This window comes from Cannabis sativa, chromosome 4 (genome assembly GCF_029168945.1).
Source record: "Cannabis sativa cultivar Pink pepper isolate KNU-18-1 chromosome 4, ASM2916894v1, whole genome shotgun sequence".
Classification (NCBI taxonomy): Eukaryota; Viridiplantae; Streptophyta; class Magnoliopsida; order Rosales; family Cannabaceae; genus Cannabis; species Cannabis sativa.
The window spans coordinates 57607080-57679168 of NC_083604.1; the positions used below are offsets into that span (position 1 = coordinate 57607080).

The following is a 72089-nucleotide window of genomic DNA, read 5'->3' on the forward strand; positions in this document are numbered from 1 at the left end:
AATAAAAATTCATAATAAAAATCTAATTTTTAAATTTTCTCTATTACTATACTATTTTGAATTTAATTAACAACAATAAAATATATGTACATATATTTTTCATTTTTTTAATATAAATTTTCTATATACAATATATTTATACAAAAAAAAAAAATAGAGATAAAAAATAGTAGTGAAGAGATCCAAAAAATTTCACATAAGCTTCAAACACACTCTAAAAAAAGTATCATTTATAATTCTATGTGTAACTAATTTATTTGTTTATTTGGATGATTTTAGTCTATATATCTCAAATTATACTTTTTAATTTTTATAATTCGGTTATAGCAAATAAGAATATTTGGGTTGATGTAATCATAACAGTATATATATAGCTTTATTAGTTGAGCATGAATTGTTCATTTGATTTTGTTTTAAGTTTAGATTTTACAATTGTATTTGAATACTTAGCTATATATATGTGGATCTTGAGTTTATCGGGTTAATTTGTTGAAAATATATGTTTACTGATTTGCTCAAAACAAATATACATAAACACATATATTTTGTTGAATCCAAATATACATAAACACATATATTTTGTTGAATCTATCATGGAGTGCTATGAGATTGATGAGAGGCTTCAAGAGAAGAATGATATTAAGATAAATTTGGAGAGCATTGCTTTGTTATAATATTATTTGGAAGCTATCATATTTCTTGTTTTTTATATTCTTTCTTTTATATGTTCAGTTATATGCCTGCTACCCTTATTCTTTATAATTTTATTATTACCGGCTCGAGTTAAGCACTACTACAAAAGTCACTATTCACGTCGGTCAACGCGACTGTTCATCGTGTTGACCGACGTGAATAGTACCATATTGAGTATATTCGTCATTTTTAAAATGTCACAAAAAATACATAAATTGCGTCGGTTCTTACTCCGTCACTAATTACCCAACCGACGGTAAAAGTAAAAAAATTAAAAAAATTCGTTCATTATTAGCGTCGTTTTAAAAGCCTCACTTATGCTTTATGTGGCCTTTTAAAACCGACGGTAAATCTATTGTGAGTGTGACAAAACGACGCTAATCCTCCTATTTTTCACTTACCCCCAAACACACTTTCATTTCGATCGAGCTCTCTTTTTCCCTCTCTTTTTCTCTGAACAGCGCCCTCTTTCCCTCTCTTTCTCTCTTGCGATTTCGAAGGTGTAAAGGTGTCAATGGAGCTGCGATTTTCCCACCTCCGTTAGTCTCTCTCTTTCCCTCTCTTTTTCTCTTGCGTTCTCTCTCTCTCAATCTCTCTCTCTCTCTCAGTCTCTCTGTGTTATAACAGGTCTCGCCCGTCCTCATCAGCTCTGAAGGTTGTGATTTCGAACCGGCCGGCCACCTCTGTAAGTCTCTCTACTTCCCTCTCTTTCTGTCTTGCTCTATGTTATAACAATAACATGGTATATATGCTCTATTTTCATCATCAATGGATAATTTCTCATTTTGTTGAGAGTTTTGAATCTAAGTGATTTATTATAATTCAAGGGTTTGATATATTAACCAATTTGTTAAAAGAACCCAATGACGTTAACAGGTTCAGAGTTTGATTCCTTTTAAGTACTGGCATAGCTTATTGCTAGATATATATGCTTCTCAAGGATTTTAGGGTTGAACTGGGAGGAGAAATTAATAATTTTATACAATATATAATTGAGAATATTTCAATGGTGCATCACGAATAGGATAGGTTTTAAGTTAAGCTATATTGAAGATCGAAGATACTGGAATTGGGTTCCCACAGAAGAGTCAAGGTTAGTATTAATACCATAGCATAACCTTATTATAGTGTGACTCAGGCAGTAGTTTGAAGGTTCTTAAGCTACTAATTTTTATGGAATGAGTCCATTTTGGGAATCTTTGTGCTTTCTTTTAGTTTAAATGCTAATCTTGTATGGTATTCTCTTATATCTTTGCTTACTTATTAGCTTGCGCGTGTGGAGGTAACCAAGTTTTGATCCGTTACATTTCTTCAATTGTTGGAGGAGGGTTCTAATTGATTCCTTTTTCCCTCTCTTTTTCTTGGTGTGATTACTATCTTGCGATAGTTAACATTTGTGGGATTGCTTTACTTGTACAATTTGTCATGAAATTTCTCATTTACATGGGAAGTATAACAGTAATCTTGAAATCCGGAAAGGCTTTTTAAATTCAGGAAATTGAGAAGTTATAGTGTCTCACTCTCTTTAGATTTCACTTACTTTTTTATCTTGTTAAATCCTTTACAATTTAAAAGTGGGACACTAGATGGTGTTTTGTGTAGTCTCGATGCTTAAAAAATATGATTGAATTGGTCAACAAGAGCAGATGTTTATAATTGCTTAAAAGATATGATTGAATTGGTCAACAAGATCAGATGTTTATAATTGATGCCTACTTCACCGAACAATTAGGACGGTAGGTGTTCGCTAAGCTTCTCTTGGGTGTTATAAATATGCTTATAATTGCTTTTCTATGATGCCATTTTTTTATAACTCATTGATTAACAAGATCAGCGGCGAAGTTTTGTATTTCATTTGTGATGGTTTGCCCCTTTTAATTTTTCTTTTCTTGGGGGCTTGCATATTGTAGTAATTTTCTGCTTTTATGGTATGCTATTGATTTTGTTTAGCAAATCTTAATTGGTACGCCTGTTGTAATGCTGTGTTTGTGGTAGAACATAAGAGGTGATATGTGGGTGAGAACATAAGAGGTGATATGTGGGTGACCTACTACATCTATCTTAGCTATTCGACTTTCATATAAAAAAGAATACGTAGGTGACCTACTATAACCATCCAGCTTCCATAGGCTTACACACCACCACATATATTCCTGATTGTTGTTAGTGACATAACAACTGAATTTGAACAGAACAGAACTCACTACTTTACTTCTTTTTAATTTGAATATATATCATATCACATCATATAAGACAAAATTATGAGACTATAATTCTATGCAAACTTTTCACTTCATCTTCATTCTTAAAAAAATACAGAAGTTTTTCCAATGCATATTTTGTAGGTTAGTATGTTGTTGTCCTTCCTTGTCCAATGAAATTTAAAAATCTGCTAATGTTTCCATTTTGGAATTTGGAATGTTTGTTTGTAGTGAAATTTGACTACCTCTGCTAAATTTTTACAGTTAAAAACAGCAAACATGTAGACATAATATCTATAAATACATGTCACCTTATGCCCCTTATCTAATATCTAGTTAATTCACGTCATTCATTTTCTTGTCTTGTTAGGTAGTTGTTTTCTCTAGCTAACAAGACAAGAAAATGAACCAGAAGCTTGAATATTCTATTAGTATTTTACACCGGCTGGAACTAAAATTAGCATCGACCCTCCAACACTTAGTTTCACAGAAGTGAACCAGAAGCTTGAATATTCTATTAGTATTTTCCCTGAAGACAAGCCTGGGATCATTGACAAGGGCTTTTCTCAAGGATATTTGAGATGGGTTTCTGCTAAGTACTGTTAGAAGCCAAATATCTATCATATTTGGGATTTGAATCTTTTTCTCTTTGTAGAAAACTAAGAATAGAATAACTGAGAAGCCCATTATAGGAGCTAGTCTAATAGAGTCATTACCTACCATTTATGTACTTAAGATTTGGTTTTGACCAAATAAGAAGTACCAGAAATGTTTTAGCGTTTATTTCTATAATTGTTGGAAGTAATAAATAAATGAAAATGTTTGACGGCATTTTACATTTTAGTAATTGAAAATAATTACAATACTGCATATCTCCCACGATTAGCAAATCACAAAGGGCCTGAAAAAAAAAATCAAGTTATTTTAGATATTTTAACTTGTTTTACTTGAACATGAACTATTGAATTAGCCTATTAACATTTTTTTCGTAATGTTAACACAAGACTGATTAACTTCTCATGATTATATATAGTCTTATATTAATCAAAAAATATATATATAGTCTTTTTTTTTTTGAATGAATATATATATATATAGTCTTAATCCTCCAAATATATCTAGTTTTAGTGTCTTGAAAGAGTTAATAACACTTTCCAGTTCCCTGTGTAGCACATCTAGAAATCAATCTTCAGTCCTCCTTTTCATGATAATATGATGCTATCAAGATAATAGCCTTAGGTTGTTTAGAGTGTAGTACCTTAAGATGTGACTATGGACTTCCAAAGCTCCAATGTTACAAAACAAAACAAGTTTATTTGTAGGAATAAACTAGCTAGAGAAGACAGCAAAGAAAGATTTACAACAAAATAAATTGAGAAATAAATAGTAAAGTGTTGTTTCTAGATTCTAGCCATGTTAGGTAGTTGGTAATGTATGGTAGAAGTTCAAATCTCCTAAAGAAGATAGTTAAAGCAGTCAAAAGTTAGGTTTGTTGACATCATAGAATCACCTCTCAGTTAAGAAAAATGTCTTAAGGTATTAGGGAAAATATCATTTTATTATTATGGAATGTATTTTCCTTGTGTACATAGAGTAAGTGGGTTGGCATAATTAGTTCTATATGTTTATACTTCATCTTCATGTGAGCTGAAATTGGAAAACAAGTAGATTGATTCATATTGAAGTGAAACGAACAATTGTATTCTATCCGAGTAACATTCTTGTCTAGTATGATATATATATTGTATGTACGTACTTTTGTTTTTGTATTTTTGGCTATTCGACCAAATATACAATTTTTCACATCACTACTTTTATTCACAATGCAGCTTTTCAATTGTGGTAGTATCTTTTGAAGAAATTGCTTGAACGCTAGCTTGGAATTGGTAAGCTACTCAAACTTTATTTCTTTATATTTTATAAATCCTAGAAGAGTTTGAATATCCTAGATATTCATCCATAGTGAAGTAAGTTCTGGAATTGCATGACTGCGGTCGGATGGGTGGTAATATTTGTACTGTTAATTATAGTTTTGTTTGTTTGTATTATTGTGGATGTTTTAATAGATTAGTTGCATGTTTAAAATTTTCGGGAACGTCCGAATTATAGATGTTATGCTGTCGAAATTTCGGTAGAAATTTCAGTAGGATTAGTATTTTATTAAATTAATTAGGTTAAGTTGATATAGAATTATTTTATTGTATTAATTAGGTTAATTAAATTGTTGTTTTGTTGTTTTGTTAGAAGTTTCGAAATGGATAGAGATTGGATGAGTGCGAATAGGTTAACGGTAAAATATAGGGAAGGTGTTGACTTCTTTTTGGAGTTTTCTGCAAAGAATGCGGATAATCCTGATTTGGTTCATTGCCCATGTCTCAAATGTGGTAACATGGAGCGTATGAAAATTGCCCAAATAAGAGAACATTTGTTTAAGAACGGTATAGACAGGAGTTATAAGGTTTGGTATCACCACGGAGAAAAAATTAGAAGATCGGGCGAGGGACCCTCTAGAAAGGATAAGATTGTTAATAATGTGGAGTATGAAGATGATCACATCGCAGAGATGATTAACGAAGCAGAGTTTGAATCTCAAGTTCGTCCTGAAACATTTCAAACTATGTTAGAAGATGCTGAAAAGCCGATTTACCCTAATTGTACTAGGTTTACTAAATTATCGACGCTTATTAGGCTATACAATTTGAAAGCAAAACACGGGTGGAGTGATAAGAGTTTGACAGAGTTACTAGCTTTCTTAGGAGAATTATTACCCGAAGGTAATGAGGTGCCTTTGTCTTTCTATGAGGCAAAAAAGACATTGTGTTCGTTAGGCTTGCAATATGAAAAGATACATGCATGTCCTAACGATTGCATCCTATATCGAAAGAGATTTGTGGATGAGGTATCATGTCCAACGTGCGGTGAGTCCAGGTGGCAAAAGAAAAAGAATTCTAATGAGGTAAAGAAGGGTGTTCCTGCAAAAGTATTGTGGTACTTACCACCCATACCTCGTTTGGTTCGGTTTTTTCGAAATGCCGACCATGCTAAAAATTTGACTTGGCATGCCAGTGATAGAGTGAAAGATGGTATGATGAGACATCCAGCTGACTCTCCCGCTTGGAAAACAATTGATGCTAGATGGCCTGATTTTGCCAATGAGCCTAGGAATATCCGTCTTGGTCTCTCTGCAGACGGTATCAATCCACATACTTCCCTTAGCAGTAAGTATAGTTGTTGGCCAATCTTGCTTGTGATATATAATTTGCCGCCGTGGCTTGTTATGAAGAGAAAGTTCACTATGTTGACATTGATGATATCAGGCCCTTCACAACCTGGCAATGATATTGATGTATACTTAGCTCCTCTTATTGATGATTTAAGTAAATTGTGGTATGACGGTGTTAATGCATATGATGCCTATAGGAATGAAGCATTCAATCTTAGGGCCATGTTATTGTGGACAATCAATGATTTTCCTGCTTTCGGGAATCTTTCTGGCTACAGTGTGAAAGGTTATAATGCATGTCCTATCTGTGAAGAGAAAACATGCTCTCGCTATTTAACACATTCGAGAAAAATTTGTTATATGGGACACCGAAAGTTTTTGCCACCCGAACATGTATTTCGGACCTGGAAAAAGGCATTTGACGGTAAGCAAGAATTTGAAATGCCTCCCCCACCTTTAAGCGGAAGACAATTGGTAGAAAAATTGAATAAAATTCAATTCAATCTTGGAAAGCGAAAGTCAAAATCGAAGAAAAGAAAAGGAGGTAAGGGTGTCACAAATGAACCTCAGGGACCGTGGAAGAAAAAATCAATATTTTTTGAGCTTGAGTATTGGGAGCATTTGGTTTTACGTCACAATTTAGATGTGATGCATATTGAGAAAAATGTCTCAGATAGCTTAATTAATACCTTGTTTAATATTCCTGGTCGGAGTAAAGATGGAATTAAATCCCGTCTAGATTTGAAAGAGATGGGGATTAGAGGAAATTTACATCCAGAAATTATTAGTAAACGAACTTTTTTACCACCGGCGTGTTATGCCCTGACTAAGGAAGAAAAACGATCTTTCTGTACATCATTGTCTCACGTTAAAGTACCCGAAGGGTATTCTTCAAATATCTCCAATTTGGTAGATATGGACAAATTAATTTTGTCCGGACTGAAGTCTCACGATCATCATATACTGATGCAACATATTCTGCCGGTGAGTATCCGTTCTGTTTTACCTAAGAAAGTTCGCTATGCCATCACCAGGTTATGTTTATTCTTTAAATCTCTTTGTTGCAAAGTGGTAGATGTGTCAAAGTTGGAAAATCTCCGATTAGAAATTGTTGAAGTGTTGTGTTATTTAGAACAATTTTTTCCTCCATCCTTTTTTGACATAATGATCCACTTAACTGTTCATCCGAGTGAGAGAGGTAAAAATGTGTGGGCCAGTGTATTTGAGATGGATGTACCCAATGGAACGGTACATGAAAATCCTAAAGGGTTATGTAAGAAACAGAAGCAGGCCAGAGGGTTCAATTGTTGAATCCTACATCGTTGAAGAGGCTGTAGAATTTTGTTCAGACTTCTTGTCAAATGTAGCAACTGTTGGGTCGTGTCTTCCTAGATTTGATAATGAAATTAGTAAAGGGGGTCGGGGTGTTTCTGTTTGCGACGTAAGTCGAGCTGATCGAGAGGAAGCACACCGACTCGTTTTGCAAAATGTTGATGAGGTTCAACCGTACATTGAGTAAGTTTAATTTAATTTTTAATATTCAATTCAAATTAAAAGTGTACTAATAAGAATAATGTTTAACTACATCTTGAAGGAAACATTTTGATTGGATCAAGACTACTTATCCTAGTAAGTCGAGGAACCACAAATGGGTGCAAGATGAACATTATCGAAATTTTAGTACATGGTTGCAAGAAAAGGTATTATGCAATACCGAGTGATTTGAAATTGGTATGTTTTTCATAATCATTTCATGTAACTACTAATTAATTTGATTTATGCTAGGTGATTGTGGAAATGAGTGACTCCCCGAACAATGTATCTCAGTTGCTACTTTCGATATCGCATTTTCCTTCATTTACTGTACTAAAGTATCAATCATACTACATAAATAGTACTCAATTTAACACGAAAGATCGTGATGCTTCTAGAAAAACACAAAATAGTGGTGTCATGATTGTTGCTAGTGCTATCCAAGTAGCTAGTTCAAAAGACAAAAACCCTATTGAATGTGATATGACCTTTTATGGTGTAATCAAAGAAATTTGGGAATTAGATTACATTAGCTTTCGAATCCCTGTTTTTCTTTGTGATTGGGTGAGGAGTGATAATGGAGTTAAAGAAGATGAGTTTGGATTCAAGCTAGTGGACTTGAATCGAGTAGGACACAAGTCTGATCGATTTATAATGGCATCCCAGGCAAAACAAGTATTTTATATGAGTGACCCAATAGATGGTCGCTGGTCAGTTGTTCTAACAGCACAACCAAAAGATTATGATTACCAAGAGTCTGAAGGAGATTTATATCTCAATGATAAAACTTTTGAAATCAATCCACCACCAATTGATGTCGCCGTTCGGGACGAAATCATTTCTTCTCGGGAAGACGGTGAAGGATTATGGATTGAGTAAACTATCAATCTATAAATATTGGTGTGTTTTGTTTTATATTATTTTATATTTTTTTGCGCCTAATCTAAATTTCTGTGTTAATTTTATGTATTATTATTTTGCTTTAATGTGTAGGTACATTGACTATGGATGACCCCGGTGACTATGATGATGATTTTGCCCTTTGGGGACAATCCATTGGTGGTGAATCTGAATCTGATCCAGCTGCACCAGAACTGGAACCTGACCCTGATTCACAACCAAAGAAGAAAAATGGTAGGGGGGCATATAAGGGTCTGAAGCATATAAAGAATAGGAGTGAAGGAATACTTCTCGAAGTCGAGTACAACCAATGGGGCCAGTGCGTTGGGGACACTGCAAATGAACTGGTTAGCCAGATTGGCTTGTATGCAAGACGAAATCTTCCACTGGCATACAATGATTGGAGAAAAGTTCCAATGGAATTTAAAAATCTATTATGGGAGTACATCAAGGTAATGCTAATAGCTAAGATTAATTTGCATATGTAGTTGAATATTTTTTGCCCATTCTAACTATTATTGCTAATTTTTGCAGTCAATGTTCAAGTTAGGCCCAGAAGCTAAGCATTCTACCTTAAAAACTGCTGGACGAAGATGGAAAGACTGGAAAGCATTCCTAACAAGGAACCTAATTTTCAAATACAAAGATAAAGTTCCAGCAATGCTCGATCGTCCTCCAGATGCTTATGCTTCATGTTACAAGCCCGAAGATTGGAAAGAATTTGTTGCCAAAAGATGTAGTCCCGAATGGGCAAAAAAGAGAAAGAAAATGCAAGATATCAGGAGTCAAAATACATACAATCACCATGCGGGCCGAGGTGGTGTTAAGAAAGTTGAAGAAAAGTTGGAGAAAGAGTTGGGCCACCAGCTTACTATATATGACAGGGCAGACTTGTGGATTAGAATACACACGAACAAAAACGGCGAGCTCGATGGCCCTGCTCAGGAGGTCGCTGACCGGATTGTAAGTTCCATTTATCATATATGTGCTTGATCAAATACTTAAACACTTTTATGTTGTTCAAATTCTTACAAATTTTACTTTCTTGAATGTAGGCTGAGATACGAAAGCAAGTTGAGGAGGGGACAATATTAGTAGAAGGCTCAAAAGACATACTCACTCTAGCCTTGGGAACAGAAGAGCATGGAGGACGTGTTAGAGGAATGGGGGGTGGTGTCACACAGACACAGTTTTTCAAAACCCCGCGTCCTAAAAGAAAGAGAGTCGATGACAATGATCGTATGAGTGAGGTGGAGAAGCGACTTGAAGAGTCAGAGGAACATCGTCGTAGACAAGACGAATTATTAAATAAACTCCTCCAAATAGTCCAAAGCCAAAGTGGTGTTGCGGGCACCTCACATGCATCTGGTTCAGGTGTTGGGGGAGCATCCAACGAACCAGCTTTTGCTGCTGTTACCTCAGTTCTAGGAGCAACACCTACTGCCAGGCCCTCTGCTCCACCAACTGGCTGGGCCTCTACTACACCAAATGCCAGGGCCTCTGCTCCACCAGCTCCCAAGGCCTCTGCTCCACCAGCTCCCAAGGCCTCTGCTCCACCAGCTCCCAAGGCCACTATTCCAACACCTCCACTTGTTGCCCCACCAGCCACACCTTGTGCAGCTGCTCCACCAGCACCATCTCCGGTTACTTCTGATAATGTATTATTTACTTGCTTTTTAAAATAATTTTCATTATGCATGTTTAATTTTTATATCATAATTATTTAAGTTCTTTTTAAAATAAATTTTGTTTGTCTCTTGTTTTGTTTGCAAATGAAGAGATTGAGGTGTGATATGTACGTGATTGATCCCAAAGAAAAAGATCCGGTCTTAGTTGCATCAGGTTATGTGAAACTTGAAAAGGCAGACAAAGAAGGCAATATTATAATACATGGAGTTAAAAAGAAGTTTGATGATTTCAAACGTGTCTTTATTGAGAAGGTGGTTGAAGAAAATGCCATTCTACCATGCCCTATAGAACATGAAGGCTTCGACACAGTTGGTTTAGCTGTAAACAATTTTGTAGCTTGGCCAAAGAACCTAATCAACATACATCCAGATGATTTAGCGAAGGTACATCATTTTTTTCCTTTTCAAGTATATTTTCTTGAATAATGAGTAGGTTGAACTCAAATAGTTATTTGGTGATACTTTCTTTTTAAAGAAGCTAATGATAGTGTCTAGTGGGATGGGAATGCATTATTGGTGAAAATTTTGTGGCCATGATATATTCAAAGCTAGTTTTGTAAGTATTTTAAGACTTTAACCTCGGGATATTATTATATTTTGAAATTGTAATTAATTGTTTGATGTAGATGAAAGGAAAGAAGAAAGTTTCAAGAGATCATTTGGCTCCACCGACTCAGCCACCGATAAACCCAAAGGGGCCTAATAAACAGTCTGTCAAACGGTACATTCCCCCTGCAAAGACACAATTATTGTCTGGACTTTCAGAGATTGTGAAGAATTGGCCTGCTAAGAAATCAAAGAGATACTATATTAAACCGGAAGTGTTCGGAGGAGAAGGCCAAGAGTGTTGGATCAGCGCTGACGAGGTGGAAGATGTGTGCGAGCTCCATATGATTGGAAATACTGTTATGTCTCTTTGGTGCAGGTATAATAGTTAATAACTAAGTTAATATCTAAGTTAAAAATTATATATACAACTGTTTATTAATAATCTGTTTTAATTTAGTTATTTGCAAGAACACACACTTAATCTTGGTGGGTTGAGGAATACATATGCATTTAATAATCCTGCTTCAGTATCAACTGAAGCTGGTAAACTCAAACAACGTTCAGAGAATCTATGTCAGCGAATGATGGGTATGCAACCTGAACAATGGTTGATATGTCCGTGGAATTCAGGGTAAGTATGTTTTTATATTAATAAATGTAACAAACTAATGGATCGATTAGTGAGTTGACTGAATTAACATGTTTTGTTCTGTAGTGATCACTGGTTGACAATTATGATTCATGCCAATACTCAAAGTGTTGCATATCTTGACTCGACGAATGACTTTATCCGAACTGATATTATGAAATGTATCCAAAAGTAAGTTATAATTTTTTAAATTTAGATTATGTTACAAATCAATTCATTAATTAATTTCTTTTTTGTTTAGTGCTGTGGACATGTACAGGATCGAAAAAAATATACGAAACAAGGGTCCAGTAAAAATCAACCAATACACGTGTCGACAGCAGCCGGATGGAATACAATGTGGTTATTATGTTATGAAGATTATTCAGAGTTTCATGACGGTTGTTAATCCTGCAAGTTTTTTGAAAAATCATGTAAACATGAATAACTACTCTTCTCTATTTAGTTTGTATTTTAATTATATATACTTTTAATATGTTGATTAATGTTTTTTGATCTTTTATTTTACAGTTCAAGTTAGACGCTCCCTATAGTAACGAGGAGATCAATGCCGTACGGGATGAGTTGGCCGAATTTGTGAAGCCATTGATTATAGATTAAGTACTTAAGGTTACTACACTTTTGATATAATACATGAGTAACAAGTTTTATGATTATTGTTATCTTTTGCATATATTATTAGTTTATATTTAGTTTACGATATACATGGAATTTAAGTTTTAGAATCGATTTTATTGACAATTTTGGTATTGTGTGATTAGTTAATAGAATCGATTACTAATTTAATATAAGTTTCAAAAATGTTATTTTAATTTTTTTTGTATTATGTATTTACTATTATATAGAGTTATTCTAAAATTTGATAATGCAGGTGGGGAAAATTGCATGAAAAGTTTGCAATTTTCCCTTACTTATATTTGTGCTTCATTTTATAAGTGACGCAATAGGTAAAAAAAAAAGTTTTTTCGAAATAGATATGACATTTTTAAACCGACGGAATAAGTTTTTTGTGACAATTTTAAAATGTCATGACACATTTAGCGTCACTTTTTAACCGACGCTTAAAATAAAATAGAAAAGTAATTTTTTAGCGTCGGTTTTAAAATGACGAAAATTGTATTTTGCGTCTTTTTAAAAACGACGCAAATAAAACACTATTTACGTCTACGGATTACACGTCGGTTCTGTAGACCGACGCAAAATCTTTATATGTCACTTATAAAACGACGAAAATACCCCTTTTTGTAGTAGTGAAGTGTCCATAGTAAGTGTGTAGCATAATTATTTTTTAAATATATTTCAAGCTAATCTCCATTCTCCTCTTCTCTTTCTGCAAATTTTAAATTTGACTTTTCACTATTGATTTTCAAATAACCCCGCACACTAATTAAAATTAGTTTTTAAATCATTTTAAATTATATGATTATTTATTGAATCTTTCTCAATTAAATTATAGAACACCTAACATAAAACTAAATATACGTGCCTTGCACGTAACTTTCTTCTAGTATATATATATATATATCGTTTCTTCACCAATTCAATTCAATTCAGATAGTGAAATGTTCTTCTCTTATTTTCTCTGTTTTTGTTTTTTTTTTTTTTGTAAAACTAATATAGTATCAGTAGACATTCATTTTCAAATTAAGCTTCAAGAAATCAATTAAAGTCCTTCAAGAAATAAACAACGGTGCGTACACGAGCTACAACAACAGCTACTTCCACTGATCAAGATCGTTCAATGCTTCCATAGTTCCGCCACCTTCAACCAATTCCGCTAGCACTCTGCCTCAGGCAGAACCTCCGGTTCCAATACCTCGATAAGGACATCGATCATCCTACATACAAAGATATCTAACCCCCATACTTTCTCAGTAATGCGGACCATCCTGGATTGGCCTTAGCAACTCCGATCTTCACTGATCGCAATTTCCAGCTATGGAAAAACTTCAAACTCTTCATTGGCGCCAAAAATAAAACTTCTTTTGTGGAAGGTACGTTGCCTCAACCTTCCCCCATTGACTCTCTTTAAAGTTCTTGGAAATGTAACCAAATGGTTATGTCATGGATCCTCCATTCCGTGTCACCTGAATAAAGAGTGGTATTATGTATCTTGATACTGCAGTCGATATGTGGACAATTCTTAACAATAGATTCAATCAAGGAAATGGTCCAAGAATCTTTAAACTCAATGAGACTTTAACTTACCTTCATCAAGGAGATGAATATGTGAGTGCCTATTTCACTAAATTGACAGTATTGTGAGACGAGATCAATCAACTCAGCCCTCAGATCAATTGCACTTGTGCTGCTCCAACTCAAACTCAAGATCATCTCAATCATGATCAAGTTTTACAATTCCGCGAAGGCTTGAATGATTCCTATCATGTCATTCCTGATAAAATCCTCTTGATTGATCCTTGTCCACCACTAAATAAAGTCTTTTCAATGGTTATCCATCAAGAAAGACAAAGAACACTCAGAAATGGTACGTCTCACTCAAGCTCTTACTACAACTACAAACCTGATTCTTGCTCCTACAACAACACATGTTAATGCTGCAGCAAATCAAGCATCCAAGAACAAAAGGCCTCTACCTCATGGTATTCATTGCCAAAAACCTAGACATTACAAGGATAAATGTTACTCTCCATGGTTTTCCCCCATGTTATGGAAAACCTAGATCCAATGATACATCTGCTTCACAAAGCAAGAAACTAGAAACTAATTCCACATCTCGAAGCAGCCCACAAACACTCCAAATTTCCATTCTACAAGGTAATCAACAAACCACTCAATTGACTCCAACTCAATGTTAACAACTGATTTTCATGCTCAACCAACAATTACAGCCAACCACTGATGCTTCCCCCAGCATTAATAACTTTTTTGATAACTCTAAATCTGAATCCTCAATTTCTTGGATTATAGACAGTGGTGCTACTCACCACATTTGCTGCAATATTAGATGTTTTTCCTTTATAATAAAATCAAACAAACACAAATATGTTACCCTTCCTAATGGAACAACAGTTCAAATTGAACTTATATGCACTAAAATATTTGTTCGAACTTATTTTACTAGGATTTAAATTTACTAACATGTATGTTGATTATAAAACGATAATCTAACATCCTAAATATAAAATTTCTTAAAATAATGAAATAAACACATAAGAGATTGAAAAATCCTTACATAAATACCAGCTGAATATAATGACTCCATTCCATTCAGATCTCTAGCCCTTGATTCCTGTCTAAAGCAGAGCATTATCAAGATCTGAACTTGGATCTTCTCTCCTTCAATTTGGTTCGACATAGTCTTCCTCACTGTGCTAGGTATTACTTTGACAAGTGTGGGCATACGCTCAATACCATGGACCACAAATTTTTAGTGAAGAATTACTTAGAGAATAATAGATAGAAAATATTAGGTTCCTTTTGATCCAGTTTGTTAGACAAGAGAGAGTCTAGAGTCATCATCTGAATCAAAACCCTTAATGTTCTATTTATGGGAATTTATTAGGTTTAGGGTTAGAGCTAACTGGGCTATGATGAAAGATCCAATGGCTTAGAATAGACAACTCATGGTCGAATCCCTATAAGGCCCATGAGTTAGATTTTTGCTATTATTTTACTTCCTTAATGAGACAAACTTATCTTTCTTCAGTAATATCATTTTTTTGCTCTAGTTATTTAAATATTAATTCTATCTATTTAATAATTATAAAATAAAATTACTATTTAAATATATTTATTAATTAGACCTTCCAAGGCCTCTTAATTAATAAATAAACCTTGAATTCTCTTTTCTTCTCAATTGTGCCCTTCCTTGATAAAATTCACAAACAAGGTATAGTCTTATTCAGAATTCTAATTGATTAATTAAAATCAATTAATTGAGACTATAAAATAATATTATCCCAGTTAGTGTGGGGACCATGGCCCTATGTAACCAGACTCCCAATAAGTAGATCCAAAATTTACCAAGTAAATTTCTTAACTTATTAATTCCTCCGAACTCTGCTATAGATTAAGAATTGCTCTCATGATTACATAAAATGCTATATATACAAAAAATAGATGCGCTTTGAATTACCCATTATTTTAATCCAAATTATCAAAGACCCTCTATAGATGATTTACATCTAGTAAGGATAAATTTACCGTTCTACCCCTCAATGTATTTTATCCTTAAATCACTTAGCTTCCTATAAATGATATTTCAATAAACTAATATAATTACTGAAATAAGAGTTCTTCTATTTATTTCTATTAAGCTAAGCTCAAATAAAATTATCATTTCACTTTTATAAAGTTATATTAGTGCTCCAACTCAATTGTATTATCATGTTCTCAAGATGTAAGTATTGGGAACAACTATTTGGTCAACTTTAACAAACAAGCCAAAGAACACAAATAATAAAATTAAGCTAGAACCTAACTATCTTAGGATTAAGATCTATTGACCTAAGATCAACTAAGTGATATTGACTTAGAAAGATATAACGGTAAGTTTATGATATCTTTTCCATTATCTATATCGGTCAAGTCTGATGTATAGTGTTGTGAAAATTTATATTGATTTATAATTGCGCAAGTGTATACAATCACAAACAAGTAATACAATGATAAGTAATCAAAGTTCGTCTCCACAAGGAATTTTTACTAAATAATGCAAAATCAACTAAAAGTAATTCCAAAAATTTCAAATGAAAATAAAGCAAAGTAACTAATTAATTCAAGAGAAAAATTCTTAACCTAAATTCTAGAGTTGAGAAATAATATTTTAAACTAAATAAACTAAGAATAAGAAGCCACAAGTAATTAAAGTGGTGATAATTTCAGATTTAGAAAATAGACTTGGGTGATTAATTTCCACTTGTATGTTCCAGTTGATACAGCAATGACCTAGCAATGACTCAACAATCCTCGCAGAGTTAACAGATTTCAAAAAAAACCAGCAAGTTTTTTCCAAAACTTGCAATAAACCATTCATAATCTCAACAATGCATTCCTACATCAGATTAGATCACAAATAGTCCAATAAAGCATCAAATCTTTAGTAATGCATGGTAGCAAAATATGTCTATTTCACTACTAATTAATACCTAAAAAAAAGGTAAAAATCATGCATCAATTAAAGGGGTTCAACTAAGTCTTACTTTTCCAAGTAAGATCTAGCTTGCTAAATGTTAAAGCTGGCCAAAAATTAACATTCAATCAACATTTCATCACAAGTAATTGAACAAAGACAAGATTACTCAATCATTGCAAAATCAAAATACTAGTCCATACAAGGGTTCATAACTACCCAAATCTCAAAGATTTTAGTTCATAGCTGAAATTAACAACATCAAACCAGAAAATAATAGAGTCATGGAGTTTAAGAGAATATTAAAGAGTAGAAAATGATACAAAATGGAAGTGGAGAGGAAGAGAAATGAGTTGGGATCTCAAATCTTCTTCTTTGTAGGTTGCCTTCTTCTCCTTCTTCTTAGTCTTCTTCTTCTCTTCTTTGTACTCTCTCCTTTCTCTTTTTTTTTTTCTGTACTTAGATTTCTGAAATTTTGTACTGCCCCCTTTCAAGTGCAACCACCCCTTTCTATTTATCCTCCTTCTCTTTTGCTCCCCAATTAGGGTACTAAAGTTTACCCCAATTATTGGAAATCCAAGTCATAGTCCACTTGCCCTTCATTTTCCACATATTAGTTGAGTCATTGGCCACATTTTCGCCACCTCAGCTCTCTTTTTTCTTCATTAATGCCAGCTGGACTTTCTGCCTAAATACACTTAGTGGGCTGACAAATTGCTACGCGATGATTGCTATAGTAATGCCAGTCAGCAATAAGCCTTATTCTGCTCTTTTCCTTGTTGTCCCAAATATTTCCAAATACCAATTTTCGTATTTTTTCTGCTTAATACACATAAAAACAACATAAGTCTATTAAACACTTACTAACACAAACACTTCCATTTATTACAATGACACAACAAACTAAACACAATTATACAAGTATACACACTAATTACTCCACAATTCAGCTTAAAATTCAAGCTTAAAGATATAAAAATAACTCTAAATCTTAGAGTTATCATATACTCCATACATCTGATACTAGTATACTTTACTTGAAATACCCTAGCTAGCCTAGGCGTGTTAACGTGATTTTAAACTTGATGTGCAGCTCGTTGCTAATAAACGAGGTTAATGAAAAACGTGATTAATTAAAATTTGCTTATTTAATTAATAACTTATAATATTACATACAAAATATTTCGGGATCCCGTTTACAAAATACTTCACAACAGACTTCTATTCCTTTACAAAATATTTGTCGCCCAGCGACTAACAACAAAAGCCCTAATGTTTAGAGGATCGTACGCTCCAAGCCTAACCGCCCCGACATGTACAACCTTCATCTGCTCATCCTCACGGTTCCTCAACTTTAGCCTTGCCCTTACCTACACATAAACATAGCACTATGAGTCGAAAGACTCAATAAGAAAAGCATAATATAATATACATACTAAATCCCGGGTTATAATCAAGCGCCCATACATCTGACCATAACCCTAACTGAATCAGGAACGTCCTTGACAAAGTATGATTAACCGCGAATCCAGCCTATACTTAGTACTCTAATCGTACTGATGTGGTAGCAGTTAATCCATACTATCTGATAGCCTAGCATATATCTAATCGCATCTCGGTGCAACTCTATGTACACATCAGTGTTGCCCTGATATGCTAATCTGACGGCTATATAAAAATTGCCTAACATATATCTAATACATTAATCTGATGGCAACTAACATGTACGCTAAACATGTAAATACATATGCATATTGTTATACTAATCTTACCTCGATTCCGAATTCAGGTGTGTCGGTCAACCTGAGTGGAACAATCTGCTCGGCGAATTACAGGCTCCTAAACCACATCAATCACAACACTGATAAGCAACACGCTAAATCACTTCCCAAGGACTTAAACTTGAAACTAAAAGTTTCCCTATCGATAATAACATGGAAAAACCCTAAAGGACACAAAAATGGGAAAAACTAGGGTTCCTAAATTTTCCCCAACCGGTAGACCGGTTCCCCAACCAGAATTCTGGTTTTGGGAAAAATTCCTGGAAGCCAACCAGAATTTCGATTCCTACAGGCCTCTCTAAGCCGGGATTCCGGTTCAGCGCAGGAAACACCGAAAAATTCATATCTTCACCAAAACAACCTCAAACCACATAAAACTCTCCAGACCTGCTAATTAGACCCCAATGAACATTTCTAAAGCAACAAAACAACTACCCAAGTACAGAATCAAAATCCACCATTAAAGCTCCAAGTTTTGAGTTTAAAACTCAAACTTGGTTAAATATAACTAACAACCATCAATACAAGATTAAACCAACACAATCAAACATAATTTAACCTCTGCACATAACATCTAACAACTTCGGCAACTACAGCAACTAAAAGTCCAAAACATGCAAAAATTCATTTTTCTTCCAACTCAAGAAATCAACAAAAGCTACAAGAAACTTACCAAGAACTTGAGATCACAAACTTCTTGCTTAAACCAGCTTGAAATGCAGATTAACAAATCAAAACCTAGCTGCCCCTAGGTGAGTTCGAGAAAGAGAGAAAGACTTGAGAGGAAAAAGGGATTTTTGCTTCTTTTTCCAATTTTTCAATAAAAGAGTAAATGAGTGATTTTCCTTAGGTAATACATTGCTTCAGCCAAACTAAGCTTTAAAAATCATATTTAAACTTAATATTAAACCCTCACTAAAAGACAAAACTCAATAGGCAAAAAGACCATAATGCCCTTGCCTATACAAAAGAGTCATACAAATCACTTAGGGTATTTTGGGAAAACTCTAAATTCCCAACTAATCCCAACATTCCCAATGTCTAACTAAACTGCCCCGCTATACTAAAATACTAAGATGTGATTCTACTGAGCCATACACCGCGTTCCAATGTTGCCGGGCACTGAACATGCAAAAATATGAAATTTCTATATATGACATATAAAATGCATTCTGAATTCAAATAAATCATCATAAATAATTATTTTAATATCAATAAATAATTTTCATAATTAAACCCTAATTATCTGCTAATTTCCAAATTAAAGCTAAGCGGTCTTTACATTACTAATGCCTTAAAAACGACATACCACTTATACAGGTGTAAGTAAACTTTATCGCTGATTATCACGTTAGTGTAAATCCTGTGCACTGATAAATCATGGGACTAAAGACTTTGAAATATAAAATCATGATTATTTTTTACCGTGTAGACAACACTATAATCATGAATAACTATATGTTTAGGATTTAATAGAATTTATACATCAAACATAAAATCATGAAAGTAATCATGTGGACCATGCAACATAAAATAATTTTTAATCGTTTATTAATTAGTAAATCAGATTATATTGAATAGGTTTTATTTAGGACATAAAATCCCAACAAACTCCCAGTTCCACTGATATAAAATTAAAAGCACATTTTAATTAATCTCAAGACCTTGATGTCTAAATTAAGTGTAGTATGTAGTATTATCTTTGTTATAGGATTTGACATGTTGTATTCATTACAAATTCTCTCTACCATTACATCTCTTTAGTCACAAAATCCTTGATATTGTGAAATTCTTTTTTATATGTTTACTCCTCTTAGGGTACTAGATTATCTAATATTTGAAAACTATATCTATGTTATAAGGAAGTAACACTAGTAGTTAAACCATGACTAGAATAATGCAAAAAACTGTATAGAACTTTCCATAGGCTGAATAATTATTGATTAGCCTTTTGAGCCACTTTAACATTCAATCTCACTGGTAGAGTTAGAGACTTCATATAGGTTTATACACTTTCTCAAAAATCACTTCTCCACCTAGAGTAATCACCATCCCATAAGTAGACTTTATAACATTAATGCAAGTCTAGAAAACTAGTTTAGTGTAGTCTTAAAGTGTTAAAATACCACCCTTATGGACTAACATATAGTTCCTCTTTTGATCTTAAGATTTATGTGATTGTCTTCTATTGACGGTAAGAACTTGTCAATAAATTAACAAAGGTTTAAAATGTTATTTCAAGATCTTAATAGGAGAATACTTAAAGTAAAAACCTTACAACCTTCACTCTCTAAAAAAAATTACTGTTTCTTTCAAATCTCTCTTTTTTATATCTGTGTCATTATGTTAGTGTTATTATATATTTTTTTACTTCTAACTTCTTCCCTTGTTTGGCCATCCCTTTGTAGATGGCAGTTGCATCTCAAGAAGTGCTTTCACAAGGTGGAGCTTTCAGTTTCTCCTCCAACTACCAAACTCTTTTGGGCGACTTGGAGTCCACCAAGGCAGAGAGGATCGTTTGTCTACTTTGGTGGCCTCCCATGTGGATCACATTTGGCAGTTAAAAAATGAACTTAGCATGGCCAAAGATGCTCAAAGGCAAGCGGCGGAGGCTCTCGCAACCCATGGAGATTACGAGGTGGAATTCTTGTTGGCACTTAATGAGGTTATAGGACAGGAAGATGATATGCTTGCGCAGTTGGCTAAAGCCACTGAGGAGAGGGAGGATGTCTTGCGCCGACTCAAGAGTGCTCGTAAGGGTAAGAGTGCTCAAGAGTGCGATTTGGGTGATGATGGCTTTGGGTGAGACTGTTATGGGTTCAGGTTTCTGAGTTCGGTCGAATGGCGGTGGTTATGGTGGCTGGTGAGGGTGAACCGTGAGTGATGGAGGCGGCTGGGATAGTGATTGGAGTGAAGATGGTGAATTGGTTGGTAGGGTTGAATATTGGGCTAAGGAATGAGGTATTGGGCTGGCTGACTAATCTAAGAGGGCCCCAGTTGACTAAAGAACTAAGTCTCATAACTAATTGATTAAATGACTGAGATTGGGAACTTTGTTTATCCACTCATCTGTCCTTGATCCACAAGAGGCAAAACTAAGTACAAGCCCAATGATTTGTCTGAAAAGAAAATCATACCAAATGATTGCCTCATTAAAAATTTTCTCACGTGTTCCTTTTTATTAGACCAATAGTCATTCAAACCCCAATAACAAAACTCTTGCTACCGCTTGATATGTTTGCTACCAAATATTATTGTTGGACCGTTGCTATAGCAACTGAATATAACTTTTCCACCGCAAACTTAGTTCTTTGCCCAATTTGAAATTTCTTCACTTGCACAACCTTCTTCACTTGACCTTCTACACAGGAAAAAAAAACAATTTCTTAAATTCACCATGACATTTATTTAAACTAATTATATATATTTTTTCTTTTTTTTTCTTCTTTTTCTTTCTTGAGGTGCCTTTATGGAAAAAAAAATTCTCTTGTTTTTCTTTTCATTTTCTTTTTGGCAACCCCGAATTATAAGTTTCAAACATCCTTCAAGGAGATAGAAGTCTTTTCTCGATTGACCTCTTCTCCCCAATAATGTTTCAATCGTTGTCCATTGACCTTGAATTCTCTTCCCGACTTTTCATCTTTCACCACAACAGCCCCGAAAGGATACACTTCCATCACCGTAAATGGACCCGACCAACGGGACTTAAGCTTTCCCGGAAATAGCTTCAATCTTGAGTTAAACAACAACACTTGCTGGTTTTTCACAAAAACTCTCTCTTTGATCCTACTATCATGCCCCTTCTTCATCTTTTCCTTGTACAACTTTGCATTTTCATAGGCAAACAAGCACAACTCATCCAACTCATTTAATTGCAATTTTCGGGCCTCTCCCGCAGTTGAAAGATCAAAATTCAAGTTCTTTAATGCCCAAAAGGCCTTGTGTTCCAACTCCACGGGAAGATGACATGCCTTCCCATAAACTAGGCGAAAAGGAGACATGCCTAGAGGAGTTTTAAATGTCGTACGGTAGACCCAAAGTGAGTCATTTAACCGCTGGGACCAATCTTTTCTGCTAGGATTCACCACTTTTTCAAGAATTCCCTTGATTTCTCTATTAGAAATTTCAGCTTGCCCGTTGGTCTGTGGGTGATAAGCGGTGGCTATTTTGTGCTTCACACTATACTTGGCTAAAAGGGAAGCCAAGACTTTGTTCACAAAGTGTGTCCCTTCATCACTAATCAATGCTCTCGGTGTCGCGAATCTTGTGAAGACATTCTTATGCAAAAAATTCATCACCACCTTAGCATCATTTCTTGGACTAGCTATCGCTTCCACCCATTTGGACATATAGTCTACGGCCACCAATATGTAAAGATTCCCAAAAGATGGAGGGAATGGCCCCATAAAGTCAATGCCCCAAACATCAAACAATTCAACCTCCAAAATGCAATTTAGTGGTATTTCATTCCTTGCTGAAATATTTCCCACTCGTTGGCAGCGATCACATCTTTGAACAAAGTCATGGGCATCCTTGAATATTGAAGGCCAATAATACCCCGATTGAAAAACTTTGGCAGTCGTGCGTTGTCCACCAAAATGGCCACCATATGGGGCTGAATGACAATGCTCCAAGATGCTTCTAACTTCATTTGCCGGCACACATCTCCGCATTATACGATCCGGACATTGTTTATACAAGTATGGCTCATCCCAAAAATAAAACTTGATATCATGAAGGAACTTTTTGAGCTGCTGCTTGGTAAAATCAGGTGGATGGGCACCTCCAACTAAGTAATTGACAATATCCGCATACCATGGTACCCGTGCTTGCTCTACCACCAACAATTGCTCGTGTGGGAATGAGTCTCGAATTTGTAATTCTCCTTCTAAGTGGTTGCTGTGATTGTTAGTTTCCAACCTAGATAGATGGTCCGCCACTTTGTTTTCAGTCCCTTTTCTGTCTCAGATTTCCAAATCGAACTCTTGTAGCAACAAAACCCAACGAATGAGCCTCAGTTTAGAATCTTTCTTGGCTATCAAATACTTGATTGCCGAGTGGTCAGTATACACAATAACCTTAGTCCCCACAAGATACGATCTGGATTTCTCAAAGACAAAAACCACAGCCAGCATCTCTTTCTCAGTAGTGGTGTAGTTAATTTGGGCATCAACAAGAGTTTTACTTGCATAATAAATGGAGTGAAAGATCTTGTTCTTCCGCTGCCCGAGAACAACTCCAATGGAAAAATCACTAGCATCACACATGAGTTCAAAGGGCAATGACCAATCGGGTGCTATGATCACGGGGGTCGTAACAAGAGCTGTCTTCAACTTCAAAAATGCTTCATTACATTCAACGGTAAACTCAAATGGCCTATTTTGTTCTAGCAAGCTACACAAGGGTTTAGACACCTTAGAAAAGTCTTTAATGAAGTGCCTATAAAAACCCGCGTGTCCAAGGAAGCTTCTTATGCCTTTTAGTGTGGTGGGGGCTGGTAACTTCTCAATGACTTCCAACTTTGCCTTGTCAACTTCTATCCCCTTTCTAGACACTTTGTGACCCAAAACAATACCCTCTTGAACCATGAAGTAGTATTTCTCCCAATTAAGCACCAAGTTAGTTTCTTCACATCTTGCTAACACTTTCTCCAAATTCTCCAAACAAACCCCAAATGAGTCCCCGTAAATAGAGAAATCATCCATGAATATCTCTAAAATACTCTCAGCCATATCCGAGAAAATAGCCATCATACACCTTTGGAAAGTAGCGGGAGCATTGGACAATCCAAATGGCATTCTCCTAAAGGCAAAGGTGCCATATGGACAAGTGAAGGTGGTTTTTTCTTGGTCTTCCGGTGCTATAGAAATCTGATTGTAACCCGAATATCCGTCAAGAAAGCAATAAAACTCTTTTCCCGCCTAACGATCCAACATTTGGTCAATAAATGGCAGCGGGAAATGATCCTTTTGAGTAGCATTGTTTAGCTTCCGATAGTCCATACACACCCTCCAACCAGTCACGGTTCGAGTAGGAATCAACTCATTATTCTCATTAGCCACCACCGTGACTCCTCCTTTCTTGTGCACACATTGAACCGGACTAACCCATGAGCTATCCAAAATTGGGTACACAATACCATAATCTAATCACTTGATCACTTCTTTTCGCACCACTTCTTTCATGAAGGGATTCAATCTTCGATGATGCTCAATAAAATTACTACAACCAGCTTCTAAGAGTATCTTATGCGTGCAAATCATTGGACTGATACCTCTTATGTCAGCCATAGTCCACCCGATTGCTTTCTTATGCTTTTTTAACACCTCTAGCAAGGCACCTTCGTCTTCAACTCCCAAGTTTGCTGCTATAATAACTGGCAGCGTGTCATTCTCCCCCAAATAGGCATACTTCAGATGGCTTGGCAAGGGTTTCAACTCCAACTTCAGTGGTTCTTGGATGGAGGGTTTTGGAGGCTTGAAATTACTTTCCTTCAACTCCAAAGATTCAAAAGGCTTCTTGAATTTAGGGATAGGTTGCACTGACTCCACCCAAGCAACTTGGTTGTCTTCATCTTCACTCAAATCTTCAGGCTCATCAAAATAACTTATAAACTTCTCATCCTTCCAAGCTTCCTTGTGAAATCTTTCAGCCACAATAGAGTCAATCACACTTATTCGGGAGCATTCTTCTATCTCATCCGGAAACCTCATAGCATTAAACACATTAAAGGTGATTTTTTGGTCATTCACCCTCATAGTGAGCTCCCCATTTTGCACATCAATCAGAGTTCTCCCAGAAGCAAGGAATGGCCGACCCAATATAATAGGCACATCTCTATCAGCTTCATAGTCTACGATGATGAAATCAGCTAGAAAAATGAACTTGTCAACCTGTACTAAAACCTCTTCTATTTTTCCTTCCGGATGGGCCATGGACCTGTCAGCAAGGTGCAATGTAACAGTTGTAGGACGTGCTTCACCAATACCCAACTTCTTAGAGATCGACATAGGCGTGAGGTTGATGCTTGCACCCAAATCACATAAGGCTCTTCCAACATCCCGTCCCCCAATAGAACAAGGGATTGTAAAATTACCAAGATCCTTCAACTTCGGTGAAATCTTACTTTTTAACATGGCATTGCATCCTTCGGTGAGAGTTACAGTTTCAAACTCCCCCAACCTCCTTTTCTTCATCAAAATATCTTTTAAGAACTGTACATAATTCGACATTTGCTCCAATGCTTCCACCAAGGGAATATTGATATGGAGCTGCTTCAACACATCTAAAAACTTCTTGAATTGCCCATCTTGCTGCTGTTTTCGAAATCTTTGAGGAAATGGAAGGGATGGTTTAGGACAAGAACATACTGGTGCGGATTGCTGACTGTCAGGTTGCTGACCCTTTCTTTGTATCAAGCTGAAATTTGGTATCAGCAATTTCCTGGGCAGTTTTGTTACTCAATTTTTCGTCGATTTGGATTGAAATGGGCTCCCCACTACCCTTTATTTCCTCCTCAAAATTTTTCAGATACTTGTCACTCCTTAGTTGAATGGATTTGCATTGTTCCTTCCCATCCCTCCTTGGATTTTCCGTGTCGCTAGGCAAGAACTTTGCGGTCTAGCTTTTAATTCATTGGCCAAATGTCCAAGTTGTAAGTCAAGGTTTTGAAGAGAGGCAGCTTGACTTTGTATCACCGCATCATTTTTGGCCATATAATCCCGCATTAGACTCTCCAAAGAACTCGGTTGGGAATTTTGAGCATATTGTGAATGTTGCAGTTGTTGTGAAAAACCCGGTGGATATGCTTGTCTTCCTTGGGTTGGTGCGGTGCTTGAGCTTGCTCCTTGACGCCCCCAAGACAAATTAGGATGATTCTTCCATGCTTGATTGTAAGAGTTCGAGAATGCCCCATTGTTTCTGTTAAAATTCTGATTTCCCATGTAACAAACGAACTCCGGATTAGAAGGACACTTCTCAAACACATGCCCTTCTCCACAAAACACACATGAGACATCATCACTTTGAATGGCAGCAGCTGGCTGAATATTTTTAGAGTTCCCAATGCTCAAATTCTTCAAAACATTCGTCATGGAAGCCATTTGAGCTGTCAAAGCCGTTATTGCATCTACCTCAAGTGACCTCCGCCACTTTTCTACTACTTGGAGCTCTTGTGTTGGACCATTGGTAGTTGTTACTTGTAATGGTCTCCAAAATCTCAAATGCTTCGTTGTAAGACTTCGACAAAATAGCACCATTGGTCGATGCATCTAGCACCATTCGAGAAGCTGCATTCAAGCCATTATAAAAAGTCTCCATCTGAATACAATGTGGAATGCCATGATGTGGACACTTTCGCAAAAGTTCCTTAAACATCTCCCACGCATCACTTGTGGACTCATCTTCACGCTGGTAAAAAGACATTATCTCACTTCTGAATTTTTCATTTCTAGTAGAAGGAAAGTATTTCCTCAGAAACTTCTCAGCAAGATCATTCCAATTGGTGACAGAATCAGGAGGCAAAGTGTTGATCCATGATCTAGCTCGGTCTCGTAGTGAGAATGGGAATAGCTTTAACCTTAGCACCTCTTCACTCACTCCTTGGATCTTGAAAGAATCACTCACCTCCAAGAATGAACGGAGATGGAGGTGAGGATCCTCAGTTGGCATCCCGCTGAATTGCCCCACGGTTTGGAGCATTTGAAACATCACTGGCTTGAGCTCAAACTAGTAGCTTATAAGGAATAGATATCTAATAAAATAGACTGAAAACTAAAATTAATGTGAATGTTATTAATGCAACCAATTGCCACAGTAGAATCACTATTAATAATGGAGATATTGAAACCAAATTGATGTGCAAGAGTCAAGCCCAGACGAATGGCAAGCAGCTCCGCCACATTAGCAGAAAAATCACCTAACACACTGATGACCACGCCAACTAAACCACATCCTCTGCATCCCGTATCACTCCCCCCAATCCAACAAAGCCCCTCTCTGGAATCACTGAAGCATCCATCGCTAGAGCAAAGGATTTAGGAGGAGGTGGCATCCATCGAGTAGCTCGGGTTACAACTGGGTTTGCAAGGCCCAATCTCAGATGAAGGTCTCGCCGATCATACTCCTTATACTCTGTCAGATGGTTATTGGCTAAGTCTAGAATACTATCCAATCTTGACTGCGTATTGCCAAATATATGGACTTCCTATCATACCACAACCACCAAAGGGTGGTCATCACCAATTCAAAAACCTCACAGGATAGCCCGTCAAAGAGTAATAGGAGAATTTCTTACATTGGTCCATATGCACATCAACGGAGCACCGACCACACCCCTAATCGATGCCACACTGGAATCAAACCAGAATAGAAAAATAGAGCATGCTCAGGCATTTCAGCTTCTTCTCCGCACCGAGAGCAGCAAAGAGTTACCCGAACTTTCTGGGAGATAAGTTGTGTTGCTACTGGTAAAGCCAAATGGAACATACGCCAAACAAATACTTTCACCTTTGGTGGCATATTGAGATTCCATACTTCATTCCACCAACGAGTTAATCAGGATGAATCTCCAGCTCCTTCCTCAACCTAGAGCGAACATGCCAATGAATGGCCACTCTTGACATTATAAACCCCATCTCTATCGTAATGCCAACACCAGTCATCTTCTACATCACGCCTCGGTAATGGAATAGACAGAATTATGTCCACAACCATTGGCAAAAAAACTTGTTGAAGCTTCCCCACATCCCAAGCACCAGATGGAAGAATAAATTTACTCACCCGACGGTCATCTTTAATCCTCCTCGTGATTGGCTGAAAAAGACCTCGGACGCGGGAGCCATGGGTCCTTAAAAGCCCTAACTTGTGTTCCATCTCCAATAAATCTCCGAAGACCGCTCTTAAGCAACTCCATTCCCCAAATCAAACTGACCAAAGATGAGACGAACCAACTTTTTCCGTGGCCTCAAGGATAGAGAAATTTGGGAAATATTTATGTTTCAAAACTCGAGTAGGCAATGAATCTGGATATAGAAATATCCTCCATACTTGCTTGGCCAAAAGAGCTTGATTAAAAAGTTGAAAATCCTGAAAACCAAGCCCACCCATCACCTTAGGTTGACATACTGTTTCCCACCCAAGGAATCTTCCTTTGATCTCTAGATGAACCCCACCAAAATTGTTTGACAATAGATATTAATTTCTCACAAGTTTTTGCCGGAAGCTTAAAGACAATCATCATCTAAGTTAGAATAGCTTGAAAAATAGATTTGATAAGTACTTCTTTCCCACCAGCTGAAAAGAAATTCCGCTTCTATCCCTGCACACGCTTTTTAACATTCTCACAAATCCCCTCAAACGCCCACTGTTTGTTTTTACCAATCATCGTAGGTAATCCCAGGTACTTGTCATGCGTAGCCACTGATGTCAACCCTAACACTCAGGACCTCATCTTGATCCACATTTGCACATTCGGACTAAAAGTGATAGCAGACTTCTCAAAGTTAATCTTCTGCCCTAAGGCAGCCTCATAAGTTAGAAGGATACGCTTTATAGTTTCAGTATCCCCTCCATTAGCCCTACCAAACACGAGGCTATCGTCTGTAAAGAACAAGTGAGGAACACGTGGTCCCGATCTAGAGCACCTAAACCCCATCAGTTCAGATCTAGCTTCTGCAAGAGAGAATAACGAAGACAATGATTTTGCATAGAGGACGAATAAATAAGGAGATCAAGTACATCCCTATCGTAACCCTCTTGTCTGTATCACTCAACCTTTAGGGCACCCATTGATTAAAACAGTTGTACTCCGAGGTCGCCACACAGTCCATGATAACCCTAACCCTAACCAACCCTCAGCAAAGCCAAACTATCACATCATGCTAGCTAAGAACCCCCATTCCACCTGATCATATGCTTTACTCATGTCAAGCTTGAGTGCCATAAATCCCCTTCTCCCGTTATTTCTTTTAAACAATGAATGAAGTAGCTCAAAACTAACCATATTGTTGTCATGTATCGAACGCCCTTGAACAAATGCACTTTGGAAAGATGAGATGAGGGAGCCAAGAACACTTTTCATCCTCAGTGTTAAAGCTTTGGCAACAATTTTATACATCACATTACACAAAGCGATAGGTCGATACTCTAAACTTACAATTATTTTCAATTATTGAACATATTATTGATTGCACCTGATGTTTTGTTATTTGATCAAAAATTCAAAATTCTAAACTTACAATTTATTTTCAATTATGGGCTCCTCAATTATTGCTTTTGCGACATTGATCATCTCATTTGAGGTGAATCCGTCGTCATTGGCATAAAATAGGTGCAACACTTGGCTCATTTTCCAGAACAAGTCCTTGCAAGCTCTTGGAACAATGCTATCTTTTTCCTTAAAAACTAGCCTCAGCAATTCTCTCCTCTTACCATTTACAGCACTTTTCATTTCATTAATGATCTCTTCTTCAGAAGAAGAACCAGAGCCAAAACCACGCGCCAGTAGGCTTAATGACACTATATTCAGTTTCCCTTCTTTGGATTCTCTCTGCAGCATAACCAATAGAGTGATTAGAAAATGCCAGAAACTCATCACAACGAAAACTTATATTTTATCTTTCTGGTTTTAAACAAGGTATCTTATGGACCAGTGGAAAGGATAAACTATAGTTACCTTGAAGCCGTGGATATCGTTGAGAAGTCGTCCGGAAGTGCTCATGAGTTTATATAGATAATGGAGCTCAGGATGTCTTGTAACATCCTCAGAAAGCATAGGTCCAACTAAGTAAAGTGCTGGAAGGACTATAGGTCCTAAGGCAAATGATATGTATCCATTTTTCATATACTCATCTATTGTTGGGACGGTCTCGTATTTCAACCATTGAGCTTCCTTCAACATGGACTTGAGCAAATCCAGCCACTGTAATTAATTAAACGAAGTCCCATCAGAAATTGAGTGAATAACACAGCACGACATTGGAAACATTCCCAAAAGCTACATATACACTACCACTACCATGTCACTGAAAAGTCCATACACTTTTTGCTTTTTATTTTTTACCAAACAACCAGAAAAGATCTTACCCCGCAGACATGAACAGTATATAGGCATTGATTACTTACAGGATGAACCATTATAGATATTCTTTCTATGAGGTTAAGAGTATGCATATTAATATTTCAGTACTTTCAGAATGGAAAGAATTGAAGTAATAATATTTTATAAAACTATTATATGAGAAAGAAGATAAAAGTTAAACATGAACCAAGAAAAATATTCAAGCTCACAATCTCTATTATGTGATTTGTCACACTACGTCCTTGCCACACGAACGCCTTTTCTCCAATTTCAGAGATTGTGCCATGAAGTGCTAAATAAATAATTTCAACTTGCTCCGAGAAACAATCAACACTGACATCTACATCCCACCTGAGGTTGCAAAGCACAAAAACTTGATGACCTTTGCTTGGTAAATAACTAGGAGGATAGTAACCAAAATGGATTGAAAGGAAAATGAAAAAGGGGAAACATACTTTTCCAACAATTGAATGAGGTTTACTAGTTCCTCTTCTGAACCTCCAACATCAAAAAAATCATCAACCACTGTAGTAAGTACCCCATTTTTCGCCCATGATATGCGGGCATCAGATAATTCAGGAGAAGAAAGAGTAGCAGCAGCAGAAAAGTAACAGTATGCCAGCTTCTGCCTAGCAAACTTTAGCTTGTCCAACCTATTCTCTACAACCCACCTGCTTCAACAGGTTGGAAAAAGAACAAATTATTTCCTTTAAATAAGTTAAAATACAAAGTCAAGAAAATACTCATAAATAAGAAAGAGATTGGCAGCGTGGAGATCTTAAGTGTTGAATGTTTTATTTCTAATTCAGCTGACACTTCTTTGGTTTCTTGTTGGTTGGCTAAGTAGGGAGTTATGTTGGTCTTAGCCTATAAATAAGAAAGACATTGACACTGGGAATTGGTATTGATGATTGATATTGTGATTTGAGAGTAGAGAATAACTTGTTTTGTAACTACCTTTTTGGATTTGATCAATGAAATTCCTTTCATCGTTCTTTCAAGAACTGAGTTGAGTGATAGCATCCATCATTGCACCATCATATAGAGAGTAGCATAATATAAATAGAATCTCTGCAGTGACAGATTCCTCTATATCAGAAAGGGTCCCATTCTCCGCTAAAATCTGAATGGATCTCCCATAATCCACAATTTTAAAAAGGCTTTGTGTTCCACTCTAAACGACAATGAGGAAACACAAAGCAAGTTACCAACAACCCACAATTTTAAAAAGGAAGGCTTTATGTTAGTGTAGGTTCTGTTTGTTTACATTTCAAGTTCTATTTCAATTCCTAGCAATTTTTCTGTTCTTTTGCTCTGAAACTTATTCAGTATATCAAGTTACAAACTTATTATTAACTTTTCAGGCCTTTCGAAATACTTTCTCAGCAATTTAGACTTTTAGTAATTATTTTTATGCTCATTTAAATCTAAGATTATATTTATTTCAGCAAAAAAAACAAGTTTATTTATAATTCGGCAAGCACCATTACGTTACAAATGTTTTATGTTTATATGTTTGATAAATTCATTTTCCCTGTTTGTTTTAAATTTATTTTCTTTAATGGTTTCAGTTGGCCATTTATTTAGTTTTTAGCATAGGCATCAACTTATGGGTCATTACTGGAAAAATTCCAGAAAAAGGTCGATCATCATATCATATGATATAAAAAAACAAAAACAAAAACACACCTAGAAAGAGTCTTGAGTTCTTCACGGTGTATTGATTGGCACATGTTGAAGTCTTCAACTGCTAATATTAGGAAATCCTTGCTCCGAACATTTGAGGAACTGAAACAAAGAGAGGCCGTATAATAAAATTTGGTAATGTAGAAATGGAAACCAGTAGACTTAGGTAAAGACCAGAGAAGGTAAAAACCAGGGAAAACTTATTGTAAGAAACAGATAAAATGCAATGGAATCATTGACTCTCTTCAAGAGAGTTTCTATTATTTATAGGGATAGTTCAACAATACAAGAAAGCAAGAATAGAAACTAACTAACTCTTACAGTTACAACTGAAAGTGAACTAATCTTAACTAACAAAAATAACAGAATACATTTATTGGTTAACATCCCCCCTCAAACAAAAAGGGGTAGCAGCCATTTGAAGTTTGCTCTTAAGATATAAAAACCAATCAGTGGAAAGAGCCTTAGTAAGAGCATCGGCAATCTGATCCACAGCAGGGACATACCGAATAGAGAGTTCGTTTGCAATGACTTGATCACGGACAAAGTGTTGATCGATCTCAATATGCTTTGAGCGAGCATGGAACACGGGATTGGCAGCCAAGGCAGCCGCACTTTGGTTGTCAACCCAAATAATGGGAGGTTCAGAAAGTGAGACTTTGAGCTCTTGCAAAAGGAAAGTTAGCCACTTCAATTCAGCTGCTGTATTAGCCAACGTTCGGAACTCACTTTCGGTGCTGGACCGGGCAACAACCTGTTGCTTCTTTGCGGACCAAGAGACCAAGTTTCCACCAAGAAAAACCACATACCCGCCTGTAGACCGCCTGTCATCAAGGCAACTAGCCCAGTCGGCATCAGAGTAAGCAACCAAGTCCATTGTAGCTACTGGTCGAAGAAGCAATCCATCTGAAATCGTGCCTTTGAGATACCTTAACAGACGCTTGCAAGCCTCCCAATGAATAACAGTCGGAGCATGTATAAACTGACTGAGTTTGTTGATTATGTATGCAACATCGGGACGAGTAAGAGTGAGATATTGTAGAGCACCAAGTGTACTACGGTACAAAGTTACATTAGGAAACAGTTCACCAGCAGTTAAAGACAATTTGGAGGTGGAACTTGTTGGATTGGGACAATTTTTAGCACCATCAAGTTGTAACTTTACTAAGAGTTCGGCTATATACTTACTCTGAGACAAGTGCATTCCAGCTTGATCTCTATAGATCTCAATATCAAGAAAGAAATGAACCGGCCCCAAATCTTTCAAAGAGAAACATGTGTTGAGATCCATGATAAGCTTGGTGATGAGTTGATTATTTGGTCCAGTAATTAGTATATCATCAACATATACTAAAAGAATAACCAACATGTCTTTTGAACCATAGGTAAAGAGGGAAGTGTCTGACCGAGATGCTTGAATCCCCATTGTAGCAGTGTGTGTCTCAACTTTTCACTCCATGCCCTTGGAGCCTGTTTCAATCCGTACAACACCTTGTGAAGATGGCAAATATGAGTGGGTTTAAAGGGATCTTCAAATCCTCTAGGTTGTGTCATGTAGACAGTCTCATGTAAATCTCCATTTAAGAAGGCATTACTAACATCCAGCTGCTTTACTTCCCAATTGGAGGTGACAGCAAGCGATAGAACAATGCGAACTGTGACTGGCTTCACAACAGGACTAAACATTTCAGCATAGTCAATTCCTGGAGTTTGCAAATATCCCTTAGCAACAAGACGAGATTTGAACTTGTCCAATGTTCCATCAGCATTGAGTTTTATTCGATGAACCCATTTGTTGTCAATGATTTGCATGTGAGGTTGATAAGGAACCAATGTCTAGGTGCGGGCTTTCTTTAAAGCATCAACCTCATTATTCATTGCTGTAGGAAATCAAGCTAGCAATTAGTTGTAAATTTACATTTAATGTATTTTCCATTTACTCTAGTATTACTAGGTGTTCACATTGTATTATATATACCCTTTGTATACACTAAAAGAGACCATCAGAAAATAAAAATCATTTTCCCTCATTTTTCTCATTTTTCTACATGGTATCAGAGCATGTAAAAGCTCCTCAAAAGAATTTTTTTTTTCATTCCTTCCCTTCTTAAAATTAGGGTTCTTAAAATTAGGGTTTGGAGGCTCTATCTTAGAAAACTAATTAAAAGGAGTTTTCTATTCTCACCTCCGACCCAAGAAGCTTCTCCCACCTCCGATCGGCCAAACCCAAAAATCCGGCGATCATCCGAGCTGCGCGTGGGCCCCACGCGCCACCTCCATCCGCGGCGACTATCTCCACGCGCCAGCGCGTGGGCGCGCGTGGCAGCCTCCAACGGCGGTTTTCCAGCATCGCCTCTCTCAGGTTTCTCCATCTCTGGCTCTTCTCCAACTCCAGCGACGTTTTTCCAGCGTTGTCTCTCTTTGTTTCTATACTTGTTTGTTTTGTCTTGTTGTCTTTCTCCATGGCAGAACAAATCATCTCTTTAGTTGCAAGACAGTGCAATACTCATGCACTTCAGGTTATGCAAATCCCTCATGACCCTTGGATTGTGGATTCTGGTGCTTCTGATCATATGACAGGTGATAGATCACTATTTTCTTTTCTAAGTAAGTGCTCTCATGAAAAGACTGTTCGCATAGCTGATGGTTCGTCTTCTAGAATTGATGGAATTGGAACTATAACAATCTCACCAAGTCTTGTCTTAAATTCTGTCCTTTACGTTCCAAAGCTTGATTGCAATTTACTTTCTGTAAGCAAATTGAGTAGTGATCTTAATTGTGAAGTTAAGTTTGCTGCTAAGTTTTGTGTTTTTCAGGATGTGGAATCGGGGAAGATGATTGGCTATGCTGAGTTCAGTAAGGGCTTGTATCTGCTAAAAATCGACAACCCCATGTTTAACCATGGAAATCGTTGTTGTTTCTCCCAAGGTCAATCTCTTTCCTCAGTAAATCAGTCTAATAAAATCAGTACTATCATGTTATGGCATTACCGTCTAGGTCATCCAAATTTTGTATATCTTAAACACTTATTCCCATCCCTATTTGTCAATATAAATCCTCAGTCTCTCAAGTGTGATATTTGTCAATTTTCTAAGCACTCTCGCCACTCTTTCATTCCAAGACCTTATCAACCCTCTCACCCATTCTCACTCATTCATGGTGATATATGGGGACCATCCAAAATTCAAAATATCAGTGGAGCACGTTGGTTTTTATTACTAGTTGATGATCACAGCCGCCTAAGTTGGACATTCCTCATGAAAGAAAAATCTGAAACAAGTCATATTTTTCAAAATTTCCACAAAATGATCCAAACTCAATTCCAAACAAACATCCAAGTGTTAAAAACCGACAATGCTCGTGACTTCTTCAATTCTGTACTTGGATCATATTTGCAATCCAATGGGATAGTTCATCAAAGTTCGTGCGTAGACACACCACAACAAAATGGTGTGGCTGAACGCAAAAATCGTCATTTACTAGAGGTAGCCCGATCTTTACTTTTTTCATCCCATGTTCCAAAAAGATTTTGGGGTGAAGCAGTTCTCACAGCTACCTATCTCATAAATAGAATGCCATCACGTGTATTAAAATTCAAAACTCCGCTGCAAATCTTCCTAGAAACATATCCCCACTCACATCTTGTGTCTCAAATTACCTTACGTGTCTTTGGTTGTGTTGCATTTGTCCATGTTCACTCCTCACATCGTAGCAAACTTGATGCTCGAGCCACGAAATGTATCCTTCTTGGCTATTCATCTAATAAAAAAGGATACAAATGCTACTGTCCTGTTTCACAAAAAGTGTTCAACTCCATGGATGTTACTTTCTTTGAGGAACAGTCTTATTATCCCAAATTTGCAGTTCAGGGGGAGAATCATAATCAAGAACTACAAAATTGGGAAAATTGGGACTTTGTTTCACTCATTGATCCTCATTCTTCTTCTGACAACACCATTGCTCCAAAAACTACTCATCCCCCTGTTTCACTCACTGATCCTCATTCTTCTTCTGACAACACCATTGCTTCAAACACTTGTCATCCGTCTGTTACTCATACTCCAAACTATTCAGTCAAATCACATGAGCCAAGAAATCCTCATCCAATTCCTTCCTTAAGCCTTGTTCCTATCAACGAGGACCGACTCAACCATTCAGCCAATTCACAGAGCCAAAAACTCCTGTCCACATCCAAACAAAGAAATCCGAGTTTACTCAAGGAAAAAGAAAAATCTTGCCAGCATTGAACAAGCTACCACTCAAACTCAGCAAAGTCATGAATATAATCCGATTCCATTTATTCTTGAACAAACACAGGAAGATGTTCGAGTTGAACCTGCTGTGGAAGAAGATGTGTCTGACGATCTAAGCATTCCCATTGCTCTCAGGAAAGGTGTTCGTTCTTGCACTCAACATCCCATTCGCAACTATTTGAGTTACTCAAGCTTATCTCCTACCTATAGAGCTTTTATCACCACCCTGGATCAAGTTCAGATTCCAAATTCAGTTCAGGAAGCTCTACAGGATCCCAATTGGAATGCTGCCACAATGGAGGAAATAAAAGCACTTGAAAAGAATAAAACATGGATTATCACAGATTTGCCAAATGGCAAACGCACAGTTGGTTGTAAATGGATATTCTTAGTCAAGTATAAGGCTGATGGGAGCATTGAAAGATTTAAAGCCCGATTAGTGGCTAAAGGATTCACCCAATCGTATGGCATTGATTACCAAGAGACATTTGCTCCTGTTGCTAAGTTGAACACCATCCGAGTTCTCTTATCTATTGCTGTCAACAATGAATGGCCTTTATTCCAACTTGACGTAAAAAATGCGTTTCTTAACGGCGACCTTGTGGAAGAAGTATACATGGACATTCCTCCAGGATTTGAGGACCGATTCTCAAAAGGAAAAGTGTGCAAACTGAAAAAATCTCTCTACGGCCTCAAGCAATCCCCTCGAGCCTGGTTTGACAGGTTTACAAAAGTGTTGAAAGGAGATGGTTACACCCAATGCCAATCAGATCATACTTTGTTTATAAAACACTCAGTTGGTGGAAAATTAACAGCATTGATTGTTTATGTCGACGATATTGTGGTTACAGGTAATTTCGTGGAAGAAATTTCTCATCTCAAGCAGCTTCTCTCCAGCGAATTTGAAATTAAAGATCTAGGCCAATTAAGATACTTTCTGGGGATGGAAGTTGCAAGATCCAGCCAAGGTATCTCAGTAACTCAGCGGAAATATGTCATTGATCTCTTACAGGAAACAGGGATGATCGGATGCAAGCCAAGTGAAACTCCGATGGACCCTAATACCAAACTTGAAGCACAGACAGACGGAACAAAAGTTGACCGAGGAAGGTATCAACGTCTTGTGGGAAGGCTAATATACCTAACTCACACTCGGCCTGACATAAGCTTTGCTGTGAGTGTTGTTAGCCAATTTCTCAATAATCCCTTTGAGGAACACATGGATGCTGTCTACCGGATTCTTAGGTACCTCAAGGGAACACCAGGAAAAGGGTTAATGTTCAGGAAAACTCTCAACAAAGATCTTCAAATATACACAGATGCAGATTGGGCTGGTTCTCTCACTGATCGAAGATCCACTTCTGGGTACTGCTCCTACGTTTGGGGAAATCTCGTATCTTGGCGAAGCAAGAAGCAACAAGTGGTAGCTCGCAGCAGTGCAGAAGCAGAATTTCGTGCCTTAGCACATGGAATTTGTGAAGGAATGTGGCTGAAACGTCTTCTTGATGAACTCAGAATCAAACTTGAAGGCCCAATAGATGTTCTCTGTGACAATCAATCAGCCATAGCAATAGCAAAGAATCCAGTTCATCATGATAGGACCAAACATGTTGAAATTGATCGTCACTTCATCAGTGAAAAGATTGAAAACAAGATCATCACCTTGAAGCATATTCCCTCGAGACAACAAGCTGCTGATATCTTAACCAAAGCTCTCCATCGTCCTAATTTTAGGGAACTAAGTTCAAAATTAGGAATGTTTAGTATATATCTAGCTTGAGGGGGAGTGTAGGAAATCAAGCTAGCAATTAGTTGTAAATTTACATTTAATGTATTTTCCATTTACTCTAGTATTACTAGGTGTTCACATTGTATTATATATACCCTTTGTATACACTAAAAGAGACCATCAGAAATAAAAATCATTTTCCCTCATTTTTCTCTTTTTTCTACAATTGCTGCCAGCCATTTGGGATTGTTTAAAGCTTCTTTAAGTGTTCTTGGCTCTTTGGGAAAGAGAGCTTCAGGTAAAGGGTGTTTAGAAGCTAAAAACGACTTGGGTTTCTTGATTCCATTAAGAGCACGAGTTGTCATTGGATGAGTTCTTTGGACACCTGCAGCAGCCAAATTATTCAAAGCAGTTGGGTTGATTGGAACAGGTAAGTCCTGTGGTAAATGAGGTTGTGTTTGAGATGGTAACAGGGGCTGTGTCTGAGGTGGTAAAGAGGATTGTATCTGAGATGGTATAGCAACAGGTGTAGAGGTATTTTCTGAGGAAGGTTGGCTAGTAGTTGGAGGTTGTGTGGATATAATAGGATTAGGTTAAGGGTGTGTTTGGGAAACATGTTGATGATCGGGTGAGGGTGATATAGTAGCAGGTACATGATGGTGTGGAGGATGAAAAGTAGTAGCATTAGAACAGGTCACACCAGTAGGAAAATAAGAAAATGCAGTAGGTAAAGCATTGGAAGAAAACAAATGTACCTGTGAATTGGAGTTTGATGTTGAACTTGTGGTGGCAGGGAAACAAGTTTCATCAAAGACAACATTACGTGCTATGTAAATTCGGCCTTGAGAATTCTCACAAAGATATCCCTTATGATGAGAGGAATAACCAACAAAGGTGCACATTTCAGATTTGTAATCCATCTTATGAGATCGGTATGGCCTTAGATGGGGATAACAAGCACACTCAAATGTCTTTAAAATATTGTAGTCAGGTGCTCTTTGAAATAGACATTCATAAGGTGTGAGAACGTCCAACACAGCAGTAGGTAACCTGTTTATAGTGAAGACAAGACTTTGAAAAGCTAACCACCAATTAGACAAGTCAAGACCAGCCTGAGCAAGCATGGTGAGACCCGTTTCTGTCACATGTCGATGTTTCCGTTCAGCACGACCATTTTGCTCATGATCATGGGGACATGGATGCGAAAAATGAATCCCTTGATCTCTTAAAAACCTTGCAAAGGGCCGGTATTCTCCTCCCCAATCAGCTTGAACACCCTTAATAGGTTGATTAAATTGCTTTTCTACCATGCTCTTGAATTTGATAAAAGTATCAAAGGCCTGAGATTTGAAATGTAAGGGAAAAATCCATGTATAACGACTATAATTATCAAAAAAATGAACATAGTATTTGTAACTTTCTTTAGACAAAACATGAGATGGACCCCATAGATCGGTATGTATAAGTTCTAATGGCTATGAGGCACGAGTGAAAGACACAGAATATGGTAATTTGTGGCTTTTACCATGTTGACAAGCATTACAAAAGTTGAGATCTTTTATTGTGCCTGAGTGAGGAACATGAGAAAGAATTCTGCTTAATATTGCAGGAGCAGAATGCCCAAACTTGTTATGCAATATATATTTATAGTATTTGGAGTAGATGATAGCAAGGCTAAAGGAGAACAAGTACAGACATAAGTAGAATTTGTATTTTTATTATTATCACAGTGATTACAATTGTCAACTAAGTCATTATTTTGTGAAATACAGGAGGTATTACAACAAGAATGAGAACTAGACTTAGTAGATGTAGCAAGAAGACACTGAAGAGAGTGAGAAGAACAGCCAGTGGAATCATCGCCAAGTTGGTACAGACCATCTTTAACTCGTCCCTTGAGCAAGACTATCCCAGATTGCTTGTCCTTAACAAAACAGTAATTTCGGTGAAACTCAAGAAACAGATCATTGTCTTTAGTGATTTTAGAGACACTAACAAGGTTCTTTTTAATATTAGGAACTTGAAGAACAAATTTCAAATGCAAAGGACAAGAAGAAGAGGGTAAAGAAGCAGTCCCAATATGAGTAATAAGAAGGTGCTTACCATCGCCAACAGCAAGCGATTCTGTACCAGTATAGGGTGTTGAAGTTTCGAGTTTGTCGGAACTGTTTGCAACATGACTGTTGGCACCGGTATCAGCAAACCATGCGTGATCATCACCATAGTCAGGCACCAAAGTCGTAGAATAGGCTTCAGGGTCAGTTAAAGGCTCGGCCTCTGTTAGAAAAGCACGAGAGCCAACAGTACCAGGCTTTGGTGTGATCCAAGATTTATCGAAACGGTAGTGACACACAGCAGCAGAGTGTCCAAATTTAAGGCATACTTGACACAAGATCCGTTGAGAGATGAAGTACCACGACCACGACTTGGAAATCTTGATAAAGAGTCAGTGGAATTACCTCGAACAGGTGGTGCGTGTGGCCTAAAATTCCCATTTCTTGACGAGCCAAAAGCCATATTTGCTTGTAGTTTGAGAGAAAGATCGGCCATGGTGCTGTGATGTTCCAACCGACTTTCGTGGGACATGAGCAAGGCTTGGACCTCAGCAATTTCAAGAGAATCACTGCGAGAAGTAATACCAGAAACCACCGAGTCATAATCGGGTCCAAGGCCATTTAGAAGCTGTAAAACCAAATCTTGATCAGTAATAGTAGAACCAGCTACAGCAAGAGCATCTGCAAGTGATTGAACTTTGTCCACATAATTGGAGATCGATAGATTTCCCTTCTGAACTTGGGAGAATTGGCCCTTGAGTTGTAACAACCGTCAACGAGATTGACTGGAATATTTTTGTTCCAAGGCGCGCCAGACACTAAACGAAGTGGTATGATTCGCAACCGAATCTAGGACACCCTCTGTCATAGATGAACGGAGCCAAGATAGCAACAACTGATCCTTCTTTTTCCATTGAGCAAAGGCCGGATTTGCAGTACCCTTGACAAGAGTAGCGGGAGGAGGAATACCGGTGAACAAGATTTCATCAAGTTCATGGCCAATCACCGTAGGAACGACCTGTGATTTCCATGCTAGGAACTTTTGGCGATCTAGTTTGATGGTGAGGCAGGAGACGAGGGAGCTGGAAAATGGATTCCAAGTTGAAGGAGAATAATTCTGAGAAGCAGCAGGAGCTTGACCATTTAGGCCTGCAGGATCGGAGTTGGAGGTGTGTATCGATGACTCCATTGGCAAAATCTGATACCATGTAGAAATGGAAACCAGTAGACTTAGGTAAAAACCAGAGAAGGTAAAAACCAGGGAAAACTTATTGTAAGAAACAGAGAAATGCAATGGAATCATTGACTCTCTTCAAGAGAGTTTCTATTATTTATAGGGATAGTTCAACAATACAAGAAAGCAAGAATAGAAACTAACTAACTCTTACAGTTACAACTGAAAGTGAACTAATCTTAACTAACAAAAATAACAGAAGACATTTATTGGTTAACAGGTAAAAATTATTTTGAAAAGTGGAAGTGAAGATGAGAATGGAGCTGATAAAAAAATCACCAATATGAAGTTTTCAGAATCCTCGTACTATCAGTGTCATAGTACTCTATGGCTCTTCTACTTGCTAGTCGTTCCAAGTTTGCATAGAAAGGAATCTTAAGAGCTTCACTTACCTGAAATAAAAAGAGGAGAAGAAAACAAAAAAGCTTCCCAGTATTTACTTTATGATTCAGTAAAAATCACTAGTGATCTGTAAAAGAGATTCATCTTAGGAAAAGTACCACTTTGCCAATATTTTTATTGAGTTTATCTCCCCTAGTTGAAATGCTGAATAACTCTTGTTCTAGAAAATGACTTGTACAGAAATTTTGCTTCTCCAAGATTGATTCATTTGGGTGTATGATGATCTCGGATGCTCTAAATATTTCCAAGATAGCATCTATATCCTTCGTATGATTTCCAAGGTAATTGAATATATAATCTTCTGAAAATCGAATTAATGGATCTGTACCAGAGCTTAAATTAATTAAGCATGAACTACCAGAAAGATTAAATAAACAAAAAGTGTACTAAATTGTAAGTACCTGAAGATACATCATATCCATTAACACGCAATAAACGAAATGCCATTGCACAGGTGGAAGCATCTAAGAGAACACACTCCTCTCCTTGCAGCCAATATCTGTTCACTGGCTAATGTCATGTCTCAAAAGTAATATAACTTATGGCCTCTTAGAAAGAAATAGGAAGGTGAAAAAAATGAAATGAAATAATTAGAACTCATACTAATCAAGTCAAATCAACAATCTATGACTATTGTTTACACAAACATAAGGACATTTACTTGTATGTTTCATCCAGTACACTTCTGATTTCCTCTTTGAAAAATCGTTCTATCCCCAACCTTTGGAGATTGTCCACCATTGAGAGACGAGCATAAATATCTAGAGGATATACTGTTGGAACTGAGAAAAAAAAATGAAAAAACTATTCAGCATAATGTTAATCAAAACCAGGAAAACCACTCAAAAGTTAAGATGGAGGAACCTGCACTTCCAAACTTGTCTACAACAGAGCAGAGATACTTAAGACAGTCAGCATTCCCATGGTTTGTAAAAGCAACAGCTGTGGTGGATGGAGAATTAAACAGAGAACCATTTTTCCTTTGGTACTTAAAGACTCTTTCACAATCCAGTGGCTTTCCAAGACCTTCTGAAATGTACACTAAGTATGCTTCATGACCCTCTGAGTAGCTTCCTGAGGCTCTAATGGAGTAAAGAAATTTTTTTAGGATAGTTTTAATGACATCATAATCTATATGTATCTAATCAGTTTTACTTATTTGAAAAGCAAAAATAATTTGTTTGCCATTTATTAAAACCATTTAGCTTTTTTGTTATACTAACTGGACCAACTAAAACAACAAAGATCTGGGTTGACTTTACTTTATGTTTGCAATAAGGAACAAATTTGAACTGAAACTGCATCTTGTCAATACAATTGATGATAAAAAAATCAAGACAATCACATAACAGTGACTACATAAAGAAGGTGAATTAATCATGTCATTAGTTGGTTTAAGAATCTGATTCTTATTAGGTTAAAGCTTTTTTTGAGATGTGATTTTCCTTAAAAGTGATGCTCATAACAACATTTTCGTGTGCAAACTTGGAATTAAGAGCTTCACTGACCGTAAATGAGTGTCAAGCAATTAAGGAGGAAGATTTAAGATATAACATGTTCACAAGACCCTCTGGTGTGTGACAATTCTTAGCAGAGAAGAAAATGATAAATATGAAACTATGCATTAATCAAATGTTGTCTATACTGTAAGAATGTCAAAATATTAAGCAAGCCTTTCCCTTAAAAAAGTAGACAAATTCAGATTACTTTCACCGCTGGTTATTCAAAATAATGCTTAAATGTTATACAATTCTCATCAGTTTGTCAGTCATGGACTTTATGATATCCCCTATATTAAAAGCTGTTATTTCATAAAGTTTCACTTTCAGTGTTGAATAAGAGTAAGATAAAGAAGAAAATATAGAACCATTGAAATGAAAAAAAATAATAATAATAATAATGATAAAGAACCTTTCAAGTGAAACCTTTCTGTTATGAACTAGGTCATTATGATTGGATGGCTCAAGAGTAATATTCAGATCTGATTTTTTGGCATAATCAATCATTGTAGGAAATATTACTTCAAATCCAATAGGTGAACATTGCTTCTCATCAATGGCTGAAGCTATATTTTCCTCTATGAAAGACAAGCCTGAAACAAGAGAAGGGCATTTTTCATTCAATTTTTTATAGCAGTAAGAAGATGAAGAAGAAAGAATGTATTTCATTGATTGGAAAAGTGGTACAAGAGAGGATATATATATACAGACACAAAACAGAGCAAACAGAGTCGGTTAGGACCCCTAACTAACTCAGACAAAAATAACAGCTCTCTAACTAATCTCAGTACAAGAAACACGTGTACACTACACCTTACAATCTAATACTCCCCCTTAAGGTGGAGTGTAAATATCATACAACCCCATTTTATCTTTGAGAGCTTGAAACTGAGAAGGCAGCAAGGCTTTAGTGCAAATATCAGCAATTTGCTCTTTGCTGGAAGTGTGAGATGTCTTGATAATCTCTCTTGAACCTTTTGTCTAACGATATGGCAATCAATTTCAATATGTTTGGTACGCTCATAAAAAACGGGATTAACAGCTATTTGTTGAGCTGCTTTATTATCACAGTGCAACATGGCTGGACTTTCATGCTCAATCCCCAATTCCTTGAGTAAAGATAGTAACCAAATCAATTCACAAGTAGTATTGGCCATGGCCCTATACTCGGCCTCAGCAGAAGATCTAGACACAATGTGTTGCTTCTTGCTCTTCCAAGACACGAGAGAATCGCCAAGAAAAACACAAAAACTGGTGGTAGATCTTCTGGTGTCAACACAGGATGCCCAATCTGCATCGGTATAGGCCTTAAGTCTGATATCAGACTTGGGGCAGGGTAAAATAAACCCTGTCCAGGTGTTCCCTTCACGTATTGGAGGATCCTTTGAGCTGCATTTAGATGAGTAGTTTTGGGAGAGGCAAGAAACTGACTAAGCTTATTAACCGAATAAGCTAAGTCAGGCCTTGTTATAACCAAATATTGCAATTTTCCAATGATTTTTCTGTAGAGAGTAGGATCGGCTAGCTTGTCATCACTATCTTGGCTCAGTTTCAGGTTAATCTCCATAGGAGTATTGACAGATTTGCAACCCAAATACCCCAAATCCTCCAATAATTGCAAAGCATAATGTCTTTGAGAGATAAAAATGCCTTTATTTACCTTGCAATCTCAAGTCCAAGAAAGTATCTAAGTTCTCCAAGATCTTTCAATTTAAATCTGTCATTGAGTCTGATCTTCAATGCTTCAAGATCCTTGATGTTATTGCTAGCCAAAATAACATCATCCACATACACAAGCAACAAAATCAAGCTAGATCCATTCTGCCTAATGAACAAAGAGTGATCCGAGGCAGAGTGTTTGAATCCTTCTTCAACAAGAGCTGATGAAAACTTTTCGAACCACTGCCTTGATGCTTGTTTGAGGCCATATATCGACTTTTGAAGCTTGCAAATACCCCGAGGTGGAAGCTCCCCCTTAGGACTATCTCCTTGAGGTATAGTCATATACACTTCTTCATGTAAATCCCCATGAAGGAAAGCGTTGTTTACATCTAATTGATGTAAAAACCACCCTTGGATAGCAGCAAGAGCCAAGATCAATTTTACAGAGACCAACTTAGACACAGGAGCAAAAGTATCATTATAGTTGATCCCCTCTTGTTGGCTATAGCCCTTGGCCACTAACCTCGCTTTACACCTTTCAACACTCCCATCAGCATTATATTTTATTTTGTACACCCATTTACACCCGATTGCATGATGATGGGGAGGTAAAGTGATAATAATCCAAGTTCTATTTGTCTTGAGAGCAAGTATTTCAGAGGCCATAGCATTGTCCCAAACCGGAATTCCTTTAGCTTGGTGATAAAATTCAAGTTCATATAAGCTGGAAATAGTTAATATACTGGCACGAAATCTGGGGGACACCCTAATAAAATTAATGACCTGAGATAAAGGGTGTTCTGTGATGGACGAGTTGCCCTAAGAATAAACACTATTAGTTGACAAAAAAACATGGTAATCATTCAAATATGATGGCCTCTTAGTGTTTCCAATAGGTCTGTTAGCAGAAACATCTGCTGGTTTTTGTTGCTCTCTGCTGTCATGTAAATCAGGTCTAGTAGCAGGGTTGTTTGGAATAATATCAAGTGGTATAGCAGGTTGTGGTATGTCATGGTTGTTGTTGCTATGGATGTTGTGATGGGATGGAGAGACAGGAAAGAAATCAATAGACTCATGAGACATGGTTCCAGCAGTCACAAAAGGGAAAATCTGCTCATGGAAAATGTTAGAGTATTAGCTGTATATTAGGTGTAAAAGAATTAGGGTAACTTGTATTTAGTAGTTTCCTATTTTGTTGGTAGTTTCCTATTTCCTAGTCTCCTATCTTTGTATATAAATATGTACTATTCTATGAAATATACACATAATTCGATTCACTATTTTCTACATGGTATCAGAGCATTGTGATTCAAAATTCGAAATTCGAAATTAGGGATCTAAAAAAAAAAAAGAAATTAGGGTTTGAGTTTAGGGTTGTTTTTCGAAAACCCTATTTGGAGTGAAAATTTAGGGGAGCTCAAGTATTTCTTGGGTATTGAAGTTACTCGGAGTAAACAAGGTATTTTTCTGTCTCAAAGAAAGTATGTACTTGATTTGCTAACTGAGACAGGAAAATTGGGAGCAAAACCTTGTAATGCTCCAATGAATCCAGCTGTGCATCTTACACGTGATGGGAAACCATTTGAAGATCCTGAGAAATATCGCAGGTTAGTTGGACAGTTGAATTATCTAACTGTGACTCGTCCAGATATTGCATTCCCGGTTAGTGTCATTAGTCAGTTCATGTCTTCTCCAACAGTTGATCATTGGGCAGCATTAGAGCAAATTTTATGTTACTTGAAAGGAGCACCAGGACGAGGTATAATTTACAAGGATCATGGACATACCCAAATTGAGTGTCTCTCTGATGCAGATTGGGCAGGCTCCAAGGTAGATAGACGATCCACTTCAGGATATTGTGTATTTGTTGGGGGCAATCTGGTCTCTTGAAGAGTAAGAAACAAAATGTTGTATCTAGATCTAGTGCTGAATCAGAATAGAGCTCTATGGCACAGTCTGTGTGTGAGATAATATGGATTTATCAGCTTTTGACTGAATTCGGGTTTAAGACTTCTATTCCAGCAAAATTGTGGTGTGATAATCAAGCTGCTCTTCATATTGCCTCAAATCCCGTATTCCACGAGCAAACTAAGCACATTGAGATCGATTGTCATTTTGTTCGTGAGAAAATTCAACAAGGTCTGATCTCCACAGGATATGTGAAAACCGGAGAACAACTAGGAGATATTTTTACAAAAGCTTTGAATGGGGTGCGGATTGACTATCTTTGTAACAAGCTGGGCATGATTAACATCTATGCTCCAGCTTGAGGGGGAGTGTTAGAGTATTAGCTGTATATTAGGTGTAAAAGAATTAGGGTAACTTGTATTTAGTAGTTTCCTATTTTGTTGGTAGTTTCCTATTTCCTAGTCTCCTAGCTTTGTATATAAATATGTACTATTCTATGAAATATACACATAATTCGATTCACTATTTTCTACAGAAAACAACATCTCTAGAGCAGAAAATTCTATTTGTGTTTAAATCCAATAATTTGTAGGCTTTCATTCCCATAGAATAGCCTAAGAAAACACAAGCAACAACACGAGGAGCAAATTTAGTTCTAGCAGCCCTTAAAGTGGAGGCATAGGCTAAACAACCAAAGGCTCTAAGATGATTGTAGTTAGGGACTTTAGAATTTAGGATTTCAAAAGGAGACTTGTGTTTGAGATTTGGAGTAGGTGTTCTATTTATGATATAAGTGGCAGTATTGACACGTTCTCCCCAATAAGGTAAAGGGATGTGAGATTGAAAAAGGAGTGCCCTAGCAACATTCAACAGGTGTTGATGTTTTCTCTCAACGACAGAGTTTTGTTGGGGGGTTTGGACACAAGAATAGTGATGAATAATACCAAGACAACTAAACAATTCAGGGAACTGAAGTTCCTTGGCATTATCAGATCTGATCCCTTTAATATTGGCATTATATTGGGTATTGACAAGCTTAATAAAAGCTGGTATGACATGTTGTGCATCAGATTTGTTTTTGATGAGATGCACCCAAGTATACCTAGAGCAATCATCCACAATAGTAATGAAATATCTGAATCCTTCAATAGTAGACACATGATAGGGACCCCAAATGTCTATATGAATCAAATCAAAACATTTCTTAGCAATATTACGATTGGACACAAAAGGCAACTTCTTTTGCTTAGCAAAATGACAAATAGCACAATGAAAATCAGAACAGCCAGAGTATTGAAAATTCAGATATTTATTCAAAGAATGAGTCTTTACACAAGAAGCATGCCCAAGTCTATTGAAAATTTAGATATTTATTCAAAGAATGAGTCTTTACACAAGAAGCATGCCCAAGTCTATAATGCCATGTAGTATCACAACTAATTTTCGAATTAGAAATGGACAAAACAGTAGGGGAAATGGTCATAACAGTAGGTAAAGCATTGTGTCTCAAGAGGTAGAGTTGTCCAACACGTTCACCCATCCCAATCACTTGATTCTTGGAAATTTCCTGAATCACACATTTGTTTGGAAGAAAAAAAAAGGAACAGTTAGATGTGTTGGAAAGAGATGTAACAGAAAGTGGATTACAATGGAACTTAGGGACACAAAGAACATTTTTAAGAACAAGATTAGATAGGTGTAAAGTTCCAACAAAAGAAACAACAACATTTCTACCATCAGGTAATCCAACATTACTAATTTTAATGTTATTTTGCACGCTGTGAAATAAGGTAGGGTCACAGCAAACATGGTGAGTGGCCCCCGTGTCTATTATCCAAGTAGATTTAGGAACACAAAAATTATTACCAGAAATATTGGAGACAATGGGCTGATCAACAGGCTGACTCGAGGTGCTGGTTTCTTGCACTTTTTGAGCCAACATAGCTATGAGTTTCTGGCATTGGGAAGAAAAATCATGTTCTCCAGGAGGTCCATCTTGACTGTCAATGTGCCCAGAAAAATTTGCAGTAGGACGATCATGTTGTTGAGAGGATCGATCACGTTGCTGATTCTGCTGATTGCTTGGTTTATTAGGGAGATCTTTGGGACTTTACCATGTAAACGATGCCATGGTGGATATCCATGTAATCTGTAGCACTTTGCTGCAGTGTGCCCAACAATTCCACAATGTGAGCATGTGGGTTTTCCATTGGTCTGGCTATTTCCTCCTCGATTTCCTTGCGTATTCCCAGCAAATTGGCCTGTATTTTCATTAGAAGATTTAGTAACTTCAGATTGATGATTAGTAATACCTCTTTGTCTTTCTTCTTGAATGACTGAGGCATAGGCCTTGTTAACATTTGGAAGGGGATCTTGGAGGAGGATTTGAGATCTTGCACTGGAGTATGACTCATTCAGACCAATTAAGAATTCAAGAACCTTGTCTTCATCTTGGTAAGCCTGGATAGTCTTCATAGCACCACAAGAACACAAGGGTTGTGGTCTATATTCTTGTAAAAGATCCCAAAGGCTTTTGAGACGAGTGTAATATGAGGTGACATCATTGGAACCTTGAGTCAGCAGCTGCATTATCTTTTAACTTCATAGATTCTCGGGGCATTCCTTTGTTGAAATCTCTCCTGTAGTTCAGACCAGATGCAAGAGGCATCTTCCATGTACATTATGCTTTCGGCAATGGAGCTCGAGATAGAGTGCAAGATCCACGAAATTACCATGTTGTTACATCTTGTCCACGCTTCATAGTCTTCATCTTCTTCATCTGGTGCAGGAAGCTTCCCATTAATAAACTTCACCTTGTTCCTGGCAAGCAAAGCAACCATCATCGAACGACGCCAAGAACTGTAATTCTTAGCAGCTCCAGTAAGAATCTTAGGGACGAGATTAACAGACGGATTATCACCATTAGTCAAGAAATACGGACTGCGAGGATCATCAGCAGAGCTTCGAACACTCTGATCAAGAACAGAAAAACGATTCGAATCACCATTGTTGGTGGTACTGCGAGTCTGAGTTCCACCTCCTCTGGCCATGATCGAAGAACGAGCAACAAGCGGAAGAACAAGAGCACACTCAGTCGAGTGGCTCTGATACCATTTTAGCAGTAAGAAGATGAAGAAGAAAGAATGTATTTCATTGATTGGAAAAGTGGTACAAGAGAGGATATATATACAGACACAAAATAGAGCAAACAGAGTCGGTTAGAGTCGGTTAGGACCCCTAACTAACTCAGACAAAAATAACAGCTCTCTAACTAATCTCAGTACAAGAAACACGTGTACACTACACCTTACAATCTAATAATTTTGCATAAAGTAATATTTCAAAGGGAAAAAGAAGATCAAGAATAATACCCTTGTCTATTTGTTCTTCGCCAACACCCCATCGCTTCATTGCAAGTACACTAGTTAAAGTAGATAAAAGAGCATCTTTCATAAGCAAAGGATGACGATGAGGAAGACCCCATGAACCGTCAGAGTGCTGATTCTCTAGTAACCAATTTACACATTGAGGAAAGAAAGGGTGCTGCCCAGAATTTGAAGGGATCATTGCCACCCAGGCAGTGTCATAAGACGAGACAGAGAGTTCAACATTATTGAACATCTTCTTTATTCTCTCTTTGGTCTCCTCAAACTTCTGCTTAAAATCAAATTCAAAATGTTCAACATCTTCTTCATACAAATATGACTATAGGATATTAAAAACGTGAAGGTTATCGTACCAAAACAGCTATGTTGCTTTTCCTTGCACCATTTAGTCTTGGTATGGGAGAAGCTGTTGATAAAAAATCCTCAGTGAAGACAAGATTGAATAATTCAAACAGATTGTGTCCAACATGTGAATGTAAAGAATCCAATAATCCAATTAAGCTCTAGCTCAGTGTGTTTTTGACTTTTGCAGGGCAGAGTGAAAAAAAAGAGCTATACCTGATGAGGAAGAAGAAGAGGAGCACCTAATGTTGGAATGCAATGAATGAGACATGATTGTTGTCTCAGAATGATTGAGTGTTGCAGTCACTATAAAAATAAGTGAAAATAATTAAAGCAATTGGCTATTTAGAGTTTATCAATCTGCAGAATACTCTCCCTCGAGAAATGAAAATCAAACACCAGTTCCAGTTCACAGCATAAACAAATAAATGAATCAGATCTTCCTGTGACACTCAATAATTTACCGTAAGAGTCATCAAAAACAGGGAGCACCTGAAAACACGTAAAAGAGTTTTGTGGGTCTTTGAGTACTACCAACTAGTGTACCCAGTAATTCACATATTTATGCGAAACAGCAAGGACTCTCTCTAACAAAAGGCCAATCATTTTCATAACTATCCCAGAAAGCAAACTTCTGATTGTGACATTTTCTCGAACAGCGCCAAATACATTCGTGAAACTAAAATCTAAGGAATATATCAAGCACCTAATAGATTCAAATAGTATAAAGGAAAAGGGGGTTCGATCTTTAGAGTTATTTATCTAATATGAAGGAGTGAAAATCGAGAAAAAGAAAATAACTGGATTTTTGAGACTTACCACCTTACGAGTCAAAGGAACAGCAAGCAACCCTCTGTTGCGGTATGCTCTTTTAACCTACTTCTCACTACAAAGGATCTTGACAATAAAATTTTCACACTATAGTATTACGGTTACAAATGAATCACAACACATATTTGATATATGCGCATATGCAATGCATGGTTTGTATTTTGAAATTGAAATAAAGATAGCCGTTTCAAAACAAAATTCATGATAGTTCATACAGAACAGATTGTTATCTATATGGAAACATTTATCAATCAAGAAGCCGATGACAAAAATGTACATGATGGTCTGCGTGCGTATTTTAACCCCGTGTGTGACAAGGACAAGCAAACAGACATATATTCTATAGTCTATAATAATGAGAATTTGTGGTGGAGTACGCCCATGTTTGGCCCACCTCACATGCTTAACTATACACCTGAATGCTATTTTTGTTTAAGGATGTCGTTATCTTTAGTCTTCTTACTTTTTCCTTTTTTGGGAAATTTTATTTTTAAGAGTAAATATTATTTTTGACCATGTGTTTTGCAAAGATTATTAATTAGATTCTTTATTTTGTTAAATAACCAAATAGACTTTATATTTTTCAAAATAGTAAAAATAGGACCCTGAACTCAATTTTTAATAATTTTATTTTTTTTTAATATAACCTACTTTAAGATAATTTCTAACACGAACAGATGCAGAAGATGTAATAAGTTTTACTATAAAATCTCTAAATCTTTTTATTATTAAGTTTTATTTTGACAAAAAATCAGTTCAAGATCTTATTTGTACAATTTAAAAAAATACAGGGTCCATTTTGTCATTTAACAAAACAGATGGTCCAATTAGTAACTTTTGCAAAACACGGGGTCCAAAATAGTATTTACCAGATTTTTTTTTTTTTTTGCAAAGTATTTACTCGATTTTAATGTCTAAAAGGGGTCCAAATTTAAAAAAAAAAAATAACACAAAGATGAACCCCATGACAAATTAACACGCTACGCAACCTACCCCGATTGACGACCCAGCCTCCACCCACGACTACCACCCACAACTGAATAAATAACCATCGTCACCTATTTCGACCTTGTAGGAAATCATTTAGGCGATTTCAAAACCCTTCAAGCGAGTTTGAAACCCCAATCCGACAGCATGTCAAAGGTGAGTTTTTTCTAGTTATTTCTTTATTTTTTTATTTGTATGGATTTACTTAGTGTTAGGTTTTAATCTTAGGGAAATTTTATTATGTATCTGTGGAATGTAGGTTTTGCTTAGTGTTAGATTTTTCACTTTGAAAATTGATTATGTGAAAATATAGTATAGTCATTGTAATCCGTATTTTTGGATGCCTGATACGTGGCAGTCACGGAAGAATGCCACCTTGGATGATCCATGATTAGTATATGCTTGCCGCTTAGAGATGTTGAAGGTTATTATATTCCGGGAGCCAATCAAAGGTCCTCAGTGTTAGCGAGTATGGATAGTGCTCCAAGACTTACTATCTATCCACAATTGGGAAGGATTAGAGTTACTCGGACCTTCAAGTATTCTAGAGAGGTAGTAGGATCTGGGAAGGCTTTGGCTCGTTGATCCCGGAGCTTATTTGACAGTACCCTATTCGGAACCCGGACCGACGGTTACTTATCCTCTGACACGAATCAGATCTTATCTGTTGGGAATTATTTTACCAGGATCTTAGATCTACTCACAAGTATGTTTATTAACATCCTAAATATGAACTTTCTAAAACGATAAATTAAACACATATAAAGTTAAGAAAACCTTACATTGATGCAGCGGAATTAATGTCTCCTTCCACTCAGATCTCTAACCCTTGATTCCTTTCTGTAGCAGAGTATAATCAAGATCTGAGCCCGAATGTCCTTCTTCTTCAAGTTTGATCCTTCACAGTCTTCCAATCTATGATTGAGTTACTGCTTGCTGTGTGTGGGCACTTACTCTTTCACTAGGGTCACGAAAAAGATGAAGGGAAAAGAGAGAGAGGTATTTCGGCCAGGTATAGAAAGTGGGGAAGGCTCAATTTTTCTGAAGAGAGAAATTTCTGTCAGAAAGCTAATGAAAAGCATGTGTTGTGAGACTGAGCCATCACTTTCTATTTATAGGCAACTACTAGGTTTAGGTTAGGATTTATTTGGCATTAAAATAATGAAAATAATAATTTGAAAAATCAACATTAAGTGGCCGGCCTAGGTGTTGTAATGGGCCTCACTTAATTTTGCAATTTTATCAAATTTTATCTCTATTTTCTCAAAAATGCCAATTTTCCAATTCTAACCTTTTAAATGCCAAAACTAATTATTTAATAACTAAAATAGATTATTAAATAATATTGTCATTTAATTTAATTATTAATTAGACATATAAAGTCCATTAATAAATAAATAAACCTAGAATCTCTTTTCTTTACAATTTCACCCCTGCTTATATTAGTGAAAATTCATAAAATTAGACATAGTCTAACTTTAGAATTATAATTGATCAATCACGAATCAATTAATGAGTCTTACAAGCAGAATGTTCTCAACTAGAATGGGGACCATGGATCTATATGCTGAGCTTCCAATAAGTGAACCAAATTTACCAAGTAAATTCCTACTTATTAATTCTTCGTTGAATCCACTCTTAGAACTTAGAATTGCACTCTCAGACTTATATAGAGCATATTGTATGTTCCACGATATCAATATACTATCTCATTTAACCATTGTTATAATCTTATTGTGATTTAAAGATCCTCTATATAGATGATCTACATCGAGATGGGATTTCTTTACCGTTCTCACCCCTCAATGTATTTTGCCCCTTAAAACACTTAGCTACCTGTAAATGGTGTTTAGTGATCTAATAATTAGTCAGTTAAACAAGAGCTCATCCATTTACTTCTATTTGCTAAGCTCGAAGGGAATCATCACTTGACTTCTATACACTAGTAGAAGCTATAGATTCCATATTTATGTTCAGCACTCCCACTCAATCATACTATCATGTTCTCGAAATATACGTATCACCCTGACCCGAAAGTAGGCTTAACTAATAAATCTAAGAACATGAATAGCACTCCTGAGTTGAGCCTAAGCATATCAGGATTTAGATTCTTTTAATCTTAAGATCAACTACTGATATTGACTTGGAAAGATATGTATAACGGTAAGTTTGTAATATCTTAACTTAGTTGCAATATCGGTCCAGTCCAATGTATACTCCATACATTCGAAACTAGTATACTTTACTAATGTCCTGGAAAGAACATAACACTTACTCCAAGTGTAAGTACACATCATCGCTGATTATCACATTAGTGTAAATCCAATAACACTGATGAAACAGGGACCAAAACTTTGTTAGCCCAAGATATGTTTCCAAGAGGGGGGGTGAATTGGAAATTTAAACTAATTTCGGAAAATTAAAACTTTTAACACAAAATTATGCAATTAGTCAATTAATCAAGTAAAAGCAAGTAGTATGGCAAGCAATAAATTAAGACAAATAATTAAACTTGTAAAGTAAAGAGTTTAAGGATTAGAAAATGCAAACTCTCGATTTTTACAAGGTTCGGTAGAATTATGCCACCTACGTCCTTGGTCTTCAAAGCTATGGACCTAGCTTTGAGTTCCAATATCGAGCCAAGTTAACGGGCTTGACTAACCCTTACAACCGGGAAATTTTCACCAAGGTATTTCCAAACCTCTTACAATAGTTTCGCACCCCCGAGGACTATTAACCTCTTTCTCGGATTGTTAAAGTGCCAATCTCACTATTTCCGGGTTGTTTACAAAACCGGTGCCAACCTCACCTCAATCACAATATGGAAATGTGTTTGATATACAAGCTAAAATCACTCTAGAAATATGATGATACAATGGAAACCTAGAGTGAAAAGCAAGCACACTTAAGATGAATAAAATCAAATTTTGGCTCAAAGTGTGTGAAATGTGTTGGTTTGGATTTCAAACTTAGAAGCTCCTTAATCTCACTTAGATAGGTTAGATATATGTAATAAATGCTCAACCAACTTATTTTTTGAAAGAAAAATCGAGTTTATATAGTGTTTGATGAAAAACTAGCCGTTTATAGCCGTTAGCACGTTTCCCGAGGTGGGGTCAGCCATGAACCGGAAGTCCGGATGGGAACCGGAATTCCGGATTGATTGCAACCGGAATTCCGGTTGCCATCCGGAATTCCGGATGACTGACCGATGGCAAAAGTGCAATTTTCGGGACTTAAACGCGCATAACTTCTTACTCGATTATCCGATTTCAGAAATTCCAACTTTGTTCTCTTAGTTAAACAAAATGTAATTTAGAAATTCAATCAAAAAATTTTTTGAACTATCGTGTGAGAAAACTTGTTGCACAAGTTAGTGAATGGGCCAAAATTCAAATTTATAAAAACTTAGTGTGCTATGCAAATCACTTTAACAAGACTAAATTAGATTTATACCATTTAATTTTGAGTAGTCTTGATGTAGATGAGCCTCCTAGCTTGATTTGCATGTTTTTGATCCCAAGTTGATTTTTCCCGAGAGTTGACCTTGACTTTGACTTTGACTTTGACTTTCGGGTTGACTTTTTGACTTTGGGATTTTGAAGACCTCTTTTGAATAGGGTCTTGAGTTGTTGATCCCTTGATGAATCTTTTGCTCTTGATATGCTTGTTGAGTCCATTTAGTGTTGCTTTTAAAAATTTGGTAAAAATACCAAAATATTTATTTTCTCTTTTAAATTTGCTACAAAATCAATAAATCATTAGTAACAAATAATAATCAAATATTTGCTAATCATCAAAACAAGGAGATCGAAAAGTTTGAGTTAACAATCTCCCCCTTTTTGATGATATCAAATATTTGATTATTTTGAAAGGGAAAGAAAAAATTTAAGTAGAGTAAGTTGGATTAGCTCCCCCTTAATGTGTGCAAGAGAAAAAAAAAATTACCTTTTAATTTTACCTTGCATGAATTTGTAAACTCCCCCTCAATTTTTACTTATGATAAAAGGATTAGATACCAAAAAAAAATTGAGGTGATGCCAAAAATTAATCAATAGTTGTTCTCCCCCTTTTGATTCATCAAAAAGGGTGGCAAGGAATTCACAAAATATAAAAGAAAAGAGAAAAAAAAATAATAAAAATAAAAACAAAGCAACAATCCAATGCATTAAAAAAAACATAACATCCAAAATAACATTCAACACACCAAACAAACAACAAATAAAAAAAAACTAACACAAAGTCAAAAGGCATGAAGCCTTTGCACACAACCAAAAAAAAAAATAAAAAAAAATACAAAGAAATTAAATAAGCCAAAAAAAAATAATGCAAGAACTAGTTTGGTGGGGGGCCAAAGCGATCCATGTATGCCCTCCATTGTGCCATCTCCTCTTGCACATTAGCAAACCCATGCACCATGTCACTCCTCATGGTGTTGATGTCATTGTTGAGGTTGGAGAATTGTGAGTTGAGATCATTTCGCAAGGTTTGAAATTGGTTGTCAACCGAGGTGTGAAGACGAGTAAACGCTTCCTCAAGGTTGAATTGGGGAAAAGTAGGCATGGGAGGAGCTTGAGGAGGCATGTCTTCTTCTTCTTCTTCTTCTTCTTCTTCACTTTCACTTGCGGGCAAATTAATTTCTTCATCATCACTCTCCAAATCAATTTGCATTCTTTGCCCTCTTTTGGGTGTGAACACCCATTCATTGTTAAGGAATTTGTAACCCATAGCCTTGAAAGTTTTGGATCCTAGAATGTCACTAGAGGTAGGATCATTTTTCTTTTCATGTAGGGTAGGAATTCCTAAGAGAGGAAAAAGGTAGCTAAGAAGAAAACCAAAGGGAAGTGCCTTAATCATATTAGGCTTGTCCACATCAAGTATGAATTTTAAAATAAGATAGCCTAGGTTGATGGGTGTGGTTTTGGCTATAATGAGATGCATGAGTAATTGATCAATGGAATTGATCTCATCTTGGTGGCCACTTCTAGGAGCAAGATTTGCAACAATAAATTTGTGGAGGATTTTAGCCTCTAAAGTGAGTTGGTGTCTTTTTGGTCTCATAATAAAAGGGCCATCACCACAAATATTCCTAGAACACTCATCAAAGTTAAAAATGGCATCATTTTTGAGAGAAAGTTTGGGTTCAAGTAATATGCCACCATTAGGTGCTCCTAACATGTCATTAAGAGAGGCTACATTGAGTTCAAAAGCTACTCCTCTAAGGGTTCCTCTAACACCTAAAGGTTGTAATGTAGGTTTAATACAAGCATAAAAACCTTGAACTAGCCTAGGATACAATGGAGTGTTAATTTGAATAAAAGATGTCCATCCTAGGGTATCAAAATGATGACTAAAATCAACACAATCAAGGCTAGGGAGATCACAAATTTTACCTTTGAGAATTTTCCTAGAGGAGAAATCATTGACAAACTTGTTGTGATCTTCATCATTGAAGAAGAGAGTGGGCTCTTGCCTTGCTTTTGCCCTTATTTCCCTTTGTTGATTTGCACTAGCCATTCTCTTGAGAGCTCTTGATGAGGAAGCCATTGAAGAGATGAGAGTGAGGCTTTGATGAGGAACACACCTTTTTTTTAATTATTGGAAGATGAGAATGAGGCTTTGAAAGAGAGAATTTTAGAGAGAAGAAGATGGTGGCTGCTGTTTTAGGGTTGAAAAAACTGAATGGGGGAGAAAAAATTCGGTGGTAGGGTTTAAAAAGGGAAAAAATCGCATGAAAATGACAAAAATGCCCCCTTTGCTGATCCTGTGCCATCCGGAATTCCGGATGGTACAACCGGAATTCCGGTTGGTACAGGATCAGCAAAAAAAAGTTTCTAAAAATGGGCTAAAAAATCCAATTTTGACCCAAATGACCCCAAACCAATTCTAATACCTTTAATATGATAAAACAAAACTGCTCAAACAAGAAAATCTGAAAAATAATGAAAAATGACGATTTACGGTAAGTTTTTCGAAAATTGCCAAGAAAACTAGAACCGTACCAAAAATGAGTTTTATGCAACGAAATTGAAAAATTCTTTTTCCAGCAGTTTTATAAAATAAAATGTGAGGTGTACAAACTTACGGAATCGAAAAATGTTGAAAAATGAGAGAGTTTGGCGAAAAACACTCTTTTAGGCCTAAAAATCTAAAAATTCAACAAGTGAGGTACCAAAAATTTGTTTCATGCAAATTTCAATCAAGGCAAACCTATAGGCATACTAAATACACTCTATTTCACATATTCAAGCATATAGACACATAAGAAAATCAAATATGCAAAAATTCACATGTTCACTTGTTTAAAAACAAGTCCAAAGTTCACCAAAAATCCACATTTTGACCTATAATTTTAAGTTTTTCAACAAGGAGAGTTCATATAGGTCAAGTATCAATAAATTTTCTCATCTATGCATATAAATCTCATTAATATCATATTTGGAACAATTATGCATAAATAAGTAAGTAAAGAGATATGAAATTTTTCATAGCTAGCAAACCTTATATTTCATTTAAGTTGGTCATGCCTAGCTCTCTTCTAATGAAACTAAATCTCTCATCACTAAGAGGCTTGGTGAAAATATCCGCTAGTTGGAATTCGGTGCTTACAAAGTCTAGCATAATATCACCTCTTTGGATATGATCTCTAAGGAAGTGGTGCCTTATGTCAATATGCTTGGCTCTAGAATGCAATATTGGATTCTTAGAGAGGTTAATGGCACTAGTGTTATCACACTTTATGGGTGTACATTCAAAATCAATATCAAAATCCTTAAGAGTTTGTTTCATCCAAAGTATTTGTGCACAACAACTACCCGCGGCTATATATTCGGCTTCGGTTGTGGATAGAGCTACGAGTTTTGTTTCTTGCTAAACCATGACACTAAGGAATTTCCTAAAAAGTGACAAGTTCCACTAGTACTTTTTCTATCCGTCTTACAACCGGCAAAGTCGGCATCCGAGTAGCTAACTATTTCAAAGTTTGAGTTCTTGGGGTACCAAAGTCCTAGATTCATTGTGCCTATCAAGTATCTAAATATTCTTTTAACGGCACTTAAGTGGGATTCTTTAGGACAAGATTGGTACCTAGCACAAAGACCAACACTAAACAAAATATCCTGGTCTACTAGCGGTTAAATATAATAAAGAGCCAATCATACCTCGATACTTGGTGATGTCCACATTCTTACCGCTTTCATCTTTGTCCATCTTTATGGATGTGCTCATGGGTGTATTCATGGGCTTTGCATTTGCCAAGTCAAACTTTTGAAGAAGATCCTTGATGTACTTAGTTTGACCTATGAATATGCCATCCTTTTGTTGCTTGATTTGAAGTCCAAGAAAAAGTTGAGTTCTCCCATCATGCTCATCTCAAACTCACTATGCATACACTTAGAAAATTCTTCACAAAGAGCATCATTAGTAGCACCAAAGATAATATCATCAACATAAATTTGTACTATAATAATGTCTTTGGATTTTCTTTTTATAAAAAGTGTATTATCCGCTTTTCCCATTGAAAAACCATTTGAAATAAGAAAAGTGCTTAATCTTTCATACCAAGCTCTAGGAGCTTGCTTTAAACCATATAAAGCCTTTTTCAATTTGTAAACATGGTTAGGGTATTTATGATTTTGAAAACCGGGTGGTTGAGAGACATAAACCTCTTCCATAATGTACCCATTTAAGAATGCGCTTTTTACATCCATTTGATACAAGATAAAATTCTTGTGGCATGCAAAAGCTAACAACATTCTAATGGACTCAAGTCTTGCTATCGGGGCAAAGGTTTCCTCATAATCAATTCCTTCTTCTTGATTGTAACCTTGGGCCACTAATCTAGCCTTGTTACGCACAATGACCCCATGCTCATCTACCTTATTTCTATAGACCCATTTTGTTCCAATCACCGATTGATGTGACGGTCTTGGAACTAACTCCCAAACATTATTTCTTATAAATTGATTTATTTCTTCTTGCATAGCTAGAAGCCAAAATTCATCAACTTCGGCCTCTTTAAAATTCTTTGGTTCAATTTGAGAAATAAAAGCAATGAAATTACACAAGTTTCTAAGGGAGTTTCTAGTAGTGACACCTTGAGAAGGATCACCTAGAATTTGGTCTATAGGATGAGCACTTTTGAATTTCCACTCATGTGGAAGGTTAGAGTTCATACCTTGGCTTTCATTTTCCTTTTCCACGGGTGGTTCCTCTTTGGGAGTTTGTGAAGGAGCATTGGAAGTCTCTCCTATTTCGAGATTTTGAACTTCATCTCCCAAACCTACAACATCATCATCTAAACTTTTGCTCGTAGGCGGGTTAGTCTCATCAAAAGCAACATGAATAGATTCTTCAACAACATTAGTTCTTTTGTTATAAATTCTATAAGCTTTACTATGTGTTGAATACCCTATAAAAATTCCAACATCGGATTTCGCATCAAATTTTCCAAGGTTGTCCTTGGTGTTTAAAATGTAACATTTGCATCCAAAAACTTTAAAATAACCAATGTTGGGTTTTCTTCCTTTCCAAAGCTCATAAGGGGTTTTATTCATGTTGGGCCTAATGAAAACACGATTCAAAATATAGCAAGAGGTATTAACGGCCTCGGCCCAAAAGTATTTTGGTAATGAAATTTCATTTAGCATTGACCTAGCCATTTCTTGAATTGTTCTATTCTTCCTTTCGACAACTCCATTTTGTTGTGGAGTTCTTGGTGCCGAAAAGTTATGGTTAAAACCATGATCATCACAAAACAATTCTAAGGCATCATTGTCAAACTCACCACCATGGTCACTCCTAACGGAGGTAATAGAATATCCTTTTTCATTTTGCACATTTTTGCAAAATTTGACAAAGTTTTCCAAAACATCACTTTTAAGAGTCAAGAAAATAACCCAAGTAAATCTTGAAAAATCATCAACAATTACAAATGCATAGTATTTACCACCAAGACTAGCAATTCTAGAAGGACCAAATAAATCAATATGAAGCAATTGCAAAGGTCTAGTAGTTGAAATTTCTTTCTTGGAATGAAAAGATGTTTTAATTTGTTTTCCAAATTGGCATGCATCACAAAGTTTATCTTTAACAAACGGAATAGATGGCAAACCAATAACAAGATCTTTTCTAACCAATTTTGAAATAGAATCCATACTAGCATGTCCTAATCTTCTATGCCACAACCAAGAATTATCATTCATAACGGTTAAACATTTATTTTTACTATCAAAAGAGTCAACATCAATAACATACACATTATCCTTCCTTACTCCAAGGAAAATAACTTCATTGGTTGAAACATTTTCAATGGAGCATTTTGAGGATTCAAACACAACACGAAAACCTATATCACATAATTGACTAATACTAAGCAAGTTATGTTTAAGATTATCAACAAGAAGCACATTTTTAATACATGGAGAGTATATGTTACCGATATCACCAATCCCCAAGATTTTTCCTTTTGAATTGTCTCCAAAAGTGACAAAGCCACTTTCCTTGCTTTTAAAGCTTGAAAATCTTGATGGATCACCGGTCATATGCTTTGAACATCCACTATCCAAGAACCATAAGCTTTGGCTCTTTCTTGTTGATTCCTACAAAAACAAGTTCATTTGTTGGCTTTTGGTACCCATATAACTTTGGGTCCATTCATGTTAGTTCTAGAACCCTTTGGTACCCATTTAGTCTTGCCTAGATATGCAAATTTCTTTACATGACAATAGGAAATAGTATGACCATCTCGGTTACAATATGTGCATGTAAAGTGAGGTAGACTAGATGATTTCACAAAAAAGTTTCTCAAAAATTTTTGTTTCTTACTAGGATCATAACCAATACCATTTTTTGAAAAACCACATGATTGGTTTCCCACCATGAGATCATAGCCTTCCTTACCTCTAGTGAAGGTGTATATGTCATTTTTTAGGCTTCTCACATGGGCTTTCAAATCAATAATTTCTTTCTTATGTGAAGCACATGTAGCACATTGAGATTTAGCTATAAGTTCTTTTTCATTTATTTTCAAAATCTCAATTTCTTTTAAAAGCATGTTGGTCTTCTCTCTAAGGGTTTGGTTTTTAACAAGCAATTTACCAAAATCATCAAATAGTTCCTTAAATGAATTAGACAACTCATCATATGACATATCTAAGTTATCATCATCATTTTCACTATCACAATCATTTTGGTTAGAAATGCTTACCCCATCATCAAGTGCCATCATGCACATGTTTGCCACTTCATTCTTTCCTTCTTCTTCGGAGTCCTCTTCGTCACTATTGAGCCAATCCGCCAACATTGCCCTTCCTTTGTATTTGTTCTTCTTTCTCATTGGACAATCCATCTTCATATGTCCGGGCTTCTTGCACTCAAAGCAAATTGGTGGATCATCTTTGCTTTTTCTTTCTTTTGAGTCACTCCCTCTTTGTGGCCTCTTCCCAAAGTTCTTTTTGAATTTCATGAACTTTTTGTATTTCTTAGAGAAGAGTGCCAAGTCCTCCATGTCACTACATAGACTTTCCTCATCTTCTTCACTAATGGCATGGGAGGAGGAAGACTTGAATGCAATAGTCTTCTTTTTCTTCTCAACTTCCTCTTCTTCTTGAGCACTCATGAAAATTTCATGGTTCATGAGTGAGCCAATTAGTTCTTCCAAGGGAAGTGTTGAGAGATCCTTGGCTTCTTGAATGGCAACCACCTTTCCTTGATAAGCCTTGGTGAGACTTCTCAAAATCTTGGTCACCATATCCTTTTGAGTAAGTACCTTGCCAAGAGAGTTCAAACCATTAGTAATTGTAGTGAAGCGAGTATACATATTAGCAATGGTTTCATCCGATTTCATCTTAAAGTTCTCATATTGAGTGGAATAAATTTGAATTTTAGTTTCCTTCATAGCACTAGTTCCTTGATGAGTAACTTCAAGCATTTTCCACATATCATAAGCGGTAGAGGCTTGTTCAATATTTTTAAAAATATCTCTATCCAAACCACATATAAGAGCATATTTAGCTTTAGCATTTTTAGAAAGCATTTTCTTATCATTTTCATCATATGCTTCATAAGTCTTAATTACTTCAACACCATTTATGACATGTTTAGCAACATAAGGACCACTAGACACAATATGCCACAAATCATAGTCAATAGATTGAAGGTAAGTTTCCATTCTAATTTTCCAATAAGGAAAATCTACTCCATTGAAGTATGGTGCTCTATTTGTGCTAAAACCTTCTAACATGTTATTTTGTGAATTACTTGGAAACGCCATGCTCTAGATTGTGAAATCTAATCAAATAATTTGAGCCCTTGCTCTGATACCAATTGTTAGCCCAAGATATGTTTCCAAGAGGGGGGGTGAATTGGAAATTTAAACTAATTTCGGAAAATTAAAACTTTTAACACAAAATTATGCAATTAGTCAATTAATCAAGTAAAAGCAAGTAGTATGGCAAGCAATAAATTAAGACAAATAATTAAACTTGTAAAGTAAAGAGTTTAAGGATTAGAAAATGCAAACTCTCGATTTTTACAAGGTTCGGTAGAACTATGCCACCTACGTCCTTGGTCTTCAAAGCTATGGACCTAGCTTTGAGTTCCAATATCGAGCCAAGTTAACGGGCTTGACTAACCCTTACAACCGGGAAATTTTCACCAAGGTATTTCCAAACCTCTTACAATAGTTTCGCACCCCCGAGGACTATTAACCTCTTTCTCGGATTGTTAAAGTGCCAATCTCACTATTTCCGGGTTGTTTACAAAACCGGTGCCAACCTCACCTCAATCACAATATGGAAATGTGTTTGATATACAAGCTAAAATCACTCTAGAAATATGATGATACAATGGAAACCTAGAGTGAAAAGCAAGCACACTTAAGATGAATAAAATCAAATTTTGGCTCAAAGTGTGTGAAATGTGTTGGTTTGGATTTCAAACTTAGAAGCTCCTTAATCTCACTTAGATAGGTTAGATATATGTAATAAATGCTCAACCAACTTATTTTTTGAAAGAAAAATCGAGTTTATATAGTGTTTGATGAAAAACTAGCCGTTTATAGCCGTTAGCACGTTTCCCGAGGTGGGGTCAGCCATGAACCGGAAGTCCGGATGGGAACCGGAATTCGGATTGATTGCAACCGGAATCGGTTGCCATCCGGAATTCCGGATGACTGACCAGTGGCAAAAGTGCCAATTTTCGGGACTTAAACGCGCATAACTTCTTACTCGATTATCCGATTTCAGAAATTCCAACTTTGTTCTCTTAGTTAAACAAAATGTAATTTAGAAATTCAATCAAAAAATTTTTTGAACTATCGTGTGAGAAAACTTGTTGCACAAGTTAGTGAATGGGCCAAAATTCAAATTTATAAAAACTTAGTGTGCTATGCAAATCACTTTAACAAGACTAAATTAGATTTATACCATTTAATTTTGAGTAGTCTTGATGTAGATGAGCCTCCTAGCTTGATTTGCATGTTTTTGATCCCAAGTTGATTTTTCCCGAGAGTTGACCTTGACTTTGACTTTGACTTTGACTTTCGGGTTGACTTTTTGACTTTGGGATTTTGAAGACCTCTTTTGAATAGGGTCTTGAGTTGTTGATCCCTTGATGAATCTTTTGCTCTTGATATGCTTGTTGAGTCCATTTAGTGTTGCTTTTAAAAATTTGGTAAAAATACCAAAATATTTATTTTCTCTTTTAAATTTGCTACAAAATCAATAAATCATTAGTAACAAATAATAATCAAATATTTGCTAATCATCAAAACAAGGAGATCGAAAAGTTTGAGTTAACAAACTTTTGATTCATATGATCACAATCACATTCCACTGTGTTGACGATACTGTAATTGTGAATAAACATATGATCTGGATTTAACTGATTTTGTGTGTATGAATGTAATAAACATATTAAACATATTAAACCATTAGCATGTAAATTTCATGCAAACATCAATCACTTCAAATTTCTTATATTGATAACTAATCAGATTGTAAAGAGTTTTATTTAGGGCATAAAACCCAACAAACTCCCACTTGCACTAATATAAAACAAACTGTGCAAATAGGTCAATCTGATGTCTTGATCTTCAGATCAAGTGTAGTATATTTGAATCCACCCAAACTTCTGGAAACTAGTTCATAAATACACTTATGAAACATCCTTTACTATATGCTTTACTCATCAAGGGATACTGAAATCTTTACTGTTTTAAAAGTACATCTGAATAAACAGAAGACATATCTCTCATATTTTAAAATATGTAATTGAGATAATACAGCGTAGACTTTTCTTCAGTGATATAACTTTCTGGTATTTTCGAATAGACCAAGTTACAGTTCTTCTCTGGTAGAGCTTGAATTATTATTCAATAATTCCTCCACCCCCAAAGTAAGCACCATCTCATAGAATTTCGAAATTAGATGGTGAGATACAAAGACAACTGATACACAGTTCCTTAATATCTAACATATAGATCACTTTCATAAATCCTTCTTGAATATCTTCTAATGTTCCCTATTTGATTACATCTCAGATAGCTCCCACTCAATAGCAGATGTCTGGTTAAATAATACTTTTAACCTCTGATTGTTTGGAGAGTTACCTAGTTGTGACTTTTGTATTAGTCTGAAACTTTAAGTTAAGACTAAGTCATCAACATAGCAGACTAGTATTTGAAGTGAAAAATACATGCTAGAGATTAAAGTAATCAAAATTAAGATACCATCAAATTTTATGAGGATTAAGAATTCTAAGTTCAAGTCATTCGAATGGACTGAACTAGAGTTCTTTATCTTATTCTCATAATTCTGATAAGCTATACCTATCCATGTGAATGGTTAGATTTGCTTTTCAGTAGTGTTCTTAAGTACCTATCACAATTATCAACCTAATGAAGATGGGTATAGAATTTTAAAATTCTCCCACTCAATTAAGGTAGTGTGAAACTTTAACAAAGAACTTTCAAAGGTATCAAACTTTTACTTACAACAGTAAAAACGAAATGGAACATACAATCAAGATCAAGAATTTATATTGACAATAGCTGACTCATTATATTACTTCCATGTTTAAACAAGATATGTGTTTCATAGGGAATTGTGGAATAGACTCCACCCCTAAGAATATACATATAGGGTACTTGTGGATAACCTCCACCCCTAAGTATATAGAGATTATGATCCACCCCTAAAGGTTGTAAAGATCATGATTCTCTTAGTGTGATAGAGTTTATGTGGAGTTGAATACTATCCAGAGTTCATTAGATATAAAAGATCGTTGAACTGCATAGTTTTCTTAACTTTTCTCCACCCCTATCAGATCATAAGATCCTTTTATTAAACAAATTCTTAATAATTGTATGAGAATTAACAATTATTGATAAACATAGAAATAATTTCTAGTGTTTATATAATATAACTCTATGAAGAGTTGTAAATATTATAGAATTTACATCAATAATAAAAACACTTACACATACAAACGTACAAATATAATGTGGTAATAATTGATGAAGATAAAATTAAATGAAGCTCAATCTCATAAATTGCAATAGTGAATTTCGAAAATTATAAACTTTATTAAAAAAAAAAAGTATTGCAACAATATGAGAAAAACATGGATAAATATCCCTAATTAAAATTTGAAATCCAAATTGTCTTTAAACTAAAACAATTAATTCAAAAAATTGAAGAGCTTCATCTTCATCTGGACGATTTCACCCTTGGTCCAGCTTTCTGATCCAACTCAATTGAGTTCAAGTAGCTTGGCCTATAAGAAGAAGAAAACAAATAAACAAAGTTTAGTCCAGAATCATAAATCCAATTGGATAATAATTCACTAAACTTTTAAAGTTTATAAATGGAAATACCTTGTTTCTTTGCAAGAAGTTTAGGACACTGGGGTTTCCAATGACCTTTCTCATTGCAGTAGAAACACTTTCCTTTAAGTGTAGCATCACCAGAAGGAACAACCTTTTTATTGGCTTTTGTTCGCTTCTTGGTGTTGTGCCACTTCCTCTTCGATTTGGGCTTTGAAGCAGAGGCAACATTTGCTTCAGGTTTGATCGTCCCATTACCATTCCCAGGATTGTGAGGTTTACTCCCTTTCTTCTTGGGTCCTCCAATCAAATTTTCATAAGTTTGAAGGTCATTGACTAATTCATGAAAGTCAATTTCCTTCTTATTCATGACATAATTTGATGTGTATGGTAGAAATGCTGGAGTTAGGCTATTCAAGATAAGACTAACTTGAGTAGCACTGTCCATTTCAGCACCATGATCCTGGGCTTCTTGGAAATAACTGGACATGAGGAGAACATGATCACGCACGTTTTGATGAGGTTCCATCCGTGCGTTAATGTACTTCTTAGTCGCGTCAAAGCGTGACTGAAGTGATGCCTTACCGAATAGCTCATTCAACTTCGTCATAACTTCAGCAGCCTTCTCGGTTTTAGAAAACCGAGTTTTGAGGGTGTCAACCATGCTAGAAAGCATAAAGTATAGAGCTTTGTCATTTGCTTTCTGTCAACGCTCATACTTTTCTTTCACAGCTTTGGATGCATTGTCCCCAGGCACTTCAGGTGACGGCTTAGTTAAAACAAACAAGGCACTTTATCCTATGAGAGCAATATTAATGTTCTCATTCCATTTATTAAAGTTAGATCCATCCAGCTTGTTTTCAGTCAACAGTGATAACATGGGATTCATTTTGACAATACAGGATACTACAAAATAATAGAAATCAACAAATAGAAATTAAATAATGGTTTAACACAAAATCAATTCAGAAATTATAAGCACATAGCAAGTAGGAATGATATGAGAAAATACTTAAAAAATTCAATCCTAAATAATTTCCAAGGTTTTCAACAAACTGATATCAGTGTCCCGTTTAGGCGAGAGTCAAAGCTACCATCCATTGAATAGAGTTGTCAGTTCATCTAAAATGTTAAACATTCTAGCAACCTTTTATTCGATCAAGATCAGAATCCAGCGTTGTCCCGTTTAGGCGAGAGTCAAGGCTATTCTATCTCATGAGCTTCTACCATTGTTTCGCAATTTGCAAGTCAAATATGGTCGCCACCATTAGGGTGATCTATACCATATAAAACACTTACAAACCACTTATCATGCGAGATTAAACGGTGCGAAATTGCTAATGAACGTTCCTCCATTAGGGAGGATTACTCACTAAAACAAACGCGGTGTAAAACCCACAATGGAGATCGAATATCTTAATAATAATAAAGCTCATTGTTTAAAATGTATTTTCTTTATTATTCTAATAAATAAATCTCATTAAATTCTAAATTAAGAATTAAAATTCAAAAATAAGAATTTAATATAATATTTATAAAATTATACTTAGATGGTGATTGAAATAAAATTAATTATTTCCATCTTAGTAATAATCTTAAATATAAATATTAAGGAAATTAATTTAAGTTGAATTAAATAAATAATTAGCAACTTAACAATTTCCTTTGAGAATATATTTATTGGCTTCGAAAATTTAAAGTATATAAAAATACAATTTTCGAAAATAATAAAAATAGAAAAGAAATACTTCAAGCAAAAATATCACCTATCTAGATATTCTTTGACTAGTTAATTCAATTTCTAATAATATATATATTTTTAAATTCATTTATTTTAAATTAATCAATTAAATGAAAAAATCATTGACTTGAGTTGGTCCAAGAATTAATTAAAATAAATAATTAATTTACAACTCAATCTATTTTTCAAGATAAAAAATTCGAAAATATTGCATGATTAAAATGCAAATTTCGAAATTGATTAATAAAATAAAGAAAAAATATATATTTTGAAAATTATTTAAATTTAAGTTGAAAAATTAAATTTCAACCTAAAAATATTTTCTATTTAATTAAGTGTCATGAAAAATCAATAAATATTTAAGTATCATGATGAAAATCAACTTAGATATTTAGATTTTTCAAGTTAATTAAATGTATTAAATTCAAGAAATAATAATTAAGTGTAGAGAAGTCTTAATTATTAATTTCTATTTAATACTAGGAAAAATATACTTAATAAAATTGTACCAAAATTAATTATTTAAATAATTAATTTCACAAAGTATAATATTCCTATTTAAATATTAGAAATAATAAGTAGTCTAGAAATTACTACTAGAAAATATCTTATTTGACTAAGTATCTTTTCAAAAATTTGAAAAATATCTAATTTAAGTTAGATAGAAAAAATCTAAAACTTAAATAATTTCAAATTTAGATTTAATTAAATATCAAAAATTAAGTTGTAACCACTTAATTTGAAGATATCTATTTAAAGTTAATATTTGAAAAGATATTAACCAAAAAATATCTAAAATATTCCATTTTAAGTTAATATTTGAAAAGATATTAACTTAAAAAATATCTTAAGAATCTTTAATAACTAATGTCTAGGATTCCTCAACTTGATTTAAAATTTAAATCAAATATTCAAATTTAAGTTAGATAAAAAAAAAAAAAACCAGTTGATACAACTAATTTATAACTTAAATAGGAATATTTAATTAAATAAGTTCCAGAAAGAATCTTAGTTAGTTAAAATTCTATATTTAATTAAATACAAGAAAAATACAAATAGTTTGTCTAGAAATAATATCTAAACTAAAAGTGTTTTTCTTAAAATTAACTTTAAAATATTAAAATGAAAAATAAATTTTCATATATTTTAAAAGTTAATTATGTTGCTAATTCAATTTTATTAGGTCAAACTAATATAATTAACCTAGTACAGTTATTCAAATCAGGCAAATGGGCCTTCACAATTGGGGTAGTTCATGTGAGGGGGTGCTGGGTTTAGTATGTCGTACCCACTTCTATGGCTCCCAACTCTCACACAAGGCCCAAAAGAGAGGAATTTAACCTTAAAATGAATGACTGTTATTAATTGAATAGGTCCATTAACTAAATGGACCTAAATAAAATCTATCATGGTGTGACATTTTATTTAGCAACAACCTATATGTATCTATATTATAAAATAAAATAAACATATAGGCTCACACAGGCACATTTTGGATGGATCCTATCATGTTGCTAGGTCATACACAGATGAAAGAAGATTGTAAAATTTACCTGTTACAAATTATTAACTTGACCAAGGAAGCCATCAGATCATTAGATCTGGCAAAAGGTAACCATGGCTATTTGCAATCAAGTACTAATAGGTTTTGAAAAACTTACACACAAGTTTAAACCATATACTCCTGCAACAAGGTTAGCTGGATAGTTGGAAGTAGGATTTATTTAATTTTAAATAACTAAGTTCGAAAAATAAATAATTAAAAAATTTAATTTAATTTAATTTAAGTTTCAAAAAAAAAATAAAAAATAAAAAATAAAAAAAATATTTTTAAATTTCGAAATTTAAAAAAAAAATATTTAAAATTAAACCTACTTTTTGAAAAATTAGGTTTCAACCCACCTAAATATCATTTCAAAAAAAAATTTGCTAACTACTTTTAAAAATTAAATGTTATTTTAAAAATAAAAATTAAATAAAAATTAGAAAAGATAAAAAAAAATATCTTTTCAGATTTTAAATTTAATTTAAATAAATAAAATAATAAAATTTAAAAGTTAGCCAAATATCTTACATCTATTTAAAATTACATGATTATAAATATCTTATTTTAAATTTAAATAAGGTCAAAATATCTAAAAAGATTTAATTTAAAAAAAAAAATATCTTAAAAGATAAGATATAATTAAAAAAATATCTTAAAAGATTTTATAAATATCTTATAAAATCTGACCTTAAATTTAAAAAAAATAAGATATAATCAAATTTAAAAATAAGATAGATATTTAAGCAAGAAGATAGATACTATTTCTATTCAAATTCAAATTACACTAATATCTTGAATTAAATTTAAAAAAAATATTAAATTAATTCAAAATTATAATTAGAATTGAATTAGGAATAGTAATAGTATATATACAAAACTATACAAAAAATCGGAAGTTAATTCCATAAAAAAGTATGAAAAATCGAAGAAATACAAAAAAATTCGAAACTGTACGGACAGATTTGCGATCGCAGGAAAAAATCAGCACAGCCCCGATTTTTTCAAATCTTCAAAAAATCATAACTAATTCAAATAAAATCGAAATTGAGTTCTATAAAAGGCTAACTTGCTTAATTTTTTCCATACTACCCAATAAAAATAATTTCAGAGATAAAATCGCAATTATCTTTCACGAAAATTTCACAAACATCAATCAATCATCAAATAACACTCAATACAACATGATACCATCCAAAGAACATACAAACAATCGTTTTAAAGTCCAAATTTCATGTAAGTAAATCAATTACCATGGCTCTGAGGCCAGTTGTTGGGAATTATTTTACCAGGATCTTAGATCTACTCACAAGTATGTTTATTAACATCCTAAATATGAACTTTCTAAAACGATAAATTAAACACATATAAAGTTAAGAAAACCTTACATTGATGCAGCGGAATTAATGTCTCCTTCCACTCAGATCTCTAACCCTTGATTCCTTTCTGTAGCAGAGTATAATCAAGATCTGAGCCCGAATGTCCTTCTTCTTCAAGTTTGATCCTTCACAGTCTTCCAATCTATGATTGAGTTACTGCTTGCTGTGTGTGGGCACTTACTCTTTCACTAGGGTCACGAAAAAGATGAAGGGAAAAGAGAGAGAGGTATTTCGGCCA

The 72089-nt window shown here is 35.5% G+C and overlaps 4 protein-coding genes and 1 non-coding gene across 16 annotated transcripts; 4 read left to right on the forward strand and 1 right to left on the reverse strand.

Moving 5' to 3' along the window:
* The first annotated feature begins 4377 nt into the window (after positions 1-4377).
* On the forward strand, positions 4378-7232 carry LOC133037018 (uncharacterized). Its single transcript, XM_061113813.1, has 3 exons — positions 4378-4780; positions 5139-7151; positions 7193-7232. The coding sequence occupies exons 2-3, from the start codon at positions 5149-5151 to the stop codon at positions 7230-7232; spliced, it is 2043 nt and encodes a 680-aa protein (XP_060969796.1). The 5' UTR covers positions 4378-4780; positions 5139-5148.
* Positions 7233-7312: 80 nt separating this feature from the next.
* Positions 7313-8370, forward strand: LOC133037273 (uncharacterized). The gene is made up of 2 exons (XM_061114223.1): positions 7313-7632; positions 7712-8370. The coding sequence occupies exons 1-2, from the start codon at positions 7322-7324 to the stop codon at positions 7836-7838; spliced, it is 438 nt and encodes a 145-aa protein (XP_060970206.1). The 5' UTR covers positions 7313-7321; the 3' UTR covers positions 7839-8370.
* A 49-nt stretch (positions 8371-8419) lies between these two features.
* Positions 8420-12109, forward strand: LOC115698899 (uncharacterized). The gene is made up of 10 exons (XM_061114222.1): positions 8420-8550; positions 8644-9002; positions 9085-9513; positions 9606-10208; positions 10329-10622; positions 10865-11163; positions 11245-11418; positions 11503-11607; positions 11678-11849; positions 11947-12109. The coding sequence occupies exons 2-10, from the start codon at positions 8655-8657 to the stop codon at positions 12034-12036; spliced, it is 2514 nt and encodes an 837-aa protein (XP_060970205.1). The 5' UTR covers positions 8420-8550; positions 8644-8654; the 3' UTR covers positions 12037-12109.
* Positions 12110-17692: 5583 nt separating this feature from the next.
* On the reverse strand, positions 17693-51736 carry LOC115712980 (ent-kaurene synthase TSP4, chloroplastic). Of its 12 annotated transcripts, none has more exons than XM_061114228.1 (17): positions 51366-51736; positions 51011-51038; positions 50763-50852; positions 50558-50610; positions 50190-50475; positions 43661-43841; positions 42614-42831; positions 42411-42531; positions 42151-42248; positions 41848-42071; positions 41627-41739; positions 32081-32179; positions 30847-31062; positions 30601-30742; positions 29987-30232; positions 29550-29860; positions 20575-21673 (listed from the first exon to the last, which is right to left on the reverse strand). In XM_061114228.1, exons 3-17 carry the CDS (start codon positions 50815-50817, stop codon positions 21616-21618), a joined length of 2421 nt encoding a protein of 806 aa, XP_060970211.1. In that variant the 5' UTR covers positions 50818-50852; positions 51011-51038; positions 51366-51736; the 3' UTR covers positions 20575-21615. The 12 variants fall into 12 exon arrangements, with proteins under 12 accessions (XP_060970215.1, XP_060970211.1, XP_060970210.1 ...); XM_061114227.1 differs by lacking the exon at positions 51011-51038 and adding an exon at positions 51039-51252; XM_061114226.1 differs by having other exon boundaries at positions 51011-51252.
* On the forward strand, positions 26648-26754 carry LOC115715498 (small nucleolar RNA R71). Its single transcript, XR_004011367.1, has one exon. It is a non-coding gene; the product is annotated as a small nucleolar RNA R71 (small nucleolar RNA).
* Positions 51737-72089: the final 20353 nt, after the last annotated feature.

Excerpts from the sequence above, each read along its gene's own strand:
- LOC133037273 (XM_061114223.1), top strand. The coding sequence starts at position 7,322 with ATGTGTGGGCCAGTGTATTTGAGATGGATGTACCCAATGGAACGGTAC. Across the intron at positions 7,633-7,711 it reads GAGGTTCAACCGTACATTGA|GAAACATTTTGATTGGATCA; the intron begins GTAAGTTTAATT and ends TACATCTTGAAG.
- LOC115712980 (XM_061114229.1), bottom strand. The coding sequence starts at position 50,817 with ATGTCTCATTCATTGCATTCCAACATTAGGTGCTCCTCTTCTTCTTCC. Across the intron at positions 42,532-42,613 it reads AGACAAGTTTGGAAGTGCAG|TTCCAACAGTATATCCTCTA; the intron begins GTTCCTCCATCT and ends TTTTTTTCTCAG. Across the intron at positions 42,249-42,410 it reads GTACTGGATGAAACATACAA|ATATTGGCTGCAAGGAGAGG; the intron begins GTAAATGTCCTT and ends GCCAGTGAACAG.
- LOC133037018 (XM_061113813.1), top strand. The coding sequence starts at position 5,149 with ATGGATAGAGATTGGATGAGTGCGAATAGGTTAACGGTAAAATATAGG. Across the intron at positions 7,152-7,192 it reads GTTCGCTATGCCATCACCAG|ATGTGTCAAAGTTGGAAAAT; the intron begins GTTATGTTTATT and ends GCAAAGTGGTAG.
- LOC115698899 (XM_061114222.1), top strand. The coding sequence starts at position 8,655 with ATGGATGACCCCGGTGACTATGATGATGATTTTGCCCTTTGGGGACAA. Across the intron at positions 11,419-11,502 it reads ATATGTCCGTGGAATTCAGG|TGATCACTGGTTGACAATTA; the intron begins GTAAGTATGTTT and ends TTTGTTCTGTAG. Across the intron at positions 11,850-11,946 it reads CAAGTTTTTTGAAAAATCAT|TTCAAGTTAGACGCTCCCTA; the intron begins GTAAACATGAAT and ends TTTATTTTACAG.